The sequence below is a fragment of the Vigna unguiculata genome, chromosome 4 (assembly GCF_004118075.2).
Source record: "Vigna unguiculata cultivar IT97K-499-35 chromosome 4, ASM411807v1, whole genome shotgun sequence".
Lineage (NCBI taxonomy): Eukaryota > Viridiplantae > Streptophyta > Magnoliopsida > Fabales > Fabaceae > Vigna > Vigna unguiculata.
The window spans coordinates 20,861,763-20,933,851 of record NC_040282.1 but is presented as its reverse complement, the minus strand read 5'-3'; the positions used below and the strand labels follow the sequence as shown (position 1 = coordinate 20,933,851).

General features: G+C 36.8%; 2 protein-coding genes and 2 long non-coding RNA genes across 18 annotated transcripts; 1 reads left to right on the top strand and 3 right to left on the bottom strand.

The window, feature by feature from the left end:
• Window positions 1–9,323: 9,323 nt before the first annotated feature.
• Window positions 9,324–9,971, bottom strand: LOC114180587. Its single transcript, XM_028066900.1, has one exon. The coding sequence runs from the start codon at window positions 9,969–9,971 to the stop codon at window positions 9,324–9,326; it is 648 nt and encodes a 215-aa protein (XP_027922701.1).
• Window positions 9,972–40,979: 31,008 nt separating this feature from the next.
• Window positions 40,980–41,825, top strand: LOC114182406. The gene is made up of 2 exons (XR_003604081.1): window positions 40,980–41,195; window positions 41,364–41,825. It is a non-coding gene; the product is annotated as an uncharacterized LOC114182406 (long non-coding RNA).
• Window positions 41,826–55,848: 14,023 nt separating this feature from the next.
• Window positions 55,849–68,283, bottom strand: LOC114181840. Of its 14 annotated transcripts, none has more exons than XR_003603942.1 (13): window positions 67,929–68,283; window positions 67,644–67,745; window positions 67,469–67,564; window positions 66,807–66,919; window positions 63,670–63,874; window positions 58,929–59,251; window positions 58,763–58,840; window positions 58,556–58,644; window positions 57,448–57,979; window positions 57,223–57,349; window positions 56,835–57,102; window positions 56,658–56,762; window positions 55,849–56,576 (listed from the first exon to the last, which is right to left on the bottom strand). It is a non-coding gene; the product is annotated as an uncharacterized LOC114181840 (long non-coding RNA). The 14 variants fall into 14 exon arrangements; XR_003603951.1 differs by lacking the exon at window positions 63,670–63,874 and having other exon boundaries at window positions 58,929–59,065; window positions 59,152–59,251; XR_003603945.1 differs by having other exon boundaries at window positions 66,807–66,878.
• Window positions 59,260–63,661, bottom strand: LOC114181839. Of its 2 annotated transcripts, XM_028068443.1 has the most exons (4): window positions 62,351–63,661; window positions 61,965–62,267; window positions 61,806–61,877; window positions 59,260–61,715 (listed from the first exon to the last, which is right to left on the bottom strand). In XM_028068443.1, the coding sequence occupies exons 1-4, from the start codon at window positions 63,529–63,531 to the stop codon at window positions 61,697–61,699; spliced, it is 1,575 nt and encodes a 524-aa protein (XP_027924244.1). In that variant the 5' UTR covers window positions 63,532–63,661; the 3' UTR covers window positions 59,260–61,696. The 2 variants fall into 2 exon arrangements, with proteins under 2 accessions (XP_027924244.1, XP_027924243.1); XM_028068442.1 differs by having other exon boundaries at window positions 59,260–61,877.
• Window positions 68,284–72,089: the final 3,806 nt, after the last annotated feature.

The window sequence follows — 72,089 nt, the reverse complement described above, 5'->3', positions numbered from 1 at the left end:
AATATTGCCAGTTAGTAGTGAACAAAATAGTTAGGGTTAAGATAACCCTGAGTCGTCTCACAACGAATACGGAATTGATCTCAAATATTTGATTCTTAAAAATGCAATTAAAACTAGCAATTATAAAAATAGGGGGTTTTGATATGCAAAGAAAATGACACGGAAGATTGTAAACACAGTAATAGTAAATAGGTCAATTCCACTGCTTTTTCTAAATAAGATTCTTCATTGGTTATCTAGAGATTATTGTTAAATTAATTATTGTTGTTGATTTACAAATCAATCAATGTAAAGACTCAATTCATTTGTTGGCATCCTCACTTTTAATCAAAGTACAGTCTCAATTAAAAGTGAGAATTGTTAGATTGTCCATAGTAAATTCAATCAAAGTACAGTCTCAATTAACTTTATTATGCCTAATCATGTCTATTCCTTTGTTTCTTCACCAAATAGAAAACTTAATTAATCAAAGTAAAGTCTTGACTAATTTTAGTTAAAGTAATTACCTCTAATCAAATTAAAGTCTCAATTATTGGCAAAAACTTATTTAATCAAATGAAAGTTTCTAAACAAAATCAAAGTAAAGTCTCAATTTAATTTAAAAACCTTTTAACTCATATGATTAGCATGCATGTAGATTTAAAATCATTATTTTCTATTCAATTAAGAAGCAAAGGACATAGATAAACAAAAACCACAACAATAATCAAAATAACAAACACATAAATTCATCTAACCTCAGAATCCATTTAAGAAATTACAGTGGAATCAACCCTTAAAGCTTAGCCCTCCATGACTTTGATGGAATACATGATAATATATGATGAAGGAAAGAAAATAAAAGAGAGAATGAGAGATGTGATGGATGACGGTGTCTGCCAAAACCAGAGAGTTTTCAGCTGTCTCAGTTGTACCGCTTCTGCTCCCTTAAGTCTCTTTATATAGGCTTCCACTGGACTTTGAGCTTTATTTGTGAGTTGCTAAAATCTTTTATTTTTATTTAATTAATTAGCAATTTAATTCTTGTCCAATTTCAAATTTTGCCCCTCTCATTTAACCATATTTGCAGTTTTGACCAGAGTTGACTACTGACTTTGACCAGTTGACTAGAGTTGACCAGTTGACTAAAGTTGACCAGTTTGACTGTTCTATCAGATGCTGACACGTGGCAGTGCATTCTCTCTCTCCAGAATTAGGGTTTCTGCAGATGCAATGGAGATGGCAATGGCAATGACGATTGACATGGTGGCTGCTCCGGCGTGGCTGCTGCAATGGTGGCTGCTCCGACGTGGTGGTCTCATTTTTCGTCGATGCTGCTGCTGCGATTTCAGGTGCACAAAATTGTGGTGGTCCAACGACTTCAATGAATGACGGTGGTGAGAAAATGGTGGTGCAGTGCAGATGCTGTAATGGAGGCGCGCCAGTTTGCTTCGCAGAGGTGTGCGGAGCTGCGCAGGTTCACGCTGGCGGTGTGCGACGGTGTTGCGGTGGTTGCCGTGGCTGCTGCAGAGATGGTGAAACTGCGATGGAGATGCACTGGTGGCCCGCGGTGGCTGCTGCTGCGCGGAACGTGGCGGAGTGCGTGACAGAACTACGAAGAAGATGGAGGAAGAATGCGTGAACGAAGTGCTGCTGCAGTGCTGTCATGGTTCGTGCTTTCCGGCGTGGTGGCCGTGATTGCGCGGTGACTGGTGTAGTGGTGCGGCGGCGGCTGTTCGCGCGAATCTGGATCTACTATGGTGAGCTCTCGCGTGTAAGTGCCAATGGTGCAGGTGGTTCTGCTTGCGTGGAGGATGCGTTGCGGATTGGTGGTGGCCGGCGAGATTGGTGTTTTCTGGCGTGAAGGTGGTGACGGAAAATGGCTGGTACAGGTGCTGGTGGCTGGCGGTGGTCGGAAACGGCGGCGGCTGCCGTGGAGGGTCATGGTGGCGGCTAGGGTTTGAGGAAAATTAGGGTTTCTTTTTTTGGGATGAAGATGATGACGTGGCAGCCTTCCATTGGACAACTTGTTAGTGCAAGGATTGTTGCCACGTGGCTTGTTCTGGTTGGTCAATTTTAAAAGTTGAGGATTGCCACATGGCATGATCTGGTTGAGTGGAGTTTAAATGGTAGGAGGGGTGCAACTTAGTGAAAACTAGGGGGCAGAACAGGTTTTTGTGGTCCACTTGCAGGAGGAGTGTGCAAATAAAATCTGGGGGTGCATTTAGCTCCTGATTTATTCTTTTCCAGAATTTCTTGATTTTGGACTTATTTTGTAACTTTGAATATTTCAAAATCACACTATGAATTGACCAAAAATAAATTCCAGCTACTTTAACAAACGTCAGAATATCCAATAATATTTTATGCAACTAAAATCAATTTTTACGCCACTTTTACCAAACTTACTCAATAAATCCAATAATCACAAATCCTAATTAAATCAATCTTTAAGCACAGAAAATTCAATTAAATCCCCAAATTTAAATATTAAATGAGGGCAAAAATTTGAACTCATCACTAGGGAACCAAGAGCCATTAGAATATACCTCCCTCACTTTTATGGGAAAGATGATGTTGAAACTTATCTTGATTGGGAAATGAAGGTTGAGCAACTCTTTGCTTGCCATCAAATAAGTGAGGAGAGAAAAGTACCCTTAGCTACCCTTAGCTTCCAGGGCAATGCTATGTATTGGTGGACTGCCCTCAAAAGAGATAGGAGAATCAATCAAAGTCCCGAGGTCAAATATTGGAATGACCTCAAAGGAGCCCTTAGGAAAAGACATATTCCCTCCTACTATCATAGAGTGCTAATGAATAAGCTCCAAAGACTCCATCAAAATAAAATGAAAGTTGAAGAATATAGACAAAAGATGAAGTTATATATGATGAGGGCTGGGATTAGGGAGTCCGAGGATACCACCATTGCAAGGTTTCTTACTGGCTTAAGTCTTGAGATAAGAGATAGAGTAGAATTGTTGCCCTACCAAGACTTAAATGACTCGGTCCAACTTTGCATAAAGGTAGAGCAACAAATTTTAAGGAAAAATTTTCGAAATGACTACTCTAATTGTTATACCAAGAAAGAATTCAAGAAGGAGGGTAAGACAGTCAAAAATGAACCCTCCAAAAGTTTCAAGGAAAAGGAGAAACCAAGGGAAGGCAAATCTTCACACACTCGCACTAGTGAAATCAAATGTTTCAAGTGTCTTGGTAGAGGTCATGTTGCATCTCAATGCCTCACCAAAAAGACCATGATCTTAAGTGGTGTTAACCACTATAATAGCCAAGATGAGCAAGAAAGTGAGAGTGAGACTTCTAGTGAGGAGTCGAATGATGAGTCTAAGGAAATTGCCTATCCTTGTGAAGGAGACCTTCTAATGATTAGAAGACTTCTTAGCAACCAACCCATTCCAAAAGAGCCAACACAAAGAGAGAAAACCATGTGATGTAGTACTATGTGATGTAGTACCTATGGAAGCTTGCCATGTATAATTGGGAAGACCTTGGCAATTTCATAAGAAAACCATGCATAATGGTCTTACCAATGAAATCACCTTCACTCACAAGGATAGAAAATTTGTCTTGCATCGTTTATCACCATCCCAAGTGGTAGAGGATCAAATCCAGATGAGAAAGAAGTTGGAAACGGAGAGAAAAGAGGATAAAAAAAAGAGTCCTCCCTCTCTCCCAAAAAAGTAACTAAAGATGAATCTAAGGTGGGAGAGATTGGTGTTCCTTTTCCCAAGGTCATTCAACATGAGAACATTTTGACTATAAAATCTTTGAACCAAGTTCTCAATGATGAACAACCTTCATGCCTCTTGTTGTGTAAAGGAACACCCACATGCACTGCCACATTTCTTGAACTTAAGAGTCTACCTCCTAAACTTGAAAATCTTTTGAAAGAGTTTGAGGATATATTCCCTAAGGAAGTGCCAATTGGCCTTCCTCCTTTTAGAGGAATTGAGCATCAAATAGATTTAGTGCCTAGGGCAAGTCTTCCAAATAGACCAGCCTATAGGACAAATCCTCAAGAAACAAAGGAGATAGAGTCTCAAGTGCAAGAATTGTTGGAGAAGGGATGGGTTCAAAAGAGCCTTAGCCCTTGTGTTGTGCCTCTTTTGTTAGTGCCTAAAAAGGATGGAAAGTGGAGAATGTGATGTGATTGTAGGGCTATAAATAACATCACCATCAAATATAGGCATCCAATCCCTAGGTTTGATGACATGCTTGATGAGTTGCATGGGTCCCTCATGTTTTCTAAAATTGATCTAAAGAGTGGTTATCACCAAATAAGAATCAGAGAAGGTAATGAGTGGAAAACCGCTTTTAAAACCAAATTTGGACTATATGAGTGGTTGGTGATGCCCTTTGGGCTTACTAATGCACCTAGTACATTCATGAGGCTAATGAATCATATCTTTAGAGAGTGCATAGGAAAGTTCGTGGTTGTCTATTTGCATGAGCACATAGACCATCTGAGGTCTGTCCTTACCATGCTTAGGGTAAATAGTTTGTTTGCTAATAAAGAGAAATGTACTTTCTGTGTAGATAGTGTAGTTTTCTTAGGTTTTGTTGTGAACAAAAATGGGGTCCATGTTGACCTTACAAAAATAAAGGCCATCCAAGAATGGCCTACTCCTACAAGTGTTGGAATAGTTAGGAGCTTCCATGGTTTGGCAAGCTTTTATAGAAGATTCGTTTCTAATTTCTCTACTTTGGCTTCACCCCTCAATGAGCTTGTCAAGAAGGTTGTGTCTTTTAATTGGGGTGAAAAATAAGAGTCTGCTTTTCAGCAACTCAAAGAAAAACTCACCAATGCGCCCATTCTAGCTTTACCAAACTTTTAAAAAACTTTTGAACTAGAATGTGATGCATCTGGTGTAGGAATAGGTGTTGTGTTGTTGCAAGGAGGACACCCCATTGCTTATTTCAGTGAAAAACTTAATGGTGTCTCCCTCAACTATCCCACCTATGATAAGGAATTGTATGCCTTAGTTAGGGCCCTTCAAACTTGGGAACACTACCTTGTGTCCAAAGAGTTTGTCATTCATAATGACCATGAGTCGCTAAAATACTTGAAGGGCCAACACAAGTTGAATAAAAGGCATGCTAAGTGGATGAAATTCTTAGAACAATTTCCTTATGTGATAAAGTACAAGAACGACAAAAGTAATGTGGTGGTTGATGCCTTGTCTAGAAGGCACACCTTGTTTTCAAAATTGGGAGCCCAAATTCTTGGATTTGATCACATTCCAGAAATGTATGTTAAAGATTCTGAGTTTTCCTCTACTTATGCTAAGTGTATGGAAAAACCTCAAGGAGGTTTCTATGTGAATGAGGGGTATTTGTTTAAAGAAGGAAAAATTTGTATTCCCCAATGTTCACAAAGAAAACTCCTTATCCAAGAAACACATGAAGGGGGATTAATGGGTCACTTTGGGGTAGAAAAAACCTTAGGTCTTTTGAAAGAAAAATTCTTTTGGCCCCATATGAGGAAGGATGTCCAAAGGCATTGTAATAGATGTATTTCATGTTTGCAATCCAAGTCTAAGACAATGCCCCATGGATTATACCCCCCCTTGCTTGTTGCTTCAGCCCCTTGGGAAGATATAAGCATGGATTTTGTCTTAAGACTCCCAAGAACACAAAGGGGTTTTTGTTCTATTTTTGTGGTGGTAGATCGTTTTAGCAAAATGACACATTTTATACCCTGCCACAAAGTGGATGATGCTAACAACATTGCTAGGCTTTCTATAGAGATGTGGTCAAGCTTCATGGTATACCACGCACCATAGTTTCTGATAGAGACACCTAGTTCCTTAGCCACTTTTGGAAAACACTTTGGTCAAGGCTAGGAACTAAGCTTAATTTCTCTACTTCATGTCACCCACAAAGTGATGGGCAAACTAAAGTTGTTAATAGGTCTTTGTCTACTATGTTAAGGGCAATTTTGAAAGGGAACCACAAATCTTGGGATGAATGCCTTCCCCATATTGAGTTTGCCTACAATAGAGTAGTTCATAGGACTACTAAAATCTCTCCATTTGAAGCTGTTTATGGCTTTAATCCTCTCACTCCCATGGACTTGCTACCATTTCCTACATCTTTTGATTTTATTCATAAAGAAGGGGTGGCAAAATCTAATTTTGTTAAGAAAATGCATGAAAAGATTAAAAGCCAAATTCAGCAAGAAACAGAGAGGTATGATAAGTACAACAATAAAGGGAAGAGGGAAATGATTTTTGAAGAAGGAGATTGGGTGTGGCTACACCTTAGAAAAGATAGATTTTGTAACATCCCTAGGGATTATTACTTAAAAATAAATATTAAAATAAATAATTGCATTAATAGCCATCTCGATAAAAAAATCCCAACGCGGGATAATTTCAATTATTTAAGATATCGCGCCAAAACTCATAACTGAATTCATAACTGTTTACAAGTTACCAAAATTTGCATTAAAAACATAAATTACAATTTAGTAAAAACCCTAGTTCTAATCCCAGGCTAGCCCTCACTTCGCCATCTGAGCATCCTCAGCACCACCTGTATCAACATCTGCTCCCGTGTAACGAATTACACGATCATCGCCACACACAAACAGAAAGGGTGAGCTGAGAAAATAAAATAACAAACATATAAACACAAATTAGATCATTTACCCATCTTATTCATTATCTATAAATCTTGGCCAAGACCCTAACCCCAAGACTTAACAGTCTTCAAATCATACAATTGGTTAGCCTTGGACTCAGGAATCTGATGCTCACACGAACCTGCCCGCTCGTGGTCCTGCTTCTACGAACCTCCCCGCTCGTAGTTCTGCTCTACGGACCTACCCGCCCGTAGTCCAACACATGTGATCCACCAACCCCCGTACCTCCCCGCACGTGGCATCTCTCAATGTGAGCACGGAACATACGAACCTCCCCGCTCGTATCCCCACGTGAGAGTAACTTGATATGAACCTCCCTGCTCATATCATCACATGTTACACCATCCATGAACCTACCCGCTCATGGCACAGCATCTCCCGATCCAAGCAAAACATCATTGTCAATTAAAACAACACACACAACTCGTGACCTGGTGCACGGCCGCCTGGCGCACCAGCCAACACCGCCTGGCGAAACAGGCCCAGACCGCCTGGCGGTACCTGCCCACCGCCTGGCGGTACCTGCCCACCGCCAGGCGCCAGCGGTTCCACACCCCACTATTTTTCTCGTCACCGCCTGGCGGAGCACACCGTGCCGCCAGGCGCCGCTCAGTGTAACCCTCCCACGCTAGGACTATCGCCTGGCGGCTATCAGTAGACCGCCAGGCGCCATACCAGAACTACACTTTCCTGGTTTATGGCACTCCAGTTAATCTAGTTTACCACTTAAATCCCTTCCATGGGTCGCATAAGAATCCCAATCTCAACTCTCAGATAGGCAAGCCTACAAATATCTTATATAAACAATTACATGTACCTTAACCGTACAACGAGATATAGGGCTTCTTCCCATTTCCTCTATCCATAATTAATAACCCATTCCACAAATGAGACCACTCATACCATAACCTTTAGCATCTTACATACCTGTTTCACGCTACAACAGCACTACCACACTTCTATACTAGCATTCAATCCTTGTTACACCATCTTAACTATTACATCACTTCCTCAAATCACATTGTCTCTAATTCCCGATAAACACCATCACCCACAATATATATTTTTAACCCTGAAACTCTACATTTGGACCATTATTTTCTCGATTTAACCTTTAACTTTCCTATCTCCACACCATATTATGCTCATACCTTCACGTATATTCTAGTTCCTACTATTTGGTAACATATTTATATCGTCCTTTATGGTTTCCTTACGAATTATCTAATACCGCACGCTCCCTATGTTCACCCTTCCATCCTCCATTTCTCAACTCATAAACTGGCCACTGTTGCGGTCATCGCCTGGCGGCAGGTTGTAAACCGCCAGGCGGCGTATCGGATTCTGGTTCCATCCCTCTGCTGCACTCACGAATTTCCCAATTCCCCATCAATTCAGTCCAGATTCAAAACTTAAGAATAACCAACCACTCATTACCCTTTTCTTTTTACTGTATTTATTCGCTCCAAATCCCAATTTCTACGATCCTCTTCTATCATGAACCCTAGAACAGATTATTAATGGAACGCTTAGGTTTAAATGTGATTCACTCAATGATACCCTCACAGTAAAATTCGCAGGCAACACAAAACCCATGAAACAATAATTTCGCAATCATACCAACACACAAAAAAAATCAATTTAGGACTCTTTACATCCCATTTTACTCAGAACCACAATGAAACAGTACCCCATCCCCATGTATTGCCTGGCGGTTCGGTTCCACCGCCAGGCAGTTCAACAGCAAACCCAGAATCACAGTGATTTCTAATGTGCCGCCTAGCGGCACCTTCGTGTCCGCCAGGCGGTTTCTGGGCGAGAACCCAGAAACGTGAAACAAACTGCATAATTAGGCACAAAACTCATCCAATTCACTTCGATCAATCATAGAACAGCCAATACGAGTCAAAACAATTAAAAACAACTCCCCTTACCTGGATTCCTTGCCCAAATTCGAATTTGTATGTCTATCCTCTCACTAAGCCTCCTTAGCCTTTGTTTCCAATCCAAGCCTTGATGATTTCAGCCCTACCACTTCTCTCAATCAGTCTCAAAACTCAGAAAACGCCTATGCTTATGAGTACCACGAACCCTCACTGCTATTCCCTCTCTTTTAACCCTTGCTCTTACTATCTCCCTCACTTATTACCCAAATTAAAGGTGCTAAGTGCTAAAAAACGAAAATGCCTTAAGTGTCTTAGCTAATGACCACTCATGAACCACTATTGAATGATTTCCTACCCATTGGGCTGCCTTCATCTGCAGCTAGGTTTTCTACGTCCCTTCAATACCATGCAACCCAAAATTTCCAAAAAGAAAATTAGTTTTGTTCTTAGCAAGGATTGAACCCACAACTAACCAACTAACAATTTAAATACATAGCCATTCAACCAACACATATTTCATGATGACTTCCCCAATTTTAAGGACTTATCATCATCCAAACGAGTTCAATATATAAGCGCACAAAAACACATAAATTAAATAACATCCAAGTGGCACACATAGGACTCGAACCCAAGTCCTCACACACAATAAAGTACTCTCAACCACTTGAGCTAGTACTTTTCCATGTCATAGCTCCCCGCATTTATTGCTTTAAATATTCTCATTATCCGTCCTAATTAAATAATTAATTAAATAACTATTTAATTTTCCCGGATCTTACATTACACCCCCCCTTTTAAGATTTTTGTCCTCGAAAATAAAACTTCCCAGGAAATAAGTACGGATAGGATTGCTTCATGCGATCCTCCATCTCCCAGGTCATCTCCTGGGTAGTCTCATCCCACAACACTTTCACAGTCTTAATCTCCTTCCCCCGCAGCCGCTTCACCTGTGAATCCAGAATTCGCACTGGCCCAGTGTTCACCGTCAAATCCTCCCGAATCTGAATGTCATCCAACTCTAGTACGTGCGACGGATCTGCAACATATTTTCTCAACTGGGAAACGTGAAACACGTTATGCAGATTCGTCAGGTGTGGTGGTAAGGCGATCTCATACGCTGCAACTCCAATTCTCCTCAGAATCTGATAAGGCCCAACAAACCTCGGGGTTAACTTCCTCGATTTGATTGCCCTCCCAATACCAGCTGTCGGCGTTACCCTGAGGAATACATGATCCCCAGCCTCGAACTCTAGAGGTCGTCTCCTCTTGTCTGCATAGGACTTTTGTCTACTCTGTGTAGCCCTCATTCTCTCCTGGATGGCCCTAACCTTCTCAGAGGTTTGCTGTAAAAACTCGGGACCCAACACCAATGATTCCCCATCCTGGTTCCAACACAGTGGCGTCCTACACCGCCGTCCATACAGTGCCTCATATGGAGCCATACCGATGCTTGTGTGATAACTGTTGTTGTATGTGAATTCCACTAAGGGAAGCATCTCACTCCAACTGCCCATGTGATCCAATACACAAGCCCTCAACAGGTCCTCCAAGGACTGAATGGTACGCTCCGACTACCCATCAGTTTGAGGATGGTATGCAGAACTCATCCTCAGCTGAGTCCCCAACGTTGCCTGCAATGACTGCCAGAAACGAGATCTAAATCTCGGGTCTCTATCTGACACTATACTGGCCGATACACCATGCAATCTGACCACTTCTCTCACGTATAACTCAGCCAATCTGTCCATAGACCACTTTTGATTAATGGCAAGGAAATGAGCACACTTTGTCAATCTGTCCACTATTACCCAGATTGAGTCGTGCCCCTTCACAGACTTCGGCAAGTGAGTGACGAAGTCCATGGCAATACTGTCCCATTTCCATTGAGGAATGTCCAACGACTCAAGTGTACCCCCTGGTCGTTGATGTTCAATCTTGGCCTTCTGGCATACCAAGCACGATGCCACAAAGTCCGCGATGTCAGTCTTCATCCCGTTCCACCAAAAAGACTATTTCAAGTCGTGATACATCTTAGTCATACCTGGATGTATGCTAAGACGGCTTTTATGGCCCTCCTCTAGAATCTGTTTTCTCAACCTCCAATCTCTAGGCACACAGACTCTATCTCTGAACCTCAGAATACCATCCGTCCCAATCCGGTAGTCTTTCCCCTTCTCAGTCCCTATCCAACTCACAATTTGCTGTAACTCAGTATCGTCCTTCTGTCGATCTCGGATAACTCCCAGTACATCACTAGTCAGTGTAAGCACTCCACATTTGATGCAATCCTCACTCAGTTGCATACCCAGATTCATATCCCGGAGCTTCTCAATTAACTCCAACTCCTTCACCATCATAGCTGAGATGTGCATCCGTTTCCGACTCAAGGCATCCGCAACCACATTAGCTTTACCAAGGTGGTAAAGCAACTCGAAATCGTAATCCTTGAGATATTCCATCCAACGCCGCTGTCTCATATTTAGCTCATTCTGATCGAATAGGTATTTCAGGCTTTTATGATCACTAAATACCTGAAATTGGGAGCCATACAAATAGTGTCTCCATGTCTTGAGAGCGAACACTACAGCAGCCAACTCTAGATCGTGAGTAGGGTAGTTTTTCTCGTGCACCTTCAACTGTCTAGAGGCATAAGCTACCGGCCTCTTCTCCTGCATAAGTACACAACCCAGACCCTGATAGGATGCATCGCAGTATACCTCAAACATCTTGCTGGTATCTGGAATAATCAGAATCGGGGCGGTAGTCAACCTCCTTTTCATCTCTTCAAAGCATTCGTCGCATTTATCAGTCCATGAGAAGGGTTGATCCTTCCTAGTGAGTTGAGTTAATGGGCTCACCATTTTAGAAAACCCTTCCACGAACCTCCTGTAGTACCCAGCCAACCCCAAGAAGCTTCTGACTTCTGTTACAGTTTGAGGTCTCTCCCATTTCAACACCGTCTCAATCTTACTCGGGTCCACTGATATACCCCGTGAAGAAATTACGTGCCCCAGAAACTGCACCTCGTCCAACCAAAATTCACATTTGGACAGTTTACCGTACAGCTGATGCTCCCTCAATACCTCCAGCACAATTCTCAGATGATCAGCATGCTCCTCTCTAGTCCGTGAGTAGATGAGAATATCATCTATAAACACTACCACAAATCTGTCCAGATACGGCCTGAAGATACGGTTCATATAATCCATGAAGACAGCTGGGGCGTTTGTCACTCCAAAGGGCATCACGACATATTCGTAATGTCCATATCTCGATCTAAAGGCTGTCTTCTGGACATCCTCCGGCTTGACTAATATCTGATGATAGCCAGACCTCAAATCAATCTTGGAGAATACTCCTGCCCCTCTGAGTTGATCAAGTAAATCGTCGATTCTAGGCAGTGGGTACTTGTTCTTTATTGTCAACTTGTTCAACTGACGATAATCGACGCATAGCCGGGAACTACCGTCTTTCTTCTTCACTAATAACACCGGGGCCCCCCACGGTGAAGCGCTGGGTCGGATGAATTTCTTCTCTAGTAGATCTTCTATCTGATTCTTCAACTCTGCTAATTCAGCCGGTGCCATTCTATATGGCGCTGCCGACACTGGACCCGCTCCAGGGATTAGATCAATTGAGAAATCTATATCCCGGCTGGGTGGTAACTCGGGTATCTCATCTGGAAATACGTCGGCATATTCATCCACCACCGGTATCTTACTGATCTGCTCTTCTGTACTCATCTTCTTCTCTTGGGCCACTATCACGAAACAAGTCGCCCCATTCTCCATCGATTTCATTGCCTCTCCAGATGTCACCAACTCTATCCCCTCTGTTTCTGGGAACACAATTCTGCGCCGTCCACAATCAAGCACCACGTGGTTGATAGACAGCCAGTCCATTCCCAGTATAACCTCCAATCCCTCCAAGGGCAAGCAGACTAGATTCACTTTGAAGCGTCTGCCCTCCACTTCCATCAAGCATCCAACACAGGCTATGTTTGTTGAAACCTGTCCAGATGCGGGTGTCGAGACTATCAACTTGCATCCGAGGTCACGAGTGGACAACCCCAATTTCTTCACACAATCATGGGATATGAAGGAGTGCGAAGCTCCTGAATCAAATAACACTAGCACACTGTTACCATAAAGCAAGCAATGGTCCAGAATCAGATTACCTGACCGGGTGGCCTCTGTGCTGGTCATGGCGAAAACCCGGCCTGCTGCTCTCGGCCTGTCAGATGAGGATGGTTGAGGTCGGGATGCTGGGGTAGTCTTCCTATTAGGACACTTATCGGCAAAGTGTCCTGGCTGATCACAGGTATAGCACTTACGAGTGCCCATGCCACTGCCTCCACTGCGGGCGGGTCTAGTACAATTTCTCTGCAGATGCTCACCCCCACAGTTATAACACCTCGGTCTCCATGAAGACGCGACTGGTCGGCTGTAAGGCTTCTTCTGGGCTCTGCCCTCAGTACTATTCCTCTGTGTACGGTTCACATGGTTGGGTCCCTTCTCCAGCTGCTCCACACTCTTGGCTTGCTCCACCAAGATAGGAAACTCTCGCACCCTCAGTGGCACTATGAAACGCCTCAGTTCATGCTTGAGGCCGCCCTCAAACTTTCTACAGCGCCACTCCTCCGTCACCGTCTGGGAGTAGAATCTCGAGAGGTACTCAAACCTCTCCACATAGTCCTGCACGGACAAGCTCCCTTGCTGCAGAGTGAGAAATTCCGCCTCGCGCTCATGTTTAGCGCTATCTGGGAAATATTTCTCCAGGAACCTCGTCCTGAAGTTAACCCAATTCACATCCTCAGCTCTATTTATCATCTGCTGCTGCATACTCATCCACCAATATTCAGCTTCAGTCACTAGTAGGAAGGTGGCAAAGTTTAACTTCTGTGCCTCTGTGCACTCTATCACCCGAAATATCTTCTCACATTCACGAAGCCATGCGTCAGCCTCATCTGGGGTGGCTTTCCCAGTGAACTTAGCCGGTTTGTGACGCATGAAGTCCTCCATGGTCACCGGTCGGACAGGTGGGATCATAGCCCGCGGGGGCGCTGCCACGGGCTGCATAGCATCCACCATCCTGTGGATTGCGTTAGCAATCTCATCAGCTCCGGCAGTGTTTCTACGCCTCCTGTTTGCCATTGCCTGTGCACGCTACATATTTCAGCTGTTAAAATCAAACAGCTAAAGATCAAATTATACTCTATCATACTTAACATTCAGCATACATCAATCAATTTCACACAACAAACGTAAGCTCACTCCCCAGTTTGCCCCAAAAGCATCAAAACGTTTGCTCTGATACCAAATGTAACATCCCTAGGGATTATTACTTAAAAATAAATATTAAAATAAATAATTGCATTAATAGCCATCTCGATAAAAAAATCCCAACGCGGGATAATTTCAATTATTTAAGATATCGCGCCAAAACTCATAACTGAATTCATAACTGTTTACAAGTTACCAAAATTTGCATTAAAAACATAAATTACAATTTAGTAAAAACCCTAGTTCTAATCCCAGGCTAGCCCTCACTCCGCCATCTGAGCATCCTCAGCACCACCTGTATCAACATCTGCTCCCGTGTAACGAATTACACGATCATCGCCACACACAAACAGAAAGGGTGAGCTGAGAAAATAAAATAACAAACATATAAACACAAATTAGATCATTTACCCATCTTATTCATTATCTATAAATCTTGGCCAAGACCCTAACCCCAAGACTTAACAGTCTTCAAATCATACAATTGGTTAGCCTTGGACTCAGGAATCTGATGCTCACACGAACCTGCCCGCTCGTGGTCCTGCTTCTACGAACCTCCCCGCTCGTAGTCCTGCTCTACGGACCTACCCGCCCGTAGTCCAACACATGTGATCCACCAGCCCCCGTACCTCCCCGCACGTGGCATCTCTAAACGTGAGCACGGAACATACGAACCTCCCCGCTCGTATCCCCACGTGAGAGTAACTTGATATGAACCTCCCCGCTCATATCATCACATGTTACACCATCCATGAACCTACCCGCTCATGGCACAGCATCTCCCGATCCAAGCAAAACATCATTGTCAATTAAAACAACACACACAACTCGTGACCTGGTGCACGGCCGCCTGGCGCACCAGCCAACACCGCCTGGCGAAACAGGCCCAGACCGCCTGGCGGTACCTGCCCACCGCCAGGCGCCAACGGTTCCACACCCCACTATTTTTCTCGTCACCGCCTGGCGAAGCACACCGTGCCGCCAGGCGCCGCTCAGTGTAACCCTCCCACGCTAGGACTATCGCCTGGCGGCTATCAGTAGACCGCCAGGCGCCATACCAGAACTACACTTTCCTGGTTTATGGCACTCCAGTTAATCTAGTTTACCACTTAAATCCCTTCCATGGGTCGCATAAGAATCCCAATCTCAACTCTCAGATAGGCAAGCCTACAAATATCTTATATAAACAATTACATGTACCTTAACCGTACAACGAGATATAGGGCTTCTTCCCATTTCCTCTATCCATAATTAATAACCCATTCCACAAATGAGACCACTCATACCATAACCTTTAGCATCTTACATACCTGTTTCACGCTACAACAGCACTACCACACTTCTATACTAGCATTCAATCCTTGTTACACCATCTTAACTATTACATCACTTCCTCAAATCACATTGTCTCTAATTCCCGATAAACACCATCACCCACAATATATATTTTTAACCCTGAAACTCTACATTTGGACCATTATTTTCTCGATTTAACCTTTAACTTTCCTATCTCCACACCATATTATGCTCATACCTTCACGTATATTCTAGTTCCTACTATTTGGTAACATATTTATATCGTCCTTTATGGTTTCCTTACGAATTATCTAATACCGCACGCTCCCTATGTTCACCCTTCCATCCTCCATTTCTCAACTCATAAACTGGCCACTGTTGCGGTCATCGCCTGGCGGCAGGTTGTAAACCGCCAGGCGGCGTATCGGATTCTGGTTCCATCCCTCTGCTGCACTCACGAATTTCCCAATTCCCCATCAATTCAGTCCAGATTCAAAACTTAAGAATAACCAACCACTCATTACCCTTTTCTTTTTACTGTATTTATTCGCTCCAAATCCCAATTTCTACGATCCTCTTCTATCATGAACCCTAGAACAGATTATTAATGGAACGCTTAGGTTTAAATGTGATTCACTCAATGATACCCTCACAGTAAAATTCGCAGGCAACACAAAACCCATGAAACAATAATTTCGCAATCATACCAACACACAAAAAAAATCAATTTAGGACTCTTTACATCCCATTTTACTCAGAACCACAATGAAACAGTACCCCATCCCCATGTATTGCCTGGCGGTTCGGTTCCACCGCCAGGCAGTTCAACAGCAAACCCAGAATCACAGTGATTTCTAATGTGCCGCCTAGCGGCACCTTCGTGTCCGCCAGGCGGTTTCTGGGCGAGAACCCAGAAACGTGAAACAAACTGCATAATTAGGCACAAAACTCATCCAATTCACTTCGATCAATCATAGAACAGCCAATACGAGTCAAAACAATTAAAAACAACTCCCCTTACCTGGATTCCTTGCCCAAATTCGAATTTGTATGTCTATCCTCTCACTAAGCCTCCTTAGCCTTTGTTTCCAATCCAAGCCTTGATGATTTCAGCCCTACCACTTCTCTCAATCAGTCTCAAAACTCAGAAAACGCCTATGCTTATGAGTACCACGAACCCTCACTGCTATTCCCTCTCTTTTAACCCTTGCTCTTACTATCTCCCTCACTTATTACCCAAATTAAAGGTGCTAAGTGCTAAAAAACGAAAATGCCTTAAGTGTCTTAGCTAATGACCACTCATGAACCACTATTGAATGATTTCCTACCCATTGGGCTGCCTTCATCTGCAGCTAGGTTTTCTACGTCCTTTCAATACCATGCAACCCAAAATTTCCAAAAAGAAAATTAGTTTTGTTCTTAGGAAGGATTGAACCCACAACTAACCAACTAACAATTTAAATACATAGCCATTCAACCAACACATATTTCATGATGACTTCCCCAATTTTAAGGACTTATCATCATCCAAACGAGTTCAATATATAAGCGCACAAAAACACATAAATTAAATAACATCCAAGTGGCACACATAGGACTCGAACCCAAGTCCTCACACACAATAAAGTACTCTCAACCACTTGAGCTAGTACTTTTCCATGTCATAGCTCCCCGCATTTATTGCTTTAAATATTCTCATTATCCGTCCTAATTAAATAATTAATTAAATAACTATTTAATTTTCCCGGATCTTACAGATTTCCTAAGTAAAGGAAGTCTAAACTTAGCCTTAGAGGCAATGGTCCCTTTAAAGTGCTGAAAAGAGTAAATGATAATGCGTATAGGCTAGAGTTGCTTGAAGGCTATGATGTGCATGTCACCTTTAATGTTGCTGACTTAATACCTTTTGTAGGTGGTATAGATGATGAGCAGAGACTACAGATTTGAGGACAAATCCTTCTCAAGAAGGAGGGGATGATGAGATGCCTCGAGCCAAGGGACCTACAACAAGAGCCATGGCTAGGAGAATACAAAAAGGAATGGGCTTTAAATGCGCATGCAAGGCTCAAGATGAACTTCACATGGGCCAATCAAGATGTGAAGACCTAGCCTAGGACTCTTTGCTTGTAAATACTAGATTAGGATTTTATTTTGGGCTTTGTATTTTGGGCCCAGTAGAATAGGGTTTTCTTTGGGCCATGTATTGGGCCTTAGAGGAAATTGTGCTTTAGAAATAATTTTGGACCAAAAAGGGGAATTGGGCCAAATGGGCCAAGAGTAGTATGTCTACTCTAGAAAAGCCTAGAAGCTTCTCAAACTTGCTCTCCAAGGATGAGAGTTAGCTTCCCATGGCAAGACAAGTGTGACTTGCTTAGGTAGCAAGTGACACCTCCCACATGCTCTTTTTTGGCTCCAAAATTCAACTTTCTAGACTCCTTTTTCCCTCCACTTTTTGGAGACTCTGATGAGGCCATCGGCGCCATTGATCGGCGGAAACGTGCTCCATTCGTTGGAGAATGGCCTCCAAACGTCGATTGTTCGGTGGAATCGACGAGGAAACGCAGCGGAAGACTCTTAAGATTGGATTCGCTCTCGTTCTCACACTGTACTCACACGCACACTGTATTTGGAACCCTAGGAGGAGAAATCCTCTTCTAATGGGAAAGGGGAGCTAAGACGAACGGTGGGAGTACTCTCAACCAAACTAACATTCATTAAAAGCTGAAAATGTTTACAAACAATGGCTTGCCTCTTTATAGAAGAGAGGCAACCGGAGAATGGAAGGAAAGAAAATGATGGTTGCCGTTCTAACAAAAGGTCCTAACGGCGAAGAAGGGAAAACCTAACGAAGCTCTAGCTTTGGAACCGTTACTGGACGGAGCATAAGCAAAAAGGAGAAAACGCATGAGCAAGAAGAGTTACTCGAGGGTCACAGATGGTGAAACTCATGACGGCAACAACCCTAAGTGTCAAGAAAAGAAATGTGAGGTAGGAACTCTGCGGCGCTCACAAATTGGGCTGCAGCGCCTTATGCAAGAGTCTCGGCCCAAGCTGAAATTCAAATGAAGAAAATGCATGCTGCACGCGGAGGAAAGAATTTGATGTTGGGCCCATGTGATGCAATGCATTAATTGGTTTGGAGGCGCTGCAGGAAAAAGGGATGCTCTCCTCCATGGTGCGTATGGGCTCGGGCCCAATAAAAAGATGATGTTGAAAACAGCATGTGTTGGCTGCAGCAAGACAAAAGGGGGTGCTGGAAGCATTGGTGCGAGCAGCGTGATTTAGAGAGAAATAGGCTGCACAATGCCCAATCAGAGGATGCTACAAGGAGTAATGATGTAAAGGAGAGTTGGGCCGCAGGCCCAATGTCAATTCTTCATTAATTGGCAGCTTAGAAAATAGGCTGCATTTAGCAAACAAACCCAATTAGAGACATTTATTTAATTAAAATAAAAGAAATTAAAATGAATAGGCTTAGGCGTTGGCCCAATGCTATAAGCCTTATTGGGATCACATCATCCCCTCCCCCTTGAAGAGGATCTGTCCTCAGATCTAGAGGTTTAATAAAGGCTCACAGCAACCAAAATAATAGTACCACCAGGATCAAAAGTAAATCTGCAATAGTCATCAAATAAAATTGAATTAAAATCATAAAGACCATGCAGTAAAATTAGATGGAAAATCTGTAAAAATGGGCCTTTGAGGATTGAAAAAGATGGTATTAAGCCCACTTCACAAAAGAAATGTTTCACACTTTGACTAAGATGATTTTTGAAAAGAATTTTAATATCAAAGTGTGTTTTGGCAAAACAAGTTGAGGAGGATGAAATAAAGCAATGAGATGGAGAACAAAAATTTTGAAAAGAAAACAAAACAAAAGATTTAACGAAAAAGTTAGTAGAGGTTAAAGATGGGAAAACGCCCTTTGAAAATGGGATCTTCATGTTAGGAATTAGTGAAGAATTCATCACCAAATCCCTAACACAAAGTTTTTTTTGCTCTTTTGAAATGCACTTTAACTCTACCACTTGTGATTGTATTTCAAGATTACTCTCTTGTTTCATTTTCTCTCTTTCCTCTAATTCTTTCCTCTTATTCTCTTCTTTTGCTTTTCTTAGACTCTCCTCTTTAGCCTTTTCTTCTTCCTCTCTTTTTTTCTTCTCATTTATCTCTCTTTTTTTCTCTTTTAGCACAAAGCTTCTCGAGCGCTTCTTTTTCTCTCTTCTTTTCAAATTCTCGAAGCTTTTGATGTTTAGCTTGCTCTCTCTTGTATTTTTCTCTCTTTCTTTGTTCACTCAAGAGCAAGTCTAAATTGTGCTTGAAATCTTTTTCTAGTCTAGAAAACTTATGAATGTTTTGGATGAATGCATCCCCAATGTCAATAAAGTCTTCTATCCTAACTTGTTGTGCTTTAGTGATCCTAAATGAAGGGGGTATGAAATGTTTCCACATGCATGTTTTTAATTCAAAAAATGTATTGATGCATGATATTCTCCCCTTTTTCACTAGATATTGCCTCTCTTGCCACCAATCTAATGCACGTCCTACAAATCTAGATGTAACATGCCTAAGAATGTCTATATGACTATATTTACTAAACAAAGGTTGCACCAATTTTTCAGTATCCCACATCCAATCTTTAAATGATATTGGTCCTATATCTTCCCCAAAGAATGGAATGTCACTATGAATGATATGATACAACTCATGACTACTATGTCTACCTAATTGCACACTATTATGTCTATCTATATGCATACGGCTAAAAGAAGAAAAACTCATTTTAAAACACTTTTGACAAAACAATTTTTCACAAAGTTAATGAATTTCTAAAGAGAAAGTAGTGGAAAAGAATTCTAGAGATACTCCCAGGAAAGGGAGGTGAGTCACATGGACAAGCTTAGGAACCAAGCCTTTCCTAGCCAGAGATCTCTAAAATGCTCTCACAGAATTTCTCAATAAAAATACAAATGAAACAGATGGCAAAAAACAAATTGACAAAGTGTGTGAAAAGAGTGAAAACTTAAAGACCAAAAGAAGGTCAACTAGGTGTAAAACAAATGGCACCTAGATATCACGGTGACTTAAGACATAAATGGCAAACACACAAAACCTGGACATTAAAACATAAAACAGAAAACATAAAGGCGAAAAACTTAAACTAGACGAAAAAAAATCCTAAATGAAAATTCAAGTGGCCTTTGGAACCCCTTGAACCTCACACTAAACGCTTAAACTATTACAAAGAAATGCTAAGGATGGGATTGCTCTAAAGCATTTTCCCACCTAAGCCAAATGAAAGGAAAATACTGAAAAAGAAATAATACACAAATGCCGTGATATGAAAACAACAAAACACAAAAATAACACTATGCTAATCTATGTCTCTCTCTCGGCTAGCCTTCAAATAAATCTCCCTCAAGTGTCTACCACTATTATGGTCTCAAGTCCCAGTTCACTCCTATGAATCTCTCGTGATGCACTCCATCCAACTTCATGTGGTGCGCTCAAGTCCCACTCACTCCTGTGTTCCCTCGGCAGTTTACCTCCTAACAGGGTCACTCACCACTCCACCTTCAAGAAGAGGTTTTACCTACAAAGGCTGCCAAAACAGTGAGTATGCAGGATCCAACACAGAATCAAGAGCAAATCAAGCTGCGTGACAGGAAAAAAATTCAGAAAAATAATAAAAGCTCAAATGAAAGAATGGGACAACATCAATTAAAAGATGTAATAGACAAACTCAAGGATATCCAATAAAGACAAGCAATAAACAAGCTATTAAAGAAAGGAGGCACACAAAAGGATCCTAAGGAATGTGTCTAGAATAAGATGAACAAAACCAAAAGCAAACAAAGAGTCAAAATAAGTTGAATCAAGAGCATGTGCACATGAAATTGAACAGAGCAGTATGCACTTTGTGAACTGTGCAAGATAACTTGTATTTTGCTGAAACAAATAATGTTCTCAAATTCAATAAAGACTGAAACAATATCTTTCAGATGCTTTTTTTTTATCATAATCTTTTTCTTTTCATTGGACTTCTTTCTTCCTTTTAACTCTCAAAGATATTAACAACAGCTCACAACAGTATCAATGTGCTACTTCCACAACAGTAAGCAAACACATATGACAGCATCAAATGATTCAACTCAAAAACAAAATGAAAGAAACAAAAGGGAAACAAAGACTCAAGGCACAAAAAATAGGCAACTAGAATATGCTTGGCCAGTGTAGTGAAAAAAAAACCGATAACAGAAGCTTGCCACACAGAACTGAATCTATGACACAACAACAAGTAGTAATTTCAATTATCAAATTCGGAGAAAACAGCAGTTGCAACTCAACAAATTACATGGCATAGCTGAATCTAAAACATGAAGAGATTAATGGAGCAAGAGTCAGTGAAAATATGGAAACCACTGAAACTGATATAGGCATTAAAACTGGATGCAAACAACACTGACGTTGTGATTCAAACCAAATGAAACAGTTGCACTATGAATACAAACTGATTGAAACAGAATTGAAAAACTGTTGGTTCAAAGCAACTGATATTGAACGCAATGTTTCACTGTGAATCCAATGTTCACTCCACAATTCAGTCAAGCAACAAGGAGAGTCAAAATAAGGCCAAATGATGTAACTTGTAAGAATAAGATCTGAACAAGGCAGATTCAAAAGCAAGCAAATCTAAACACACATGGCCAAGTAAGATATGTAACATTTGAGAGATCTAGACAAACTAAACCAGCACTAGACAAAAAAAAATGAAAACAAAGTACTGGTATTCAAAGCAAATAGACACTAATTGCAGTGTTGAATTCAGATTCCAATGACCAAGCAATATGTGGAAAATCTGGACATGAATTTAGCAAAGTAAATATGTATTGCAGAAGGAAACAGGAAGCCTGTGAATGCTCACATTGACTGATGCAGTGCTCAAATTCAAGCAAAAAAAAATATTAGGCCAACAATGGAGTTCAAACAGCAACAAAAATATTAGACCAGAAATAACAGCAGAGAGAAGATGAAGAACACTTATCTCAGCGTGGTCCAAGCACGAGTGGCTCTGATACCACTTGATGAGGCCATCGGCGCCATTGATCGGCGGAAACGTGCTCCGTTCGTTGGAGAATGGCCTCCAAACGTCGATTGTTCGGTGGAATCGACGAGGAAACGCAACGGAAGACTCTTAAGATTGGATTCGCTCTCGTTCTCACACTGAACTCACACGCACACTGTATTTGGAACCCTAGGAGGAGAAATCTTCTTCTAATGGGAAAGGGGAGCTAAGACGAACGGTGGGAGTACTCTCAACCAAACTAACATTCATCAAAAGCTGAAAATGTTTACAAACAATGGCTTGCCTCTTTATAGAAGAGAGGCAACCGGAGAATGGAAGGAAAGAAAACGATGGTTGTCGTTCTAACAAAAGGTCCTAACGGCGAAGAAGGGAAAACCTAACGAAGCTCTAGCTTTGGAACCGTTACTGGACGGAGCATAAGCAAAAAGGAGAAAACGCATGAGCAAGAAGAGTTGCTCGAGGGTCACAGATGGTGAAACTCGTGACGGCAACAACCCTAAGTGTGAAGAAAAGAAATGTGAGGTAGGAACTCTGCGACGCTCACAAATTGGGCTGCAGCGCCTTATGCAAGAGTTTCGGCCCAAGCTGAAATTTAAATGAAGAAAATGCATGCTGCACGCGGAGGAAAGAAATTGATGTTGGGCCCATGTGATGCAATGCATTAATTGGTTTGGAGGCGCTGCAGGAAAAAGGGATGCTCTCCTCCATGGTGCGTATAGGCTTGGGCCCAATAAAAAGATGATGTTGAAAACAGCATGTGTTGGCTGCAGCAAGACAGAAGGGGGTGCTGGAAGCATTGGTGCGAGCAGCGTGATTTAGAGAGAAATAGGCTGCACAATGCCCAATCAGAGGATGCTACAAGGAGTAATGATGTAAAGGAGAGTTGGGCCGCAGGCCCAATGTCAATTCTTCATTAATTGGCAGCTTAGAAAATAGGCTGCATTTAGAAAAAAAACCCAATTAGAGACATTTATTTAATTAAAATAAAAGAAATTAAAATGAATAGGCCTAGGCGTTGGCCCAATGCTATAAGCCTTATTGGAATCACATCAGACTCCTTGGTCTCATTTTAGCCTATAAATGGAAGGCTTAGGAGATGAATTTTTCAGCTTGAAATTGAGTAATGAATTGCTGCCCAAATTTGTGCACAAATCTCTTTTGAGCTCACCTTAGAGTAAACTCTCCTCTAGTTTACTCTAGTCTTCTTCCTTAGGAGTCAGCCTCACCTCTCTTAAGAATCCTTTCACCTATACCAAACCAAACACCTTAAGCTCCTTCCTTCATGCTTCTGCATCGAACACCATCCATGGAGCCTCCATTCTTCATGCAAGCTTCAATAGAGACAAGAAGAAGCCATCATATATATATATATATATATATATATATATATATATATATATATATTCAGCTTTGCTTGTCATTTTTTGACTCATTGAATCTTTTATGTACATTACTACATTATTGTTGCTTGAATCCTCCATTATCCCTTCGATTGAATCCTCACGCCACTTTATTCTCCTCTGCCGGTACACATAACACGACCAGCTTTACCTTCTAACCCACCACACTCACTTCCTAACCGAATCCCATAGCCACAGATTCCATCCATTTATCCCTGCCGTCTCCATTCCCCCAAAGGCAGCCATCCACACTTATCTTCCACCTGCAAAAAAAACACAGAAAAATACAGAAACCAACCCAACTATCATCTTTTTCGTTCATTTTCATCACTCACCAGCACCAAACCAACATGAAACACACTTTCCAGCCTCATTATCCTTTCCTTCTTCATATTCAACCTTCATCTTCATCCTTCACCTTCATCCCACACTTGCATCAAAACCAATATAAAACCAAAACAGAGAACCCAAACCCTCAATCCAACACCAAAAGCTCAAGTCTCATATGCCCCAATCAGCCACACCCAAACATAACAGAGAGATGATGCCACCGACGAGTCGGAGCTTTGAACGAAGGACGCGTGCTAACGGTAGTGGCCTTAGGTGCTCACGTGAAGGAAGTTTGAGTCACGCCTGAGAAGAGAGAGGGGGAAGGTCGAGCATCGTGGGTTCTCGACGTCGACGTCGTGTCGCCGAAGGTGTCTTCGACTAGTTACGGTGGGGTGGCAAGCTCTCGGTCTGGGTTGGCTATGGAGGTGCGACGAAGAAGCACTGCCGAGAAGGAAAGAGCGAAGTCGAACGGCGTCATCGACTTTGGCCTTGGTCGACCATGGTGGATAGTGACGAGTGACGTAGACTTGGTGGCTCTAGACATTGGAGAAGGGGCTGCCGTTGGTGAGAAGAGAGAGAGGTTTTAGCTTAATTAGAGTTAGAGAAAAATTAGGTCTGTGTGGTTTTTCTCGTGCACCCCCAATATTAATTTCCTACACACCCACGAGTTTCTTTGGGCTGGCCAACCTTTCTACTCCGCGCACCCCTACTTTCAGTCTTTGCACCCCTCCCAGTTTGTGTTTTGGATCTATTTGGGTTTACACAACGCACCTCTTTGTTTACTGCACACACTGCACATCATTTTATTTCTTACACCCCTGTCTCACTTTACACACTCCACCCGTTTACTTCGTGCACCTCCCACATGTGATAGTCCTACACCCCATATCTTTGTCTATTGTTTTTGGGCATGTTGTTATGTTTACTTTGTGCACCCCCACTAATCACTCATGTACCCCCATATTTTGTTTTTCACTTTTATCCTTCTTAAATAATTTCATCCTTTTATTTATTTAATTTTTTTTATTATTATTTTTTAAAAAATAACAAATATATTTGAAAATTATAAAAATTAAAGTATAGAAAGAATCAAAAAAGTTCTCTTTCATTTTTATTGTGTTTGTCCGGTCGCTCGCGTCGTGTGACACTTTCTTCTCAATAATTTAAAAAATACTAAAATAATTTTCTTTCCCTTTTGGTGTTTGTCCGACCGCTCGCGTCGTGTGACACATGTTTTCAAGTAATTCAAAAATACCAAAAAACATATAAAATTTAAAAATATAAAAACATCAACATTTTCAAATAAACAAGCCTTTAAAAACTATGTGATCCTTGATTCTCTACCGTGAGATACGTAGGAGCAAGGCCAGTCCTTGTCAGGTTCACCTCCAAAAAATTAATCATTTTCCAAATCGTTTCTCGTAAAGAACTACGTAACTCTGATTTCTCATTATGAATGAGAATACGTAGGACCAAGGTCAATCCTTGTCGGGCCCAAAAAATAAAAAAAAAAAAAATTGTTTCTTTTTAATATTATAGTTTCATTGTTTTGGGGGAAAATTAACATTTTGAAAATCACATCAACTTTGCATATTTAATTAAAGATACCGCCCTCGGGCGGGCGTTGTAGGGTGTTAACACCTTCTCTACATGTAACCGACTCCCGGATCCAAAATCTAGTTTTCCGCAGACTTGTCTTATCTTTATGGTTTTCCATTGTTTTCCAGAATAACTATGGTGGCGACTCCCAAATCTTTTTTTAAAACCCGTTTTCTTTTTTGGTTCGTCGTCTTGTCATAATTCTGGTTGCAACATGTTGCAAGTTCAACCACCATGGATGGAGCTTCGTTCACGCTCCAGTAGAACAATGGATTCCCTCTACATCACGCCTGAACCACCAGGAGAACTCCATTGTTCACGCATCTGCAGAAGAACTCAACATGAAACCCTAACGCTGGAAGGCACCTACAGGTTTGCACACGAGCCTCCACTACGCGCCACCACCATTCGTGAGCAACACCGCTCACCTGCAGCAGTTCAATTGGCCACCATTGCAGCATATGTGATGCAGCAGCAATTGTCACTGGAGAGAGAATATCTGTTACGTGTCAGTTTGCCATTGCACAGTCAACGAGATAGATTGGTCAAATCTTGTCAAACATTGCAGATTATGGTCAATGCTGGTGAAATAGTCAAACTAGAAGGATAGAGTTGGAAATTAGACAGAAATTAAGTTGCTAAATAATTAATTAAAAGATTTTTAATTAATTATCTTTTATATATCTCAAATTATTACCAAAGAAAATCTTCAAAATATTATATAAACTAATAAAATATGTAATTATTTGAGAGATATTATATCAAAAGATAAAATATTTCAGCAATAGAAAAGAGAAAGTCTAAGTCCAATCAAAGCCTATATAAAAAGACCAAGGGAACCAGAAAGAACAAGCTCAGTACGTCGAAATTTAGGAACCCTTAGGGGGCCTAATTTCTTCTTTCTCTACTTTCTTTTTTTTTTTTTACTTTTGCATTCCATGGAGTGCTAAACTTATTGTGTTGATTCCATTGTAATTTCATTATGGATTATGAGGTTATAATGAAATAATTTCTTTGTTCATTTTATTATTGTTAAGGTTTTAATTCATGTATGTCTTTTATCTTTGAATCATGTAAAAAGTAATGATTTTAGATCTATATGCATGTTGATCATTTGAGTCCAAGGGTTTTTAAATTTAATTAAGAATTTACTTTGATTTTATTTAGAAACTTCATGTGATTATATGTGTTTTTACCAATAATTGAGACTTTACTTTGATTAAAGGTATTGACTATAACTAAAATTAATCGAGACTTTACTTTGATTAACTAAGCTTTTTATTTGGTGAGGAGATAAAAGAATATACATGATTAGGCATAGTAAAATTTGATTGAGACTATAAATTGGTTGAATTTATTGTGGATAATTTAAAAGTTTTCACTTTTAAATGAGATTGTACTTTGGTTAAAAGTGAGAATGCCAACAAATTAATTGAGACTTTACATTGATTAATTTGCAAATCTACAAGAATAATTAATTGAGCAATAATCTTTAGATAACCGATGATGAATCTATTTTAAAAAAGCAGTGGAATCAATCTATTTTCTTTACTATTGTTTTTTTTTATCTCTTGTTATCTTTTCTATTTCTTTCTTGTTTATCTTAATCCTCCAATATTTTTATTATTTTATTTGACTAACTCTATTCCTTTCTTGTCAAAAAGCAATTACGTGTTCGTTGGGAGACGAGTTAGAGTTAACTTTACCCTTTCTATTTCCTTAACTACTATCTTAGCAATACTGAAGTTGCTATTGTTTAGTAGTATTAATTTGATCGTGTCAACGACAGCCAGCCAATCACAAAATTCAAAATTAAACCATAAAGCACATATAAAAGTGCAGAATGCATGACTCAGCTCAAAATAGGTAAAGATGAAGCTTCGCGACTTATGTTCCATCTATAAGGGTTAAATTCCTTTGGATTAGGATATATTTCAGGGTCAAGGTGAACAGATATGAACCACACAAGTGCTTTCCAACCTTTTGGAATTAAAATCTAGATAAAGATTAAATATGGACAATGGTCATAGGACATTGGTCAATTCATACGTGATACACATATTCTAGCAGGAAGATATGCAAACCCCTGAAATGAAAAGGAAAACATAAGTTAAGCACAAGCTATAAATTAAAAGGAAAAAATCACTAGTTATTGTTACGAGACTAAAAAGGAATATGCATACAACTTTCTTAACTCTATAAGTGTTCCTGCAAAGAACAATAAGATCAGTTAGGCACAAGTGTCACCTTACCCATACAGTCCGCTATCTCCTCGGTTGACCTCTTCCCATTTAGCATATATCGACTTGGACCCGGGAGGGGTTACCTGCAGAAGGGACTCCGAAGCTTAAGTCAGCCAAAAGCTCTCAAAAAGTCAAATCAGGTGATTAATGAAGTAATGAATGCATACCTTTAATTTGTGGGGTCCATGTATATTTATAGATTATTAATTATATTTGCCCATTCCATGGGTTGGGCCCTAGTTTGGGCCATGGTGGGCCTAGGCCTTGGCCTTGGCCCTTAGTCTTGACTATCGGGGGCTCATTGGATATCAGGGGGGGCTTTGGTTTCACTAAGTATCTTAAGATGGTCGGCATAAACCGACCACTCCCTTTGGCGGCTTGTGCTGCCATTGCTCATATGCTGTCCTAGGTGGGTTATTCCTTTTAGCGTCTTATGTTACCGGTTCAGGTCGGTTAGGCTTAGGTCAGCCCAGGCCGGTTACTTGAATGATTTTGCATGTAGGTATGGTGATCGTTTATTATTATTACTTGGTTAAATTGGCTCGGTGTGGTACACCTGTCCCCCAGCCTTTAAGTGTTATGAACAATGTTAAGGCTAAAGGCGAGAAAAGGTTGGTAGCAGGTGAATGGATGTCAGAGGTCTAATCAAAAAGGGGTTTTTACGCCTTCCTTTCTGATACCCATGGCCTTTGGTGTGCCTATGTCGATTGGTATGGGTCGTGATTTTGGCGGGAGGAAGCTATGTCGTTTGAGATTTTACCATTATAAATGTGGATTTCGTGATGGGTTCATGTTTGTTGGTTCATTTGCGAGAATTTCATAATCAGAGACTTTGCGTGTGTTATACTTGTCCGACTAGTTCCTAGATCCTGCCGTCATCTTTTCAGAGAAAGGTATGTCTAGTAGTAGTGATAGTGTGTCGTTATCTTCTTCCAGTAGTGAGAGTATGGAGTCTGGGAGGAGTGTAGGTAGACAACTTGAGGGGGAGAGTAGTAGCCCAACGGCTGTGGTGGGTAGAATTCCGATGGAGACGGTGACTGAGGTGCAAGATGACCCTCCTAAAGAAATAGCGGAGAGTAATTGGCCGGCCAAGGCCGGTTACGAATGGATAGCGACTGACGTTCGTACTCAGTCGTCTTTGTTTCGGTAGTCGCGTCTACTAAACTCTTAGTTGAACTGCACCCCTATCATCGCGAAAGATGTGAACTGGGGTATCGTTTCCTTGGAGCGGGTGAGCGCCATTGACCGCGTATGTCACGGCCAAGAGGGGGCTATCGAGAAGTTCTTTTCTATGTATATGTGTCATTTCTCCCAGTTGCATGTGAGATTGTCGTTGGATGACTTCACCGTGGGAGTACTTCGTGAGCTCAATGTGGCACCAATGTAGTTGCATCCGAACAGTTGGGTTTACATGCAAGCTTTCCGTGTCTTGTGCCAATCACTGTATCTACAGCCTTCTCCTCGTGCATTTTTGTACTTTTATGACACTAGGCCCCGTCAGCCAACTACTTGGTTATCCTTGGTGAGCCATCCTAGCATTAGGAGATTGGACGCGTTCTCACAATCTTTCAAGCACTTTAAGGACGATTACTTTAAGGTTGTGGTGAAGGAGGAGGGCAGCTCTTACTTCCTTAATGCAGATGGGAGTACAAAATTCCCATTTAGTTGGATGGCACCTCCTTCTCGCTACAAGGATATAGGCACCGACGAGTTGTCGGTGGCGGATAAGAAGGTGGTGGAAGTCTTGATGAAGTTTTCTGATAAGTTGCCCACTAAGGGCCTAGTTAGGGTTTATAATTCGGTTCACCCGATTATTGATATTGAAGGTATCTATTTATGACTTAAACTGTTTTGATGTTTCTAAGTTGACTTAATCGGATGTTGGTGCATTTTTGTAAGGCATATGGCTCAGTCCGGAAAGAAGAACTTGGCGTTTTTCCAAGCACTGCGGAAGGAGATGGCCGCGAAGGCAAAAACAGTTGGGAACACTGATGTTCCAAACTTACAAGAGTCGCTGGTCGAGGTGCATGTGCATGGTGACACTAAAAGGAAGGCTGAACTACCGACTCGACCCGGTAAGGGTAAGGACTTGAAGAAGGTCAGGGCTGCGTTACTTGGGCCGAGGTCGTCAAGTGGGACCAAGGGACCAGAATCCGGTTTGATTGAACTACCGGAAACGTCTGTTAGGAAGGACATCGACATCAATCTTTCGGAGATAGTTATCAACTCTATCGACAGTATGGAGCCCGATCATCTGGTGAGGACTATGGTGGAATTTGGAAGCAAGGCGTTGATCCTAAGTCGCCGGGTTGGATCTTTGTATCGATGAGAAGTAAAGGAGGGAAATCATGAAAAGGTGGAGGAGTTGCAGGGGAAAGTTGATAAGTTCGCGGAACAGAGGGCTGCTTGGAAGAAGGAGAGGGAGAGTTGGGAGGAGGAGAAGAAAAGGCTGGGAACCTAGAAGGTTCGTTGCTTGGATTCAGAGGGTAAACTCAATAAAAGGATAGTGGATCTAGAGGTGGATTATGACGAGTTGAAGGAGAAGTATGAGGGTGTTGAGGGGGAGCTTGATGACTTGAAGGGTTATATCATCCAAGAGCACATCAACGGGTTTCAGAAGGGATTGCGGCAGGCGGCCTTCTTTCACCAAGATGTTGATGCAGCTGATTCAAGGTGTGATGTTAATAAAGATGTGATGGATGCGCAACTTATTGACGAGGCTGAGAGTAGTCCAAAGGGGGAAGTAGAGAAGGAGGCGGTCCAGGAGGAGAAGGAAGCGGAGGTTGCCGTGGAAGGAGGTGATGACAAATTGGCATAGGATTTATATTTGTTATGATTTGAAATGGTTATCGATTCTATGTCTATAATAATTGGTACTGTGTTTGTAACACTTCGTACATTACTTTGCTTTTAAGTTTAATGTGATTAATGCTTTTGTGTCTGCTATCTCGTTTGTCAGATGTTGTTAATTGTGATGTATGTTATGTTTGGCGAACTCGATTGTATGTTAAGGGTGTTCGACCCAAAACGATTACTTATGGTAAGGGTGGGGAACTTAAACGAATTAAGATTAGGTTAAACGTGTTCGACCCAAGCCGCTTACTTGTGATAAGGGTGGGAAACTGATACGAATTAACATCGAGTTAAGGGTGCTCGACCCAGGCCGCTTACTTGTGGTAAGGGTGGGGAACTAAAACGAATTAACATCAGGTTAAGGGTGTTCGACCCAAGCTGCTTAATTGTGGTAAGGGTGGGGAACTAAAATGAATTAACATCGAGTTAAGGTTGCTCGACCCAGGCCGCTTACTTGTGGTAAGGGTGGGGAACTAAAACGAATTAACATCAGGTTAAGGGTGTTCGACCCAAGCTGCTTACTTGTGGTAAGGGTGGGGAACTAAAATGAATTAACATCGAGTTAAGGTTGCTCGACCCAGGCCGCTTACTTGTGGTAAGGGTGGGGAACTTAAACGAATTAACATCAGGTTAAGGGTGTTCGACCCAGGCCGCTTAGTTTGGGTAAGGGTGGGGAACTAAAACGAATTAACATTGAGTTAAGGATGCTCGACCCAGGCCGTTTACTTGTGGTAAGGGTGGAGAACTAAAATGAATTAACATCAGGTTAAGGGTGCTCGACCCAGGCCGCTTACTTGTGGTAAGGGTTGGGAACTTAAATGAATTAGCATCAGGTTAAGGGTGCTCGACCCAGGCTGCTTACTTGTGGTAAGGGTGGGTAACTTAAACGATTTAATCATGAAGTTAATGGTGTTCGACCCAGGCCGCTTACTTGTGGTAAGGGTGGGGAACTAAAATGAATTAACATCGAGTTAAAGGTGCTCGACCTAGGCCATTTACTTGTGGTAAGGGTGGGGAACTAAAACGAATTAACATCAGGTTAAGGGTGCTCGACCCAGGCCGCTTACTTGTGGTAAGGGTGGTGAACTTAAATGATTTAACATCAGGTTAAGGGTGCTTGACCCAGGCTGCTTACTTGTGGTAAGGGTGGGTAACTTAAACGATTTAATCATGAAGTTAATGGTGTTCGACTAAGGCCGCTTACTTGTGGTAAGGGTGGGGAACTTAAACGAATTAACATCGAGTTAAGGGTGCTCGACCCAGGCCGCTTACTTGTGGTAAGGGTAGGGAACTAAAACGAATGCGAGAAGTGAAGGAAAGAATGGTCATAAAATTGGGAACCCTTCATATTATTCATTGAATCTGAGGTGCCTCGTTAAAACCTCCCCAGTCAAAACCCTCCTTAGGGAAAAAGACTCGGTGAGGAAAAAGAGTACACCCATGGTTACAAGTGTTTAGTATGGTACAATACATGTTTTTGAACTAAAGTAGAATTTGAGATGGGACATGTTCCATGTATTGGGTATTTCTTCCCCAGACAATTGTTCCAGCCGATATGCCCCTCCCCCAGCATCTTCACGTATTCGGTATGGACCGTCCCAATTGGCGGAGAACTTGCCATCCTTCTTTCTTGCATTGTTGGCCATTCTCCAAACTAAGTCTCCTTTTATGAACGATCTTGGGCATAGGTTGGAGTTATATTTCCTGGCAGCTCTTTGTTTGGCGACTAAGTTGCGTATTTGAGCTTTTTCTCTTAGCTCGGGTAGGAGGTCGAGGTATGTGGCCATATTTTGATTGGGTTGAGTCATATAGTTCTCGGCGCAGAGATGGTTTGCCAATTTCAACGGGTATCGTGGCATCTGCACCGTATAGCAGACTAAATGAAGACTCGTTCATTACTGATTAAGGGGTGCACCTGTAGGCCCATAGCACTTCTACTAGTTCTTCGGGCCACCGGCCTTTGGTGCTATCCAACTACTTGCGTAGCTCTACTAGGATAACCTTGTTTGCCGCCTCGGCCTGTCCATTTGTCTATGGGTATTCGACAGAGCTGGTTATGTGTTTCATGCCTAGACCGGTGTAGAATTTGGCGAGTTCCTTATCTATAAATTGTCGGCCATTGTCGGTGATGATGGTATGTGGGACACCATATCGACATATAATATCCTTCCAAACAAATTGTTGGACTTGTTGGGCTGTGATGGTGGTTAGTGGTTTGGCTTCTATCCACTTAGTGAAGTAATCGACGACTACTATTAAGAACTTTACTTGGCCTTTGCAAGGGAGAACGGGTCGAGGATGTCCATACCCCATTTAGCGAAGGGCCACGAGGATAATATAGAATGAAGCTGCTCTTATTTCTGGTGAATGAGGTTGCCATGCTTTTGGCATGGTTTACACTTTTTGACGAAGTCCTGGCAATCTGCTTCCATAGTCGGCCAGAAGTATCCGGCGCGAAGGATACTGGTAGTCATGGTGCGTGCGCCGGAATGGTAGCCACATATGCCTTCATGTAATTCCTGAAATGATATACTGGGCTTGTTCTGGAGTGACGCATTTGAGGAGTAGTTGGCCATATCCGCATTTGTATAAATCATCACCTATCATTGTATATCTAACGGCTTTAGCTATCCAAGTTTTGTCAGCATTTGGTGGGGGTTACCGGTTTGTAAATACTGGATGTAAGGAGTGGTCCAATTATCGGTTTAGGAATGGGTTAGGTTGTGGCAAGTATTTGTGATGGAAGGGGCGGACAGTGTCTGTTGCAATAGGGATCGGTGACAGCTTTTTAATTTGGTACTGGCTAGTTTGGATAAGATGTCTGCTCTGATGTTGTCGGTTCTAGGAATGTGTTGGATGCGAACCTAGTTAGGCTTAGGTCAGCCCAGGCCGGTTACTTGAATGATTTTCATGTAGGTATGGTGATCGTTTATTATTATTACTTGGTTAAATTGGCTCGGTGTGGTACACCAGTCCCCCAGCCTTTGTCGATATAGGTATGTCGGTCAAGGATGATATGTGTTGATATGCCAGCAGGACCGGTGAGGTGTGGTACACTAGTCCCCCAGCCTTTAAGGGTTAAATTCCTTTGGATTAGGATATATTTCAGGGTCAAGGTGAACGGATCTGAACCACATAAATGCTTTCCAACCTTTTGGAATTAAAATCTAGATAAAGATAAAGTATGGACAATGGTCATAGGACATTGGTCAATTCATACGTGATACACATATTCTGGTAGCAAGATATGCAAACCCCTGAAATGAAAAGGAAAACATAAGTTAAGCACAAGATATAAATTAAAAGGAAAAAATCACTAGTTATTGTTACGAGACTAAAAAGGAATATGCATACAACTTTCTTAACTCTATAAGTAATACTAATGAGAAAGTGCATGCACTAGTTCGCAGGAGTTTCTTGTAGCAGGATGAAAAACAAAAAAAAAACACTACAAACGTTGAAAATTGTAAATAAATTTCTTGTAGAGAACGTTCACTAGTGAGATAAAGCAAATAAGTTTACCTATGAGGGTGAAGTTTCATAAATCAGGCAAAATATCTGGTCACATAACTATAAAGCAAATGAAACTGTACTTCGAGTAATAAACATAATTTCCAGTAAAAAGAATCAATTGAATCAAAATAGTCAATTCACACCTTCTAATTACATTCAATTGTGTATTCACGTCTGCAAACATAACTTAGTGATGAATTAATTCCATTCGAACTCAGTACTTCTGATCAACTACCTGGCCATTTCTTTGACACATTATGACTAGCATAATACAAGACCCAACTAGATACCAGTTTGTAAATAATACTAGTTTCTCTAGTATGCAATTATGGATCTTGGAAATGTTAGCATGCTACATGAAGGAAGAAATTATAATTAGTTAGTTGTTAGCTCATATAATTTACTAGAACCTATTTGACATCACATATCATTTCATGATTAAATATTGAATTACTTCATAAGAAGAAAATGAATTCAATAAAGAAAAAAGGAGGTTGATTGAAGCTAATATACTAAAAAGAAAAAAGAAAGGAACATATATCCTTAAATAATTTTTAAATGCATAATGTCATGTAGTGATGAAGGATTATCTTGTTTCTTTTTAAGATTATTGAATATGGTGTGAGTTGATTAAGAAAGTTAAGTGAAATCCCCACTGGACATTAAGATAGCAAGCTATCTAGATATGAAGGTTCCTTTCAAAAAACTCAAGAGAAGAAGATGATGAATTAATTCAAAATGAAAAGGAAATGGAAAGCACATAAATCATAGAAAACCAAGAACATTTAAAGGAAGAAGAAAACATAAAATGGAAAGGAAAGAAATGGTAAAAATGTGAGAAGCACGCCACTACAAGGCTAGGCTAGAAGCCATGGCAACCTTGAAGATGAGTGGATGTGTGCTGGCACTTGCCATGCAAGATAAAGCTTAAAAGTATTCACTCCCAAGGGAGGAAACTCTCACAAATGGTTGAGACACAAGAGTGTTTTTACTTCAAAATGTTCAACCCTACGCATTTGAGACTCTAATTCTTTAAAGTACCCACTCACACTCATAAAACCTTGTTGAAGCCTTTGGAGCTTCAAAAGAAGTTCCTTATAGGAGGGAGGAACAAATCTAGCGCGCATAAGAGTTTTAATGTCCATCCAAGAAGCCGCGGGTGGCCCTTGGTCATAATTCTTACAAACTTTATGCCACGAAGTATTGGCATAGTCCAAAAATCCTAAAACTACTAGATCAACTTGTGCTTGATCCTTTACATGATTTTCATTGAAAATTTGCTCAACTTTAGCTTCCCAATCAAGGAAGATTTTGGGATCACTTCCACCATAGAACTTAGGAATCTTTGGAGTTTGCTTCTCTTGTGATGGGTTGCACCCAGAATGCCTTCTTTTCCTAGCTTCTCCATCTTGCTCTTTAGCTTCAAGCCTTTGAATGTGCTCTTGGATTCTTAGGTCACTTTGCTCCTTGTCTTTTCTCAATTGTTTAAAGGAATCCTTCCTAGACAACTCCAAATCCCGAAGCAATCTCACCAATGTATTGTTTTTGTTTGGAGTAGGTGTATTTGATGAACTTGCCATAATTCCTACAACAAAAACACTCAAACCTGAGACAAAATAAATGGATTAGAGGTTAGACAACATGAAAACTAAGACCAAATCCAACCCAAAATGTACCCCAAGTGTTTAGATCACTCTCCCAAAGTAACAAGGCAAGGCTACACTCAAAGCTCCTCCAAGGAGTGAAGAAAACACTTTGTTCAAAAATCCTTATCTTGCATAGCAAGTGGTGGCACACATCAACTCATCTTCAGGGTTGTCATGGCTTCTAGCCTAGCCTTGTAGTGGCGTGCTTCTCACATTTTTACCATTTCTTTCCTTTCCATTTTATGTTTTCTTCTTCCTTTAATTGTTCTTGATTTTCTATGGTTTATGTGCTTTCCATTTCCTTTTCATTTTGAATCAATCCATCACCTTCTTCTCTTGAGCTTTGTGAAATGAACCTTCACATCTAGATAGCTTGCTATCTTAATGTCCAGTGGGGATTTCGCTTAGCTTTCTTAATCAACTCACACCATATCTAATAATCTTAAAAAGGAACAAGATAATCCTTCATCATGTAGAGAACTTACAATGTAGTGATCCCCCCAAAATTTTGGTAGTGGTTTTTTCTGCATTACTAAGAGAAATAAAGAAGAAACATATAAAGTTGTGAGCATTAAACAGATAAAGTTTATGTCAAGCTTCAGTTTTGCTTATTCTACACCCTTCTTGTATCTTTGAGTCTTCTAACCTTTAAAAGTACGCATACATTTTACAAGCAAGGCAATGAGTATCAAGTTACCTGGAAAACCAATACTCTTCTATCAATTTGCACTTTTAAAAGGAACATAGGCTTCACCAACCATACCAAAGAACTTGGTTTGAGAATATGCTGCAAGAAAACCTTCCAAATTTGGAATCTTTAAGAGACTAGATTTAGCATCCTCAAGTTGATGCAATTTTAAATAAGCTTCTGCCTTGCAAGGCACAATCTAAAAGCAATAGTCTAAAAAGTTAGCCCAATACAAGTCATAAACCAGCTATCCTAAGAGCTAAAAATTACCAAGTAAAGATACGAGAATGATTTTATACGTGATCGTAGAGACTCAAAAACCATACCACAAACAAGAGTTGGTTTGACTATCTTTTCACTTTTCCATTTTATCAAATACTTTCTTCTAAAATAAGTTCATAGTGTTTACTATTCAATCTATTCTCTAATATCTATTAAGGTTTAAAAGTTGCTACTAAAAAAACAAGTGTTTTATAGACCAAAAGAAAGAAACACCCACTAGTGTAAGGAAGGGAAATGACAGCGGTTATTTTCAGCTTTTGGCTTCGGGTCCACAACCGAGACATATACGGTCGAGGTAAAAAGGTAGTATTTTATGCCTCGGTTACAAACCCGATGCATATTTAATATTTACTGCCTCGATTTTCTCATAACTAAGGCCTAATGGGTATCAGAAATTCAAAAAATAAAAGAAAATTTAATATACTTTCTGCCTCGGGTCTGTTTTAACCACGGCAGAAAGATACATTTACTGCCTCAGGTGTGTTTCAACCGAGGCATATGACCATTTAACAAAAAAATTTGAATAGTCTTCTGTCTATTATTTGAATTAGTTGGGATCTACAAAGAAATAACCAATCACTTTAGTTCACTCAACAATATATATAACACTTATAAAAAATAACTTAAAAGCCAACACTTAGGGTCTGTCTGATTCTCTTCTCACTCATACTGTTTTAAAAATTGGTCTCTAAACAAGTGTTTTTAAGAAATAGAAAGGGAGATGTTCTTCATCCTCTTCTCACTCTTCCGTTAGATTAACTTTTCCACTTAAATCATGAGTGATTCAAATAATAAAGTAAAATAACATTTGAAACATTGGATAAAAATTTCTAAATTTCTAAACTTGAAAGAGAACAAGCACAAAGTTGACAAATAGACAACTATTAGTGCAAAACAAGTGTCAAGATACTTACAAATTTCTTGCAAACATCACATATGGGGTGATGCTTCTCCCATAGCATGATTTGTGGTAAGGGCGATTGCTAGACATGGAAAACTGTAAATGAACAAATTCAGCATAATCAAATGAAGATTGACCAAAAATGATATTTGAAGACCTTCATTTATGAAGCTAAGATTAATTTTCACCTTTTTTTTCTTGAAAAAGAAAAATGAGGTTTCAACTAATTGTTTTTCTAAGCAACTTAAAAATGAGGTTTCCCATGCAACTTAAAAATCTTCCATGGCCAATCTCAGTTTTGCACCCAACACAGATTCTGAAAGCAGGTTTACAAAAACCTATTAAATCTATATTTTTAATCATTAAGAAAGATTCATGAAACCTTGAAAAAATAATCTTTACTATACAGATCCATAATATTGAAATAGAGGAGAGAACTTCAATTTTAGTAGATAACGAGTAAACTCCAAGATATTCCACAAGAAGTGCTAACGAATCACCATAAAAAAAACTAGCTAAAACATTACAGAATATGTTCATTTTAATCACTACCATTTTCTAACATTTTCATCTTAGTTAAAGGCACTTAATAACACTCAAGAAAACTAATAGAGACCAAGGTATCATTCATAAAATTCCAATCCAGTGCTTAGCCCACTTCAACGATTCATATGAGAATTGTTTAAAATAATACCTAGAATGAAGTCCAGATCAGTTAATTGTATAACCAAACACTCAAACCAGCAAAACTTAAAATTGAAGTTTCAAAACATATTCTGCTTGAAATGTCAGAAAATTCAGCAATTTCCATAAGCGTACAAGGAACGATTTGTTATATAGATAAAAGATGTAATTATACACACAATTACCTATATCCAGGAGGAAAGAGGTGAGGATAAGATAGAAATGAAGAATCATTGTCAGATCGAGGAGGAGAACCAATGGTCAAACTTTCTTGAATTGCCCTAGCAAGTTGCTCGTCTTCCTCAAGTTGAGCTTTAGCCAGACGTTTAACTTCATCTTGTTGAATTTTAGCTAGACGTTCATCTTCATCTTGTAGTTTAGCAAGACGCTCATCTTCTCGTTGAATTTTAGCAAGGCATTCATCAACAACCTCCTCGATGGTGCGTGCAGTGGTGGTGCAGGCAGACTGAATGAAATCGCGCAGGACGTTGGTAATGGTTGCTCGAAGAAGAAGATGCAGTAGCTCCAGTGGCAGTGCACGACTCATTGACAGTGCAGTGACGGTGATGGTTGGTCGAAGAAGAAGAAGTCGCAGTGGCGCCGGAAACCTCCTCGACGGTGCAGGAGATGCAACGACGGTGCGGTGCAGGCAACGAAACAATGGCCTAGCACGTCGGAGCTGTGCGAGATGGTGGGAGGTGTGCGTCGAAGGTGTGCGGGACTGTCGGAGGTGCGCTGGACGTGGAGAAGAAGAAGAATTACAGAAGTGCGTCGTTGTTGCAGTGAAGAAATTAGGTTTTTTTAACCCTACGAAGATACTGCCTCGGTTATTCGAAATTGAGGCATATTGTCTCGTTATATGCCTCGGGTATCAGTTGGACCGAAGTATAAGGTCTCTACTGCCTCGGTTATAAAAGAATCGAGGCATATTGTTTCAGTAAAAAAAACAAATTCAAATTATGGGTCAACGCGAGTGGTCAAAATTTTTTAAGCTATATACCTCGGTTAGAAAGGCAATCGAGGCATAAAAGATGACTTTAATTACAAAAATGCCACCGTGTGTTTATATGCAGCAGGTGTGTAGGAACCGAGGCATATACTGCGATGTAAAAGCTCTAAAATGCACTGGTGACCTTGGATATCTTTTCTCGGATTGATCCAAATTTTACTCATATATATATATATATATATATATATATATATATATATATATATATTGAACTTATAAGAAAACAATTTTATTATTTTGGAAACCAAAGAAAGTGTTGAACAACTTATTAAACAACAAATTATCACCAGATGTTGAAACATAAACGAAGAAGGTTAAAATACTCCCTTGGTCCATGTTTTACAAATCTCAAATAGGTCCTAAGATTTTTTTTTTAGTCTCAATTAGGTCCATATTTTGAAAATGTGTAACAATTAGGCCCATTCCGTTAGTATAGAGTTAACGGTGTTAAGGATATGCCACGTGTCAACTCCACATTTTTTTGAATTTTTTTTAAAATCTTTTAATTTTTAAATTTTTTTTTGAAAATTATTCATGCCACGTGTCACGTCAGTATTGTGCCACGTGTCAAGTCAGTAAGGTGACACGTGTCAAATCATTATCTGAATCTCAATTTGGTCCATATATTTGTTAGTTTTATTACATTTCAGTCCATTTTTAAAATTTTTTTTAAATATATTTATTTTAACTTTTTACAAAATTATTTTAAAATTTTATATTTAAATTTATAAAATTGTTAATTTTAAACCAACTCTAACATTTGTATATAAATTATTTAAAACAATTTTGTAACAAGTTAAAATAAATATTTTAAAATTTAAAAACAAAATATAAAATAAACTTAATATTATTAAAATGTTTAATAAAATATCATTATAAAATTTATAGAAAAGTTAAATTTGATCTCAATTTGGAAAGGATGAAATTGAAAATAAAAAAAAAATGGACTGAAATATAATTAAAATAACAAATATATGGACCAAATTGAGATTCAAACAATGACTTGACACGTGTCACCTTACTAACTTGACACGTGGCACAATATTGATGTGACACGTGGCATGAATAATTAAAAAAAATTTTAAAAAATTTTAAAAAATTTAAAAATTCAAAAAAATGAGAAGCTGACACGTGGCATATCCTTAACACCGTTAACTCTATACTAACGGAATGGGCCTAATTGTTACACATTTTCAAAAATATGGACCTAATTGAGACTAAAAAAAAATCTTAAGATCTATTTGAGATTTTTCAATAAAAACATGGACCAAGAGAGTATTTTAACAAAAGAAGAAAGCAGATGCTATATCCTTATTTTACAGAGAATGTATCGGGCTTCCATTACCCATATTCAGTTCATACAACTAAAAATTACTTCCAGCAATGTACATTGAAAACACTCACTATGCAAGAAATTAGGTCAAAATCCCCAAGCTCAAAGAGGAAAGATGCAAAAAAGATTGAAAACATAAAAATACTGTGGCTTTAAGCATTCACTACAAAAAAACAATTTTTTTTTACGATTATTTTCTGGCAGTTAAATAAACTGCTATGTTATTTTTTAATTTCTGTTAGTTTATTTTAACCGCTACAAACTTTTTTATATTCTTTTATTTTTTTATTTTAAGTTATAATTTTTAATTTTCAAGGTTTTTCACCTAATCTTTCTCGATGTTTCTTCTTTCTTTTCTCTCATCAAATCCTCGTAACCCTTGTCAATCAGATGTCGACCACCACTACTATCGTCGGCGTCGGCGACGGCGAGATCAATAGCACCGCACCACTCACCGCTGCATGTCTCAATTTGGTATCTCTCACCACTCATGGATGTGTTTCCCTGTTTTGTCTTCATGGTAAGTGGAACTTCTCACTTCATCTTCTCTGTCATTCTAGGTTAGAAATAAATATAACTCTTTAATTGATCAGATTTGGTGGTACTAAAGTTGTTTTACTACCTTGATTTGAAATTGGTAAAGTTTTTGTGGTGAACATCATTTAATGTTGAATTTTCTTGTTAGTAGGGGAAGTATATACTTTGCGATGAAATTCTTGGTGTTGCAGTGCTCTTCCGGACATTTCTCAGGAGTGCTTCATGTGGAATTACAGAAAACTACCATGGTGCTCTGCCATGGCTGTTTGTTTATAACACTGATATCTTAGTTGATTTGAAGAATCAAATAACCCTACAAGTAAAACAGTGATTTTGGCAGTCTTGGTTAAACACGTTGCTATAACCCATGGTACCAATTTGCTTGGGAGTGCTTTTAACTCTATCATTGTAATGTTAGCTAGAACTAGGGATTTTATTATCCCTCAAGTTTGTTTTTTGAATCCAGTAATTGTTATGTTTGGCCTGGCTATATATCTTTTGTTGCTTATTCTGTTAAGTTTTACATTTGTTTTACTGCATGCGTATTATAATGAAGATGTCTGATAAAGTATTTGTTTGAAGTTTAAATAAATAACTAGTAACAAATTCTCTTTCTCTCTCTCCCATTCACTATCTTCAGTATGGTTTTATTGCTTGGCTACTCAGCACTTGTGTTGGATTGTTGCTCTCCTTTTTAAGATAATGACCAAACTCTACTATTGCTGTAAGTTGTTCATACTTTTAAAAATTGAGACGTTAACGATTAAAAATTTGATTGCCATGATTGCAATTGAGACATTAACGATTCTATTTATTTAAGGATTAAAATATTAAAAATGTTAAAATCAGGCCATCAACTACTTAGGTTATTGTTTGTGAATGGCCTTTTTCTATCAGCGTAACTGTTTTCCTGCTTATGTTTTTGTTTACATTTTATTAATTATTAGTAATATAATTTATGCAGCAAATCATTTGTTCTCCTTGGTATATCTTTGACTGTGCCACTAATGGTGGCATGCCTTTCTGTTGCCATTCCCATATGGATTTGTAATGGGTACTAATTTTGGGTTCCCCATGTATATTGTACTGGAAGTGCTGGAAATGACCGAATGGCACAAACAAAGAACGTTAAATCTAATGCCTTTCCTATTTACTATACGTTTGTAGCTTCTTTATCTCTAACAAGTAGTTTCTACATATAATACGTGGAAAATAGTAACTATAATAGTTTAAAGCCATTGTTACTTGCTAGAATGTGATTGGAATTACAAATGTTATGCCTAAGGATGGGTGAAATCGTAAATGATGTGTTGAGCAAATAGTCTGTCACAATCGGTGTCAAACCAAAGCTACCTGATTTGAACTTATAAATATTTCTATTTTTATTTATGAAAGAGTAGTATTAAGAGGGACCAGAAGGTGACATTCAATTATTTTCTGGGGCAGGGGCAGTGTTGCTCATAAAACATTACACATCTTAAAAGTAATGAAATTGATAATCTGAAACAATGAATTGAAAGAAGCCGCCTTTGTTTGATTATCTCTAGACAAGTGGTACGGAATTGAACTTGAGATGGTACAGAATGGAATGAAGCTACCATTCCATTATTTGTATATATTTGAACAAAAAAAATTGCTGCTTTGATTTCATTTTTCTAAAATTGGAGGGGAGGAAACGAAGGGTCTTAGTTTGAATGGAATGGATTGCACTTCATTTGGTTCCCTTCAATTTTAAACAATTCAGACAAAGCTTACCTTGAGTTATTTTTTACTATATTTTATTTCATCTTATTTTGAACAATCCAAAGAATGAACATAGTATTGTTCCATTCTGCTGCACTCCCTTTCCACCCATTTAGACCCATACAGCATAAAAAAAATGAAGCGGAATCTATATAATCACTTGGAGATCCTTAAAGCAATCACAGACTATGCCCCATCGGAAGACTTGAAAACAATGCTAAACATTTTGTCTTGAATCCTTCTATCTGTTGACATGAGAAGCCAAGGTGGTTTGCTTCTTGAAGATTTGATGAAGATTGAATGAAACTCTTTTGAACTATCTTGAAGCCATAACCATTGGAATGAAGCCTACATTGATGAAGGAAAAGACATTTGATGATATCCATGATGATCAAGGCTAGAATGTGTGCTCTCCATGTAGTTACATCATTAAGAAAGTGTACTTGTAGTAGTCTTAAAATGTCTCTTTTAGTTTGTTGAATGGTTTTTCAACAGGTTAAAAGGTTGGCTGCAGTAGTCTTAAACTGCAACAAATTCAATCAGTTGATTTAGTTTTTAATCGACTGATTTCACTTAAGTCAAGTGAAATCAACCGATAGATTTGAAAATCAACCTGTTGAATTTCGTAACAGTTTGACTATAAAAGCTGTGATTTTCGAAAGAGAGATCTGTTGATCATTTTAGAGCACGATTTGGTTCTAGAAACTTATGGAAACTCTCTCTTTCGTGATCATAGGTGTTGCAGTTGTTGAAGATTGATCTAGGATCAATTCTTGGAGCTTTTGGCTTGGTTTGAAGCTTGGAGAAAGTGGTTTGTGGTAGGCAAGGATGTGCTACCACTAAGGTTTGATCTTTCTCAAGCTTTGTGTGTGTGCTTGGTGGTTTTCCAGGTTTGTAAGAGGATTCTTGCTGTGCTGATGTGATTCTTGTGTGATTTAAGAGTATTTTGTGGTGTTTTTGCATATTTTGGAAGTGTAAGGGTGAATACTTTGTAAAACTTTTGAAATAGTGCAAAGTCAAGTTAAGGTTGCCTTGAAAAACTGGATGTAGCTCAGGTTTGAGTGAACCAATATAAAAATTCGTGGTGTCCTTTCTTCTCTAACCTTTCTCTCTTGCATTTTCATTTTAAAGTTTCAAGAACTTATGCTTTAATCATATTTTTCATGTTCTTGCATGTTTTCATAGCATCTGAAGCTTTGAGCATGTTTGTATAATCATTTGGAACTGATCTTGATCATTCTTGAGCATTGTTTCTGGTTTAAAATTCAAATTCACATTTCTGCATTTTTTCCAGTATTTAAGTCAACTGTTTTTCAGTTTCAATTGATTGATTATACCAGAACAGAATCTGTTTAGTAAAATCAATCTGTTAACTCTGTTTTTGATCGATTGAAAGTGTATAGTTCAATACTGTTTGCATCCTAACTTGGTGATCTATTTGATTTAATTAAAGGTGGTTTTTAGCTTGCAAAGATAGCCTAAATTTTTAACTAGCCAATTCAACCCCCCTTCTTGGCTTTTCAACCATTTCAAAACTAACACTATCTGTCACCATCTTGTCTGAAATAGCACTTGTAACATTTTTATGTTGATGTATTGTCTTGTGCTAATTATATATCTATTTTTATGTTTGAGTGACTTTTTTCATACCATCTTATTATGACTTCATCCAATACTTCCTAGGTGCTAATTTACAAAGAAGCACATATTTTAGTTTATCATATTCTGGATATGGGAGATTTTAATTCATGAATTTGTTGCGTAGGTGGTGTGTAGTGCACATGTTTCTCTTTTTTTTTTGTCAAGTTTAATGGCTTTTCAATGCATAAGCTTGTCTCGTTCTTATTACATGGTATTATTCTTATTATCTCTATGTCAGTATTTGTTGGATCTGTACTGGCTTTGGGAACAATACTTTCTGCGAAGCCTTTACATGATTTAAGATACAAGGGGTTGAATGGTGATCCAAAAGTTTTGGGCTGCCCTTACACATCATATGTTTTTCTCGGCTGGGCAATCACATTTGTAATTGGTTTAGTTGTTACTAGTGTGCTACCAATAATTTCATGGTTTGCAACGTATCGCTTTCCCTTTCCTTTGCTATCTTTATTGGGCTTTTCGCAGGTATTTTATCTGTTTTTACAAATCACTCCATACTCCACACCTAATGTGCTAAGATACGACAACTGCTTTTGTTATTGGTGGTATCTAATTATTTATTTCTATAACCTTTTTCTTGCTGCAGTTATCCTTGTATGGTGGTACTGAAGTTGTTTTACTACCTTGATTTGAAATTGGTAAAATTTTTGTGGTGAACATCATTTAATGTTGAATTTTCTTGTTAGTAGGGGAAGTATATACTTTACGATGAAATTCTTGGTGTTGTCAGTGCTCTTCCAGACATTTCTCAGGAGTGCTTCATGTGGAATCGATTCCAATATCCTTTATTTGATCTCTACCTCTAGAATATTGATTATGTGGTTCAGATTTATAACCTCAATTTAATACTATAACAATTTTAATAAGTAAAAGGTTCTAAATTTCTAATTTGATTTTTGGTTAAATATTAGATTATCCTTAAAATGAGATGTGTTATCAACATACTAATATTTTAAATAGATGTCAAGTTATAAATCTTTACATAGATTTCAATATAATATTTGTTTTTTTTTTTATTATGTTTTGAATTTTTATAATTATTTTTTATAGTTTATTTAAGGTTAAATTATACTTTTAGTCCCCATTTTCGTAGCAAAATTTGAATTTGGTCCCTCAATTATTTTTTATCTCAATTTGGTCCCTATTTTGGGAAATTTGACGTAATCAAGTCCTTTCCGTTAGTGGTAGAGTAACGGTGTTAAATGGGGTGCCACGTGTCAGCTTCTGGATTTTTTGAATTTTTTTATTTTTTTTTATTTTTTTTGAATTTTTTTAAAAATTTTTTAAAAAATTAAAATTTTGCCACCTATCAAGATGACATCGTGCCACGTGGCAGTGATAGTGTCACGTGGCAGTGACAGTGCCACGTGTCACTATTTGGGAGTTGTCATTTTCTCATTTTCAATTTGGTCCCTGTATTGTATTTTTTGTCTCAATTTAGTCCCAATTTTTGTAAAAATTGTGTAATTTTGTCCCTCTCCAAATTGAAACCAAATTTAATTTCTATATAAATATGCACAAATATTTCTATCAAAATTGATATTTCAAGTAAATATTTTTAACAAGATTAAGTTTATTTTAATTTATATTTTACGTTAAACTTTATTTCAACTTGTTTTAAAGTTGTTAATAGAAAATAATGTTAATAAAAAAATTCATAAATTATATTGATATTTTATTACATTATACTTTAATATTGTTTTTTATTTGAATTTATATTTTAAATAATTGTATATTTTTAAAATGTGTAAAATTCAATAATTTCTATACAAATATTTTAGTTAGTATAAAATAACAATTATATAATTTAAGAAAAATTAACTAGTTTATGTAACAATAAAAAACAAATAAATTTAAAATTTGAAAACAATTTTAAGTAAAATTTAATGTGAAACAAATTTAAAGAAACTTCGTTTTATTGAAAATATATAATAAAAATATCAATTTGAATAAAAAAATTAAATTTAATTAAAATATTTGTATAACATTTTATAATTTTTGTTTCAATTTGGAGGGGGACGAAATTGCATAATTTTTACAAAAATTGGGACTAAATTGAGACAAAAAATAAAATACAGGGACCAAATTGAGAATGAGAAAATGACACCTCCCAAATAGTGACACGTGGCACTGTCACTACCACGTGGCACGATGTCAGCTTGACACGTGGCAAAATTTTAATTTTTAAAAAATTTTAAAAAAATTAATAAAAAATTAAAAAAAATCAAAAAAATAAAAAAAAAATTCAAAAAATTCAAAAAATCCAGAAGCTGACACGAGGCACCCCATTTAACACCGTTACTCCACCACTAACGGAAAGGACTTGATTGGGTCAAAATTTCCAAAATAGGGACCAGATTGAGATAAAAATTAATTGAGGGACCAAATTCAAATTTTGCTACGAAAATGGGGACTAAAAGTATAATTTAATCTTTATTTAAATATACATGTTATACATAAAATTAGAAATATTATATTTATATATTACATATTTAATAAATCTAATAGTTAAAATATAACATATAAACTCTATGAAAATATAAGATTTAGGCTGTGGTACATACATACATACACACTTAATTTCTTTTTCTTAGGTTTTTCAAGTTTCTATAGTGAACATTCAAATCATTATTCAAGATACTTCAATCTAGACGATTGAAAACAGTATAAAAGTAAAAATCGAAAAAAAACTATAATAAGGACCACAATGTGTGGTTCATCCCAGTATCAAGATGGAAGTAAAATATAGTAAGTAATCTATCATCTCTGGTTCTAAAACTCATACATTTATCATTTAAAGAACATTGGAATAATACACACATTTTACTAAATATACTACACTACACTGCACGCTCTCCTCCAATTCGGAGAGGGCAACCCCATGATGACTTAGAATACAAAGTACAAACTTACAGTTGCAACAGTTGAACACCACAGAAATCAGAAACTTATAGCTATACAAATGCAAAAAAAAGAAGAAGTAAAACTAAGAAACGAAAACGGCATTGGATAACCTTGTGCACTCAACTTTTACTTTTGTTTCTTATTTAAAAACACAACAGACACTAACTAAGGTCAAGAAAATGGTTCCTTCATTGTTGTTCCCTGTGGCTTGAAAATGGTTGTTCAAGAAAGGAAATTCAAGCGTGATGTATAAGTTGCTTTGGGAGTCCAATTGCTTGGAATAACATTAGACAATAGCACGGGCACTCAAAAACAGTAGCTGCTATCCATCTTCCTAACATAAAAATAGGATCTAGTATGAGACATTAATATTCTTGGTATAAAATATAGTGAAATATTGGGAAATCATGCTAACATTAGGCATACTATGTTGCCTTTAACATTATACAGATAGAAAAAAGTCAGCACATACCCATTACTCATATCTGCATGTACATTATATTCCTAGACAAGAGAAGGCAAGCAGAAAACAAGTACTGAAGAAAAAAATAGTAATGTTGATTAAGTGTGCAAACCTCAAAATGAAACACTAAATAAATTGTAAATGTCATTAAAAGAGGCATGTGGGCATTATCCATTACCATTTTATTACAATTTTGTTTCAATTTATTAGCTTAACTAAACTTTGTTTATTACAGATTGTTATCCAAACTATAGTTAGCATTTGTACCATAGTTTGTTCACTAGCAAGGTATGTAGGAAGGGATGCATGGGTAGTTACTATTGAAGGAAACACTGATATTTTAAGGGGTCCAGCTGGTCTCGTAGCAGTGCAAGTTGAACTTAAAGAATAAAAACTCTATTAAGATAGCATATAGTTGTGACACTGTTGTTACAGAAAAAGTTATCACATTCCTCCGTGCAAAAGGTCTTCGCAATGAACACAGCTACACATAGTGAGCATGTTAAAAGAAGTTCCACACTTAATCTACAATATTTTCAAACTACAGATTGTACCTGAACTTTGTGCACAAAAAATCTCTGAATTATCAAAACTTGATAAATTCATAGTTGCTTCAATCCAAGAGGCACCATTTGACACTTCTATATACTTCCTCTCGACATGGCCTAGTGAAGCAGAAAATTAAGACATTAATTATTTGTTTTAGGACTAGAGAAAAGTTGTAAGAGCACTATAATTCCATAATGTGAATGCATTAGTCATAGTTTAAGATTTTTATGGCTTATAGTTATATTTTTTATCTAACAATTGTTGATTCTGTTTCCTTTATTAATTATTAGAAGTGTTAGAATATAGTTGCAAATTATTGAGGAGGAGGATGATGAACCTCCATTAAATGAAGGAGATGATGATGATGATGATTTGGATGAGATAGAACAATGAGATGATCAAAAGACACATCATCTTGTATTGGTTCAGTTTGATAAGGTAACTACTTTCCTAAACTCAGTGAACTAGAAAGTCAATTTGAAACACACTCTCTCCCTTGCTATGTCTATTGATATTGTTGTTCTCTTGATACAACTGATGTTTATGGAAGTAATATCAATGAAGTTTTGGAAATATCTAATAGCTTTTCTAATCTATTATAGGCAAATGGAATTATATAAAGACTCTACAAGCAGTTCTGGATATAATACAAGATCAACTCTACTGCCTAATATAGCTAGTGAGAAGTTGGAATACTAACTACATCAGGATATTGGAATTCCTGATGTAGATCCTTAGTTGTTGGTATTCCTAGTCCACAAGTGTAAGTTAACCAAGCACTTCAAGACCAAATAATCAGGGTCAACAATTAAGGTAAAGGGCTTAAACAACTCTTTTAAGCTCATGTACATTGTCTTAATGTTCTTTTATCCTCTCTGGTAGTATCTTGACTAAATTATATTTGATGTAAATGGTAACAAGATTATAAAGCATAAACCCTACTATAATTTCACTATTTTCTTCCATTTAGCCCCTATAATCAAACTTGTGTTTTGTTCCTTCTTGTTAATTCTTTTTATTATATTAAATGTTGAATGTTCTGCTTTTATTTTCTTACAATTGTACTTATGGTATGTTATTTTCCTTTGTAGTGCCTTTTGATTGCTCAATTATGTGCAATATTCCTATGCAAGAGATTCAAATTATGCAGCATTCAAGTGGACAATCCAACATTGTAGAGTTCAAAGGTTCTTATGACGACAAGAACTATGTTTATGTGGTCATGGAGTTGTGCAGGTGAACTTTTTGCATTGTGAAATTTATGAAAACAAAAACTTAGTACCTTTTTGATAGTTTTTAATTATTAAAATATGATATATTTTGTAGTAGATCTTAACTGTCAAAATATGATATATTTTGTGGCGGTTCTTGACGATCAAAAAATGATATATTTTGTGGCAATTTTTAACCGTCAAAAATATATATTTTGTAGCGGTTTTTAACAGTAAAAAGTGATATATTTTTGTGGCGGTTTTTAGCCGTCAAAATGATAAATTTTGTGGCGGTTTTTAGTCGTCAAAAAATTTTGTGGCGGTTTTTAACCGTCAAAATATGATAAAATATCACATAATAAAAGTAAATTTTCTAGCGATTTTTAACCGCTAGTAATTTTTTTTTTCTTTTCTGATAGTAATACCAGCGGTTAAAACATTAACCTTAGTGGTTTAGTGGTCTCAACTGTCTGACCTTTCTCCGATCCAATTGATAAACCTAAAACTAAGTAAACCCTCAATGCAATCAACATCAGCAAGCTAATTTTTTTATTTTTGACACAATTCTTGTTCCATGGTTTAGTTAAAGCATTATAATGCAAATCTATATTCATTTGCTGCTACTTTGGAATATGCAGAAGCTACGTATTCTGATTTCAAGTAATTATAAATAACAAGATATGACTATCATTTTTCATCACCGTCAACAACAACAATGTCTTTCTAAGGGACAAAGATTAGGTAGAAGAGTTATGTTCATTCTAATTATAAAAAGTTAAAAATATCCAAATAATACATAAGTGATAATATAACTAGCATAATTTAGTAGGGTAAAATAAACCAACACAAATGATAATTTTTTAGCGAGGTAAACTAACTAGCAGAATTTAACTGCTAATAAAACCATGTTATTTTTTAGTGATAGATGAAACAAATCTTTTGCTCAAACTATTTGATATCAAATTGGTTGGCCATTTAAATCTATCTTTCTCTGATAATGACAAAATTGAGAAAATCAACTAATTATGAATAAAGAGCATGCATACAATCATATCTTGTTTAAATATAAAATGCTATCAAATGTTAATCACAACTAACCTTTCAAAGGCCTCAAGATACTCTCATACTCGTTCAAGTCATTCTCCCCTAAGTCAAGGGTCTCCAAATAACTCAATTTTGATATATCTAACAATACATATTTTGATTATAGACCGTTAGATGTATTTAATAATACAAAACAAACAAATAATGAAGATTTCTATAATATGGAAAGTATATGGGACCGTACTATAAATTGATCTCCAAGTCAATTCATTATCTCCTAAATATAAAGACTTAAGAGATGAGAGTCCATTAAGAGGAAAGCCAATATCAGTGTTGTTGAAGTTGTTCTTGGACAACTCAAGGACCTCAAGATTTTCAACCAAATAAAGTTTCTTTAAAGATGTGAATCCCTCCAGGGATGCCAAGATGTCATTAGTCAAATATTTATTACTTATGTAAAGGACCTCCAGACTAAGCAGCTTTTATGAGACAGTTTCAAAAACTTAAATTACATATATGCACCAAAAAGTTGTGAAAGAAGCCAACAAATGTGAAAAAGAAAATATAGTATAAAAAATTAGAGATCTTCATGATAATAAAAAATAATAGTGTTGTCATTTCTTAAAATAAATAAAATTGCTAATCTCATAGTGGTTTAATGAAGATGTATTGAACTCATTCCTTGTTAAGAGATGGAAGGACATCCAAACAAGATAGAATGTTGGCAAGATCACCTAGCATGTCAAGTACCTCCAGATTTGGTAATTTTGCAATGTTGTAAAATAAAGTTGAAATAATGTTAGTGAAAAACCAACACGGCAAGTGCACCAGTCGCACATAGCAAGTAATAAGTATGTTATCGTTCTCTCCCAAGGGACTTGTGCAACACATGACAACTCTTGCAATTCACGACTCAATTAGATACAAAGTTTACACAAAAAAATATGGAAACTCTTTTTGTATTTTATGAAACAGTTGGTGTGCAACAATAAATTAACATAGTGTATTTACAATTTGTCAAGATTAGACTTCAACCATTTCATTCTCATGCATTCTAAATCTCAATTCCATATTCATGTTAAAATCAATTCACAAGAATACTCAAATCCTATTCCTAGAGCCTTTGAGCCTATGATTACTCATCAAGTTTCAATTCCTTGAATCCTCAACAAGTGAAATCATGCATTAGTTTCAAGAATCTAAGATTACTAATGAACCAAGTTCTATTCCTAGATACAAGCATCCATTAGGTATTTAATTTCAAATCTAGATTCTAAAGATGTTTCCCAACACCTTAAGAATCACAAATCAAGCATTAAGCAAGGAAATCAAATACTAACATAAATTGGAAAAGCATATAAATTAACAACACAATTTTACACAAGAATTCAATGTTTTACATCTAATCTCAACAAATAGAAATTTCTCTCCATGGTGGAGAACCTAGGGTTTTACAAAATTGAAGAATAGGGAAGAAATTGGAACCATAAAGTAGAAACAATCCCTCTCCCAAGGTTCTTGAATATTGCTCCATGGTTCTATTGCGCCTCCCATTCACATCTCTGCCTTCAATTTCGTAGCCCATCATCCTCTCTAACCCAAAAGGGGTAAAACCTCCATGGATGAAGAAGGAAACCCAAGAAAGAGAAGGGAGAGTTTCCCAACACCCCTAATAGCCTCCAAGAGTCTCTCCCAAGCACCCAAGGTGTTTCTATTCGTGAAAAATGAGGAATCCCCAATAAAAGTTAGGTAGGAGTTGATTTTATTCACAAAACTTAACATCAATAAAAGGTAAACAACAACGTTATCAAATAATAAGTATGTTGTACAACATAATATGAAAATTCATAGTTTTAGTGATTAATGCCTTCATCCCCCACACAACCAACTATATTACCATATGACAAGTCGAGTTCCTTCAAATCTTTGAAGACAGAAAAATTGAAGTAATTTATATATTGTTCGTCAGAATTCCACTTCGCAACTAAAAGATCGCGTTAAACCACTCTCCCTACGGAGGAGTTGCACTGCACTCCATATCATTCATAACAACCCGTTTCAACTTTCCAAGAGAAATCTTAGTCGAAATGGGAACATAAGCCAAAAAGTTCTTCTCTCTCTCTCTCTACAACTTGAATAATTACAGGTAGCTCCTTGAGAAAATGAAACAAATTAGAGATCTAAATCAGAATTACCTACATCCCTTGGAGTTATTTCCCACTCATTCGTTGCCTCACATTCTTCTTCGTTGTTGTTGTGAATGCTGAAGCTCATGTGAATTGAATAGTACACCCTTTGTTTCATCAACGAAGGAAGAGTTCACCTTTCCTTTCTCATATTATTCAAAAATTCAAATAAATTAACAACTACAGAAACTAAACCCTAAATGATGAAGGATTATCTTGTTCCTCTTTAGATTTTTGAATATGGTGTGAGTTGATTAAGAAAGCTACGTGAAATCCCCACTGGACATTAAGATAGCAAGCTATCTAGATGTGAAGGTTCCTTTCACAAAGCTCAAGAGAAGAAGATGATGGATTGATTCAAACAAAAAGGAAATAGAAAGAACATAAACTATAGAAAACCAAGAACAATTAAAGGAAGAAGAAAACATAAAATGGAAAGGAAAGAAATGATAAAAATGTGAGAAGCACGCCACTACAAGGCTAGGCTAGAAGCCATGGAAACCTTGAAGATGAGTGGATGTGTGCCGCCACTTGCTATGCAAGATAAGGTTTAAAAGTATTCACTCCCTAGGGAGGAAACTCTCACAAATGGTTGAGACACAAGAGTGTTTTTACTTCAAAATGTTCAACCCTTTTACATGTCTAGGAGCACCCCTTATATAGAAGAGTTTAGGGGCCTCTAAGCAAATAAAAGATACCTAAGGATGTCTCTACAAAAACCTAACCTTAGCTTCTAGAAACTAGGTCAAATAAGGTTACAAAAATGAGAGACAAAAGAGCTAACTATGGTGTGTGCAAGGCTAATTTCGTTCTAGCACAAAAGGAGACAAAGAATGTGTCTCATATGTCTCCAAAAAGTGGCCAAAGTGTGCTAAAAACAAAGGAGACCAAAGGTACATAGGTACACTTGCTTCATGCCTTTTACTTTATGCTTTATGCCTTTGCTTTACTCTCTCCTCCACATCATTTATGCTCCCCAATCACCATGCGCCACCTAGCATTGCTTTCTTACTCCTAATTAACCTACAAAGTAAATAAACATAGATTAGCATGTTGGCTTAAGTCAAGTCAACTATATTCAACAAGTCAAACCTAGTCAAAGGTCAACAAGTCAACTAAAGTTGATTCAACTAAGTCAACTTATGGAATCAAAAATAGCAAACACAAATGAAAGGGATGAAGGATTAGTGAACTTCCTTTCTAAATATGCTTAGTCTTCTTAAGCATTTGCCTCCATCCTTGGTTGGGGTCAATGCTTCATCACTAAATTACATAGGTGAGAGAATAAAATATACTATCTGAGATCATACAAGAACTGACAATCGCAAATAGAGTAGGCATCACAAATGGAGGAAAATAAACCTATAATAAGACGATGAAGTGGGAAGCACCACTTACCAGAGAGACGAAACACGGAAACACATGGATGAGCGGTTAAGAGACTGAACTAGTAGATATAGCGGTGAGGGAGACTAGGTGGTGAGTGGTGTCACCGTTGTGGTAAAGATCTTGATCTCGCCGACGATAGTAGAAGTGGTGGTCGACGAGTTTACGACATTGTAAAGGTGTTGATAAATGAAAAAAAAAAGTGAGAAAGAGGTGAAAAGGAAGCTTTGAAAAATAAAAAACTTACTAATTAAGTTTAAAATAATATAATTGACGGATAATCACGGTTAAAGAAAAGTAATAGAAATAAAAATATTTTTAGGGGATTATTAACTGCTAAAAATCTATCGTCAATAAAAAATATTTTTTTTAGTGATCGTTCTATATTAAGAAATAAAGAATAAAGTTGACAAAACTTATATTGGCCAAAAAGATTAGTAGTATTGGGCTCGCAAATATTTTTCAACTTTTATTATTTTTTATATTACTTTTTTTTTAAAAAGACGTTTTTATAATGTAGGAAACTATTTTCTAAAAATGAAGAGATATCTTAATGCTTTCTTTCAAACAAATAGAGAATTGTATAGGAAAAAGGTAAAACTAGGTCAAAGTAATTAAGTAAAGAAGACCGATATTTCTAATTCATCTAAAAAAATCAAAGATAACCTCAAATGATCAAAGCACATAAAATTAGAGATGACAAATAAACTCGTTTCTGTGGGTATTGTCCGAACCCGTCCCCGTTTTGACGGGGAATTCTCGCATTGACTGGGTATAAGTATGGGTATGGGGAATCTCCGATTTCACTACAAGAAATCAGCTTATTATCTACGCCAGTTTTTCGTAGGTAATGTTCACTTTTCATAGGTAATGCGTTGTTATCTACGAATTACCTACGAAGCAAATTTTGTAGGTATTGAGCTGGTAGGTAACTTTACCTACGAACATTATCTACGAAAGAAAGACGTAGATAATTATCTACGAATAACCTACAAATATCATTATCTACGAAAATAGTGGGTGCATAAATTACAGCTGGAGTTATCTACGAAACATTTCGTAGATAACTTATCTACGAAAACTGTCGTAGGTAATATATCTACGATATTCTGCGTATGTAATTTACCTACGAAAATCTTCGTAGGTAAATTATCTACGAAATATTTCGTAGGTAATTATCTCCTACATTTGCCGCATATGTAAATTACCTACGAAGGTCTTCGTAGGTAATTATCTATGGCAAGTTTTGTAGATAATTTACATATGAAACTTTTCGTAGATAACGTTATAATATTAAAAATTATAAATAATTTTAATTTCTAAAAATTATCATTATATATTTGTCAGGACTTACCTCTAAACTACACTTGTAAACAATGCAGTAGACAATTTTGTCTACTTAACATATTCTAGAATTAGAAAATATAGTAGTTTTATATCATAAACAAGAGAAGTGATGTCTAGACATAAAAGCTAGACTCCACCTGTAGATCCTACAAACATTCCAGCATTCAAATAACACCTTCAAATATAAAACAACATAGTTATCCAAAGGTTTAGCACCATTCATATCATCACATCAAAACTATAAACCTACAAATATAAAATAAAGTAGATAACACAGATTAAGAAACTAACAAATAAGCTACATAGGTCAAGTCCTACAATTTAAAAACTAACTAATTTTACACCTAGTTCAACAAGTCCTATAATTACAAACCTAACTAATAATCTGCATAATGAGAAGAGTTTTGCCCATGCTGGTGGTTCCTCTCCCGAGCATCATCTTGGTTTTGATCCTCATTTTGTGGTTGTTCATTGACGTCTTGCAAAATGGTTTGTGCGGCGGGAGGAAGAAGAGGGAGAACAACAGTTACTAGGGATTCTAATTTTCTCTGCAATCGTTGATTCTCCTCCCTAGATTGACGAAACTCCTCCCTAGATTGACGAATTTCTTCTTCCAACCTTAGAATCTTTTGTGAATCCATACTTGTAGAACTGAATGGTTATTGTGTGAAGGCTTCCCCACAAAGATAATTTTCATTCAGTTTTCCAACACCATATACTCGTCCCTTAGGATTTTTGCCACTAGCAGCAACTAACCAACTTTTTTTCCTTAACTTCTCTTCCTCACTAGGGCTCAATGGAGATATTTCTTCTCCTTCACCACAAGAAGCAGCCTCAGATCTTGCTTGGGAAAATATAGTTTGAAATTCCTCCTGATATTCAAAATAGACATGTTATATAATGGCAAATCTTTATATTTAAAAAGGAGAAAAGATCTAAGTTAGAGAAATTACATATGTTTGTTAAGATCTGTGATCTACAAAATCACCGGTATTCTTGCGAACATGAGTATGGTGGAAAAGCTCATCAAAATGTACAGGACGACCCAATTGTTATGCCTATAACCAAAACTAATTAATCATGATATAATAGTCATCAAGTTATGTAACATAATTTTTTAGTGTACATACCATGCGAAGGGCATGCTCATGGATGGTGATTGAGCCACCTGTGTGCAAACATCCACCCTTCTCAGATGCTCGATTCTTTTGATTACGAGCACTCTTTGATCGAAACTCGGGTTGGTTCCACTTAGCAAGCAAACTGTTCCATACTCTATCAAACATCTAGTGAGGTTTTTCTTGCTTCCTTGAAGATTTCAGAAAGTCTATGAGAGGCCTTTGTGTTGAAAATCTTTCTAATCTTCTCCTCATGTTCAGGTCTCCAAGTAACCTTTCTCTACATTAAGAGATAATATAGTAGTTAAGATATTGATTATTACAGTAAACAATATATGCAAAGAAATTAAATATGCTTAATTGAAATCTAGTAAAGGGTTGGTTACAAATATAAACTTACCTTGAACCTTTGGAAGAAGATCTCCTTCTCTTCATCTAACATTGCACCCCAAGTTAACCATGGCTCAACATATTGTTGCTTAATTGTCTTTGTGATTGCCTTGGAGGCAACTCTACTTAGGTAAAACCTAAAAATATAAACACATTATGGAAAAATATGATGTCAATATGAAAAAAACCATATAATATAAAAGAAAAAATGATTTCAACTAGTGTTGATTATTACCCATCATTACAAGGTTCAATAATTTCAAGCATTGCACCAACATGAGGGTCATTGTCTTCATTTATGGATGGTTCACCTGCTTCTTCGGTAGACATGTGTTGGTCTTCCTGAAGTACATTATGAATAGATCGGGTGGGTATTAAGGTTGGTGTATCATTTTGTTGAGAGGGGGAAGATAATGATGTCAATCTAGCACCAACACATTGGGAAGCCATAGATGACAGTGTAGGTTCATTAACATGAGGTTGCACAGGTTGAACAATGGGGGGTTGAGAAGGTATGGGTTGGTCAATTGAGGGTTGGGAAGGGGTAGATTCGGCTATTGATGGTTGGGAAGGAATTGGTACAACATTTGCAGTTGTAGAAGGATTTTGTTGATCAATAGGGGATTCAAGTATATGTGTTTTTTGTGATGGTAATATAAGAACATATTTTGGTCGTCTTCCCTTCATTGTCCCCTTTCTCCCCTTTTTGACAATAGGCAAAGATGGTTCAGGAATGTCTTTATTACATCCTGATGACATATCTACAACTGCAAAGAAGAACATATACAAATCAGTTGCACATGCATTAGAAATGTCAGTAAATTATCCACTCAAATTTGTTATCAAGCTAAACTCTTGTAAAATGTGTATTGTAATAATCTCATCCTTCAATCGGACAACAACACCAATTAAGACCCCATTTCAGTTTAAAGACTGCATGTCAAGAATTGTACCAAATTTTACTTTTAGCCAAATACCTTTACAATCTTGAGTAGTTGTCGAAACATCAATTTAAGGGCTCATTGAAAACTCATGCTCTGTCAAAGTTAATAATTAATGGATAAATCCTTGATACAAGAAGAACATAATTAATCCTTGATTAGAAGATCTTTAATAATTAATTATGGATAAATCCTTATCTTTAAGATGTATTATTGTGATAGACCGAACACATTGTGTTCTGTTATTCCTTTAATTACTACAAAAGGGAAAAAAGGAGTATTGAACACATATTGAGGAAAGAAGTTCCATACACATCACTGCACCAAGCCTAGACAAGAACATAGTTCATGCCATCAGTAAATAGAGAAAAAGAAGAGAAGCAAAGGAAAACATCAACTTACATATTGAGGTTAACCTAACGCAATGCAAAAACAGCAAGAGCCTTGAAAAGAACCCCAGGACCTTCTTCTAAAGAAAAAACTATGCTTGTCTGACAAATCAATAGCAATATTTAATATTGATTAGTAAGCATAAAAACCAATCAATGTAGGAATCCGGAGAAATATGATGTTTTCTATTCAATAATTTCTTCTATTTATTCTGAGTACCTTAAATGGCCTATCAGTGCCTGGAATTATAGGTTCTCGCGCTAACATTAAAAATCGAGTGACATTATCACTATCATCCTGCAAATGCAAACCTATTAGCAATGAAATCTACTACAAACCGAAACTTCCAATAACAGGTCAAAACACTGATGCCATCAACCTAGACCTGAATGTCTTCAACAAGTATATCCAAGCCATAGATCTTTGCAGCAAAATAACTAGCGACTGCTCCTGCATCTTGTAGTCCGAGCAAGGTTTGTTGTCTCTCTTGGCAAAAGTTGTGAAGCAGTAAAGAAGCTGCCTCTGGACAGAAAAACAATCCTTGGAAACAATAGGTGATCCTTAAACAAGTGGAACTATGTAAAAGAAAATAAATTGGCAGTGCTAACAGTTTGGTGCTAAATCCGGATAGGTGATCAGAGTTGATTTGTCAAGATCCTCATAGACTATGACAGACACAAAACCACAGCCAGTTCGAATGTGATGCTCCTGAAAGGCAATCCAAAATGAATGATGGAATGAGAAAAAGGTACAAAAATCCAAGTTGGAACTTTTAATTAAATATCACATCCTTACATGAGAAAAGTGTTCAAAAAATAGTTTAAAACATCATATCAAACTACTGAATGCAGATCCTCTTTCTTGAATTAAGCAAAACATATAGATATAAATAGTTTTATGTGATTCCAATGCTTTCTATATATTGCATAAGAATGGAATATTTATCACATAGAAAGTAACTTCAAATTCTCTTCTTTTAACTAAAAAAATAAAACTTTTTCATATAATCGATGAATGAAACATTTTCCATAATATAGCATATATATCTTCTCAAGTTTGCCTAAGATTTCACTTACTACATCGATGCAATATAAGCTTTTAAAACATAAATATCACAAACTATCTTATTTTCAGCCTTTTTCTGTTTGACCTGGGATAAAAGACTTTTATGATATTGTCTTGGAAAATACTTATTAGACTGTTGGTTGGTGTTAGGATTAATTTTCGCAATGATTTATGATGTTCTGGTAGATGCATTTCTCTCCTTACAGGTGTTCCTTGTGTTGTCTGATTACATTTTTCTACCACAGTTTATCAGGCTTGGGTTAATTATGTTCGGATTTTGCTGCCTTTTTTAAGTGAGACTTTTCAGTTGCAATCCATACACCAACTTCTAAGTCACCATATGAGGACTTTCCTAACTAGATTTTGGAAGATTTTGAATCGAAAGACAACTAGAATTTTTTTCTCTGTTCCTATTTCTCCAAAGCACTAGGGGAGGCTAGTATGATATGCTTCTATTCCTCCCTAAAAAACACTTGTTTTATGGAACTACTCCATAACAAGCTTTTGCTTGATAAAAATAGGTACACAGTAGAGGCATTTAAATATAACTGTCGTTAAATAACGGACACTGCAAGCTATTTATCCTGTAATGTTTTATGGGTGATTGGGGTTTGATAGCAAAGAGCTTGTACAACCCTTAACTGGTATAAGAGAGTCCATAGTCTCTATCACAGGCTTGAAAATTGTGATTCTCGAGAACACTTTTTTCCTCCTCATATGAGTATCTTGGAAAGAGTTGGAACAATAAAAGTAGATGATAGCGTTTAGGCAAAGGGTGCATGCCTGATATGAATTGCTAATGGAAAACTGATCTTGTAGAAGAAAAGCATGACAAATCTTTGAGCAATGGATCTCTCTGGTTTTAAAGAGATACAAAATAAGTGTACTATGGGAACTGAATAATTTTGTATTCATAAATGATTGAAAACAAGAAAAGATACACGGTCTCCTTTTACCGAATATTATTGTTTTATCATTGATCAACATGAAATAAAGATGACAAAGATTAAAAAGATTAGAAATGGTTTAAATTTTGAAGTCTAATTTAGTTGAAGTTCATGATTCTATTATCAAAATTGAGGAGGGATGTTTTGGCATGAAAGATTGGGGTCCTATCAACCTGAAGTCATTAAGATTTTTTTTTAACTGTTGGTAGTGAAAGATGAATCTGCACTAAAAAGAAGTGAGAGAAGTCTTGTATCAATCTTCTTAGAAAAAAACAAGTACAATGTATCATTTTGCAACCCTCATCTAAAAGTACTTAATAAAAGCCATAAGTTTAACACATAAAAGGCAAATCTAACAACAAAATGTCCAAATAGAAATTGGTACAAATCATTGATCTAATTATTGTACGTCTATTCAGAACTATCATCATTCAATTCCATTTCTTCATTGTCTTCTTCTGACTCATGATCATCAAATTCCCCTTCATCATCTTCTTCTTCCAAATCAAAGTCTTGAATTTCCTCTTCTTCCGTGTCTTCTTCTATGGCTTCATCTTCTACTTCAACACCATTTTCTGAATCTTGGAAGCCTAAAATAGGTTCAACTTCTATGACTTCATTGACGTGTGAAACTTGGTCTTCTTGGTAAGGCATATCATCATCTACATCAGTAGCTTCTATGCGACCTCTAGGTTTTGTCTTGATTACAGCACACCATCCACGTTTATCTATTCGAGATGGTGGATATGAGACATAATATACTTGCCTTACATTGTGAGCAATTATAAATGGATCATACGACACATATCTTTTATCCATCCGAATATCGACAACATGGTATTTAAAGTCCACTTTTGTACCTCTTCGTGATGGATCAAACCAGTCACAATAAAATACAAATACTTTCTTGGGAGTGCTTGAAGTATTGTACTCTATCTCGTAAATGTGTTTAATGATCCCATAGAAATCATCTTCACCTCCGTCTGTAAACCCTTTTACATAAACCCCACTATTTATTGTCTTTTTACCTTGACTTCATGCATTAGTGTGGAACTTATACCATTGACATATAACGTGTGCCATTGCTTAACCTCAATAAGAGGACGTAGCGATAAATCTCTCAAGTGTTGGTTTGTCACATTTAAAGGCTCATTGTAAACCTACAGTACAACACAAACTCAATGTCATATTTTATTTATTAAACATTGAAAGTGTAATTTAATTATCAAGTACATAATTGATTCTTGAACCATCTAGGAAAATCAGCATGTACACGACTAGAAGTAGTTGAGTCAGGTATTTCCTGAGATTGAAGGAATGACCTATTCAAATAAGTCATTAAGAAGGTTAATTTAATAAAAGAACTAACTTTATTATAACAATGAAATTGGTAGTTGGAAAATATTTACTCGAGGTATGGTTTCACTTCTTGGCAATTGATTAACACATGAACGTGGACCGAATCCCATTCTCTTTGTGTTAACCAATGAATTGATGGCTTGCCAGAAGGACAACTTTGTTGGTTGAAGATGGACAATGATGGTTGATTGGTTTCAACTCCCATTTCATTTCTACTACTTCGCAATGACAACATATAACCTTTGAAATAGTGGGAACAAAAATAAGTTGTTTCTCGGTGTATGTAAGATGCACATATCAATCCTTCAACCCTTGCCCTATTTTTGATTGATCGCTTAGAATCTCCCATAAATCTATAAAAAAAATTGTTTCTTAGTCATGCTTTATAATCGTTAAATAAATGCATTTTATATGAAATATATTGATCATATATTACCTTTCAAAGGGATACATCCACCTATATTGCACTGGGCCACCAAGTCTAGCTTCATATGCAAGATGAACTGGGAGATGTTCCATTGAATCAAAGAATGTAGGGGGAAATACTCTCTCCAACTTGCAAAGAATTAGTGGAATGTTTTCTTCCATTGTAACCAAATCGTCATACCTCAATGTCGTAGAGCATAAGTCTTTAAAGAAATGACTTATTTCGATTAGGGGATTTAAAACATGTGTTGGCAATGTACTAAATGTAATAGGAAGTAAGCATTCCATGAACACATGACAATCATGACTTTTCATCCCATGTATCCTTCCCTTTTCAACATCAGCACATCTTGCCAAGTTTGATGAATAACCATCAGGCACCCTAAGTTCTTTTATCCAATGACAAACTAATTTTGCTTCCTCTATAGTTAAAGAGTAATTGGCTTTAGGCTTAAACATTTTTCCATTAGCTAGCAGTTTTATCTCTAAGTCAGGGCGACTACAATATAAAGCAAGATCCATCCTTGCTTTCTCATTGTCTTTTGTTTTACCACTAACATTCATGACCGTGTTCAATATATTGTCAAAGAAATTTTTTTCTATGTGCATGACATCTAGGTTGTGTCGTAAGAGATTATCTTCCCAATAAGGAAGATTCCAAAATATAATTTTTTTCCTCCAATTATGAACCTCGCCATATCCTCGTAATTTCAACAAACGAGGATTTTTTGTGGCCATTGGTAAATCCCTTACTCTTCCCCAAACCAAGTCAGGTGTCATTGTAGTTGGTGGGCCATCGGTTTCAAATTTCCCTTTTAAGAAGGCTTTTTTATTCTTTCTAAAGGCATGATTACTAGGTAAAAACCTACGATGTGAGTCAAACCAATAATTTTTCCCCCTATTTTCTAATGTAAAGGCTTTTGAATGCTCCATACAATGTGGACATGCCAATTTACCTTGAGTACCCCAGCCAGACAACATCCCATATGCAGGGAAATCATTTATAGTCCACATTAAACTAGCTCTCATGATAAAGTTCTTCTTTCTTGAAATATCATATGTTTCTACACCAAACCACAACTTCTTTAGATCATCCACCAAAGGTTCGAGATACACATCAATTCCTGCCTTTGGATTGCTTAGTCCAGGTATTAGACAACTTAAGAACATAAATGGCTTTGTCATGCACATTTCAGGAGGAAGATTGTATGGGGTGACAATTATTGGCCAACAAGAATAAGGGATTGTTGATTGAATGAATGGGTTAAATCCATCAGAGCATAAACCCAAACGTACATTGCGTGGATCAACTGCAAAGTCTAGATGTACCTGATCAAAATGCTTCCAAGCTTCACCATCTGAGGGATGACGTAACACGCCTGAGCTACTTCTATTTTCACGATGCCAAGACATGTGACTAGTAGTTTCCATTGATGCAAACAGTCTCTGCAACCTTGGAATTATAGGTAAATAGAACATTATTTTCACTGGAACAAGCTTTTTTGTGTTTGCTCCTGTGCTCCGATCATGATACCTTGGCATATCACAAAATTTGCAACGTGTAAGTGCTCCATCATTTTTCCCATATTCATTATCGTAAAACAACATGCAACCTTGTATACAACAATCAATCCTTCTAGCAGTCAATCCAAGCTTTGATACTAATCACTTAGCATCGTAGTAATTTTTAGGTAAAGCTTTATTCATTGGTGTTACATCTTGAAGCATTTTTGCTATAAAATCTAGACATTCGTCAGGGACATTCCAATTCGACTTGCATGCTAAAAGTCTAACACAGATTGATAATTTAGACTCTGATGATCCTTCAAATAATGGTTCATTTGACTCGACTAACAGATTATAAAATCATTGAGTTGCTTCATTCGGAGGCTCTTCGAAGTTTGTTTCTGGTATTTCAAATGACCCATGTTGTCTAAGAGCATCACACAACATCTCATGCATTGAGTTAAATGTTTATCCTTCTGTCACATGTATACCACTTCTGAAGCATCGTCAACATGATGGGAAATATTCTCTATGGCTTCCCTGTGATCAATCCAAATAAAGTAGTCAAGCATAAAGCCATGCTTGTAGAGATGGAGCTTGATTGTTTGAACATCATAAATCCTTCTCTTTCATTAACATAACTTTCTTGTTGACAGACTATTTCGACAAACTCTTCAACCCTAGCTACGAAAGTAGGTTTCAAACCTCTTCTACCTTTATACACCCTATCATACATCCAATCACGACTTGAAGGAAATGAAGTCATGATCTGTGTATTTAAAGAAGTTACGTATATATTAGATCACAATGTTCAAATCATTCCCTACACATTTGAATATCTTTATGTTATCTATCTTTATGCTAATCATCAATAATTAGCATCGTTATATTATAACATAAACCCCTAAGAACCTAAGGATGGATTGCTTTTTAGAAAGTATTAACAAAAGATGAAATCAAATATTCATCAATGATGAAAATAGTGGTAACTTGTCAAAAAATAAATTAAAATGGATATTGATTGTTGAAATTTGAACTGCAACAAGTCGCAAGATCATTAAAACTTCCTGGAAGGTTAACTTTTACATGTTTTTCACACAAACTACTTTGATCATTCTGTTCTATAACAATAGTTGTGTAAATAATTCTGCAATTACTATTTTAGCTAGTCTTATGTTGTTTGCTCTGTTTTAGTAAGATGATTCTAAGATTCTGTTTTGTTTTTGTAAATACTTGCAGATTTGGTTTTGATTGATGAATTTAGACATGCTTAGTGGCTGTTTTTGGTTGATTTTAGTAGTGTTAGGTTTGTTTTAATTTATAGGTTCATTCTAGTTGTTAACTACTATAATAGTTTAACTTCTTGGGTTGTAAATTGGACAAATTTTAGTCTATAGGTGGTATTTTGAATTTTTCATTGTTTTCAGTTGTTACCTTAAATTCTACTCTCAGTTTTCTGTTTTAAACTTGTATGAATTAGTTTAGATAGATTACAACTTTTGTTCCATGCTTAGCTTATTTTGCTATTTTTGTTGTTTAAAAAATTTCCATTTCTAGGTTCTTATAATTAGATTTTATTTTTGTTATTGTTTTTGATATCATACTTTATTTTTACCTTTCTATTATTGTTCTAGTTGCTTAGTATTTCCATTTCTTAGCTTAGTTCAATTCTTAGTTTTAGCCTATTTTAGCATAGTCTTAGGGTTCTATTTTAGGTTTTCAGTAGTCAAATTCTGATTTTCTTGTAGAATTTGATTTTTGAGTTGATTTCTAGCTTTCTTTATTTCTTTTAAACTTTAATACATTTTACCTCTATTTTTATTGATCATTACATATTTGAATAATTCCCATTTGACTAGTTTTAGTTCTTGAATTGTAGGTGATAGATCGAGTGTCTAATTTGAGTGGATAGCTTTCTAGTCATATTTGTACAGTGCCAAATATAGCCTAACTTGGACAATTTTCCCTTGCACCCGTTTTTGAGCCTATTTTTAACTTTTATTATGAATTTTTAGCTTATTAGCACCTTGGACCCGTAAACCATGTTTATACATTATTCTACAGCTGTGAGGTGAATTAGGATGAGTTATGGGACATTGTTGAGTTCAAGTGTCGGGGTATTATTGATAAAGAGGCATATGTGACTCACTTGGTTACTGAAATATCTTGTGAATCAGTAAAAAATGAGAGAAAAAACTGGAACAAAATGAGAAAATTCTGGTGAAGAAAAATAAGAAAAAGATGGAGAAGAGGAAAAAAAATGAAAACAAAAGAAAGTGAAGATAAGAGGTAATGAGAGCAGAGAAAATAAATGTGCTAGATTTTGTTCTACACTTGAACTCGCATTATCCCGCCTACATTCATCTCACTTGTCTTAATTAGTGTTAATTAGCTCTTTTTAAGTCATTTTTAGTGTAAGTGTTAATTAGTTTTGGATCATAGTAGTTTAGCCTAGTTGTTAGTTGTTTAGCTTCAATAACCTATACTAGAATAGTGTAGTCTAGTATTGGTCATAACATTTACTAATTTCAGCATCCTAGTTCTAGAATCAATTTGAGTAGCTAGTTACTCTTAGTTTCTATTTTTTTATTTTGTTAGTTCTATAATTCTGCTCTATTAGGCTAGTTATAGTATTTTTACATCTTAGCTTAGTTTAATATAGCACAAACTGATTTCTAGTTAGCTTATAATATTTTTACTTTGTATGCATTTGGAGAGTTTTATTGTGTCATAAATCTGCTTTAGAATAGGTAAATTGTAGGTGCTAGTTTGTAGTTTTTAGCAAGTTTAGTCTAGTTAGTGACCTACCTTAGTCTAGTTTGAGTAGTTTTGAATAAATAGTGTTTCTAACCAGCAAGTTTATGTATCTATAACAGATTCAACCAAAAATACACAGTCATCATAGCAAAACAAAAAGCTATAAAAGATTAAATTGTATATAAGATAAACCAAGCATTTACCTTAATTTATCTCACACTCAAGCAATTAATGTCATGAAGGTCTCTTCAAATCTGAACTTTGATCACCCAAATCTACATAAGCACATTTTAATCGGAAACACAAGATAACAAACCTAGAAACAAGAGATTACGAACTTTGTGAGTTTTAGAAGTTCTTTTACAACTCAGGTTTTGAGTCTTCCTTTGATCACTTTTAATTAATTAGGACTTGTATGGATGGTTCTAGTTTATGTTTTAGGTGTCTTTTACAGATTATGTACCTTTTCTCCCTCATCATTTTAACTTTCATGATGTTTTTATATGTAAACAATTCTGATTTAAGTGTGAAAGTGAAGCCAATTTGATATACCATAATTGAGTAGTTGTGTGTGATTTGATTTTTGTTTGTGAGTACATCATATCATGCAAAAGTGGTGTCGCATTTTTAGCACTAATTGTTGTTTTGTCTCAACTTTTTAAAAGCTTAAACATCACATGTAGAGTACGTTCCTTTTTTGGCACAAGATATGATTTAAAGAAGCTTTCTAAATAAGAGCTTATTTGTCTCAAAAGATTAAAAGACAATAAAATGAACAAACTTCCAAAGCAATTACAATGTAACTGGTGTCTCATCATTCACAGTCTCATAGGAACAAACTTCCAAAGCAATTAAAGTAGATTACCTATTGTCTCATCATTCACAGTCTCATAGGAAGAGCCACCTATGGCATAAGAGAACCCCACTCCAATTGGTGTCTCCAAATACAAAATGTTTGCCTCTGCAGTACAATGTAACTCTTATCATATAGGAGCAATTCTTGCACTTATAATGGAATGATAAGTTTCTCCATGGATTACCTCTGTTCCAACTGTACTCGTTTGTAATCAGAACTTTCCCATTTGGTCTAAAAGCTCCATTTTCAGATAATGCACCCACTCCAACAAAAGAACACCCAGGTCCTGTACAAAACAGAAATTAGCTTCGTCCCTCAGTAAGCATGGCATATTGTAAATCAAAGGCACGCAGATGAAAGATTCAAGGGAGCGAATGTAAAACCCTAAACCCATCACTTATTCAGGAGGATTATTCACATAGCCACCAACATACATCCCAAAATGTAAAACCCTAAACCCATCACTTACAATTTTTTTCCCAATTCGCAGAGGGTTTTCTGACAAGGGTTTTGCTTTGTGAACGATGAAGGTCGGGACATGTTTTTGCCACAGAGTCACTGCGTGGGTTGACGATGAAGGTCGGCGACGATGAAAGGCGACGATGACACTACGTTTCGCTGCGACGATGACATTACGCTGCGTCTGCGTGATGGAGGCTCACTGTCGCTGCGACGATGCACTGTGCTGATTGAGGTTTTGAGTGATGGAGGTTGAAGTGATGATGGGTGCTGATGGAGGGCTAGTGTTGGTTTCGAGAGTTTTGGTTTCGAGAGTGAGTGAGAGTGGAGTGGAGGGTTCGAGAGTCAGTGAGAGGAGTGGAGGTTTCGAGAGTGAGTGAGAGTGAAGTGGTGTGAATATTTTGTCTATTTTATTTTTGATAAAAAATAATTTGATTTTTACATATGAAATATGTTCGTAGGTAACGTTTTTTAAATTTTTTTTATATATTTTTTTATAATATTAGTTATCTACGCAGACTTTTATAAGTAATGCTTTGTAGAAAAGTTTTCCACCAAAGTCAGTCATGGTTACCTACGAAACTTCCGTACGTAATTTATTTTTCTGTTACGCACGAATGTATACTTTATCTACGCCTACTTTTCGTAGATAAAATAAAATTACCTACGAAATATTTTTCGTAGATAAATTTTCCTCGATAATAGCCAGTTTTCTTGTAGTGTTTTTTCAATTGGGTATGGGGATGGGGATGTATATATCCCCACCATAATACTCGTCCCCGCCATATCTCCATCCTTGTTTAAATTATTAAAATATTCACAATTAATTAAGTAACCTTATATATATATATATATATTCTTTTTATTTTTTATTTATTATAAATATTTAGTTTGTCATGAAACTCATTCATATCTCTAATATATTTTTTATCTTATCATAACCTTTATGTAATTATGTTAAATGATATATGTCAATTAAAAAAAATTTATGTCTAACATTTGAATATTTCTATTATTTTTTAATATTTTTATTTATTGTATATTTTTCTTTCACATGAGAATATTTAATACTCTCAATTTAAGTGTTTAATATCATAAACATTTCATTTACTAGGTAATATAAAAAAAATTCTTTACTTATTATTATTAATTTTTGTTTCATTTGAAGAAGTCTTTTGTTTCGCTAAAATAATTTTTGTTATTTCTCAACCATTGAGTATATATGTTGATATTTGAAAAGTTTTCTTAGATCTCTAAGATACTTTTCATCTTATCATACCCTTAATTATACATTTGTTTTTCTTTGTGCGATTCCTTCCAATAGTCTTCAAATTGTTTATAAGATACAAATTTGTTAATTTTTTAATATTTTTATTTTTGTTTATTTTCATCATGTAGAATACTATTTCGATAAATTTTATCTAATTATTTTTTATTTTCTAACTCATTACAATCATACTTTAATTTTTTCACTATAATTGTATAAATAATTTTTATTTTCTACAATATAAAGATTTAATGTAATTGCCATGAATATTTTTTTATCACCATCCAACATATATTGGAGTTCAAAAGATACAAAATTTATGATAAAATTTTATTATTATGTTTATTATTTGTTCTTTGTGTCATTTTTTTATCAACCATTAAGTATATATGTTGATATTTGAAAAGTTTTCTTAGATCTCTAAGATATTTTTCATCTTATCATACCCTTATTATATATTTGTTTTCCTTTGTACGATTCCTTTCAATAGTCTCCAAATTGTTTATAAGACACGCATTTGTTAATTTTTTAATATTTTTATTTTTTGTTTATTTTCATCATGCAGAATACTATTTTAATAAATTTTATCTAATTATTTCTAACTCATTACAATCATACTTTAATTTTTTCACTATAATTGTAGAAATAATTTTTATTTACTACAATATAAAAATTTAATGTAATTGCCATGAATATTTTTTTACCACCATCCAACATATATTGGGGCTCAAAAGATACAAGATCTATATTAAAATTTTATTATTATGTTTATTATTTGTTCTTTGCGTCATTTTGATCAAGTGATGTATTATAACTTTTATTAGTGTATAAAAAATAGATTCATTATAATTTAAAAAATTGAAGTAAACAAACATTTAAAATATATTTTAATTTGAATATTTTTTCCTTTTATATTTTTAAAAAAATATTTTTAGAATTTATCAACTAGGTTTCATTAATGTTTGCAAATTTAATAAATGTTTTGGTTCTCATTAAATTTTATTTGGTATTTTAATCTAAAATGTAAACAATTATAATTTATTTTAAAGTATTTGATATCGAAGAAACAACCATACTCCTAATACTGAATATTTAATAATATTAGGTTTCCTTTACCGTAATTTTTTATTATTTTATAAAAATTAATTAAAATTAATATTAAAGTAGTAAGAAAATGGGTACAGGTATGAGTACGAGATTATACCTGTTACCCAGTGTGGATGGGGATGGAACAAAAGTTTGATACCCGTTAGGTTTGGGTATGGGGATGATATTTTTTTACGGAGATGGATATGAAATAGTGAAACCCGTCCCCGCCCTGTTGCCATCCCTACATAAATAAACCGACATAAAACTTTCGGTCCAAATTTTCTCTTTCACTTCAGAATTTAGAAAATGCATAATATAGATATTATGCAAAATTTGAAACTATAACAATGATTAAGACCTTGAACAGGGTTTTGATTTTTAGAGACAAAAAGACCTTTTAGCTATTTAGAAATGAGTAGCATGATGATGATTTACCCTTAAGACATTAAAAGGTTAAGAAAATGCAGCAAAGGAACATGAAACATAGACCAAAAAGACCTACATTTTTTTACATCACCAAGCAGGTCTAGACAAACTCATGTTCTTCTTTGAATTTTCTGGCAAAATGAGGAACCATTTTGGGAGAAAAATAATGTGAATTTGCTAACCTGCATCATCATAATTAATGTTGGCACAGAAAAAAGAGGGTACGGAATGTTTGAAGAAATGCTCCAGCATGCTTTCATCTTTTGGCGTGATTATGATGTGCAGTTGTGTTGTGGAACATGTGATTTTTGTGCTACGAATCCCACTAACTTCGGCCATCATCATGAAAGTGATCCACCACGTTTCAAGTGCAAGATATTTGTGTTCCATTATTCTTTGATAAGAGTATTTTTAGAATAAATTGTTTATTTGCATCTTGACACAAGATCTCTCACGTATTAAATTTTAAAATTACGAAAAACCCATACGACTTCTTAAAATGCTAAAGGTTCCTTAAAATTTGGCATAGATTCAGTTATGGTCTTTTAAATTATAATAAATTATTTTAGTTGACTGAATTTAAAAAATGTCATTTTAATTCTTAAATGTCAAGTTTAAAAGACTCAAAGTAGTTAAAAGACTTATTTTAGTCACGAAAATTTAGTTCCACAAATATAAAATCATATATATTTTTTTAATTTAATTGACTAAGTTATTTTATTTTTTAAATTTGAAATACCAAAATCATATTTGTTCCTGCAGAGAACAAATAAGATGAGTTAGACACAAGTGTCACCTTACCATGTAGTCCGCTATCTCTTCAGTTAGTCTCTCCCCGGTTGATACATGTCAGCTTGAACCCAGGAGGGGTTACCTGCAGAAGAGTCTCCGAAGCTCAAGTAAGTCAAAGCTCTCAGAGAGTCAAATTAGTGATTAATGAATGCGTACCTTTAATTACTGGGGTCCACGCGTATTTATAGAGCATTAATGATGTCTGATTACCTCATGGGTCGGGCCTTGACTTGGGCTCTAGCTTGGGCCATGAGTGGGCTTGGGCCCTAACCCAGGCCCTTAAGACCTATTGAACGCGGGGACTTCTATTTTCACTAAGTTTATTGGAGTTGTCGGCCTGGGCTTTAATCTTATCGGGTCTGCTGGAGTAGCCGGCCTGGACCGACTACCTACCTTGACAACTTATATTAGTTATACGAGGTGTAGGTTATTCTTCTAGATGTATAGGTTAAAACCGGTACAAGTTAGGCTAACTCGGCCTAGGCTGAATACTTGGCTGCCTTGATATATGCATTGTTTACTTATTTGGTCGAGTTTGGCTAGGTGTGGTAAAATATTTAATCTAGAATTTTACAGATTAAAAAAAGGCTTAAATAG

Bases quoted from the DNA above. Each gene is read 5' to 3' on its own strand.
- LOC114180587 (XM_028066900.1), bottom strand. From the start codon at position 9,971: ATGGCTCCATATGAGGCACTGTATGGACGGCGGTGTAGGACGCCACTG.
- LOC114181839 (XM_028068442.1), bottom strand. From the start codon at position 63,531: ATGTGCATGACAAAGCCATTTATGTTCTTAAGTTGTCTAATACCTGGA. The intron at 62,268-62,350 runs GTAATATATGAT...TTTTTTTTATAG, and splicing joins TGGATGTATCCCTTTGAAAG to ATTTATGGGAGATTCTAAGC. The intron at 61,878-61,964 runs GTAAATATTTTC...TTATTTGAATAG, and splicing joins GAAGTGAAACCATACCTCGA to GTCATTCCTTCAATCTCAGG.